Here is a 57,243-nt window from a genome sequence, read left to right as displayed (position 1 = left end):
CAGTTATACAAACCATAAGGTTAAAGTTTCAGAGTTTAAACAGCGGAAGATAAAACACGACGGCTACAACACGTCGCAAAATGGTACCAAGCTAGCCCAAGCAAGGTATCACTCGCCAGGGTCATTGCCTGCCGAAGACATATCCCACTCTACGGACCAGCCAGGAGGCAAAGAGCAGGGATATGTCAAACTAGCGATCTGCCCTTCGAAACTCAAACCTGAAAAAGGGTTCAACAGCAAGGCTGAGTATTTTAATACTCAGCAAGACTTAACCGTCAACGGGTATACTTAACCCACTTTAGCTAGACTATGCAGGGTTTGTGAGGTTCTGGTTTTCCTTTTTGCTGAAAAGCAATAAAGAGTATGTCCTTACTTTCAAGTTTTAGCTTTCAAGATTCTAGTTGATTAACCATTCTATGTAAGCAACTACTATCCAATCATGGTAGAAAACTAAGCAAATATCAAGATTGATAAATAATATTGTTGCTCTTATTACTCTGTGTGGCAAAGGGATCAAGCAGTCTCATTTCATCGTGAGAGGCGGACGATTCTGAATCGAAATTCAACCTTACAAGGATAAACCTAGCACACACGTCTGGAACACCGTCGGGTCGTTCCCAAACAACCGTTGACCTTTCTTTCCGGCTTGTGGATAGTGCCACTCTCCCCGACTATAGGGCTCCCCCTCGTCCCACAGGGCACATTCTCTCGTCCCATAGGGCACTCTATACCTCGTCCCTCATAGTCGTAGTGTTGCGCAAAATAAAACCTATCCCTAAGAGACAGTGGGAGGTATATCCACTCCCCGGTCCAATCGGCTACTAGGCTTGCCGCATACCATATTTACGGCATGTGGCTAGTACTTTCAAAAACTTAACCACCGCTACCACACACCGCGACCTTAGCAAGTTCATCAATACAGACGGGGTCTCACCAAAGGTCATGATATCGAACACGACCCCGTCCGTCGTCCTTATATTGATAACAGAAAGTAAACAAGTAATTCCTATAAAGCTCGCGAGTGACAGGCAATCACTCGACTTTTACCGGTCCTATAAGCTTAGCAAGTAGTCGAACTCAGGTCTAGTGTTCAGTACATAGGTTCCTAGGATCATGCATCTAGGGTTTTCAATTCAAATCCTAAGAACTGTAGATGCACAAGTAAATAACAACAGTAAATGATAATAATTTGAAATATAGGTTATGTCCGGGGCTTGCCTTCTCGGTAGTTGCTAACTATTTCAGCTCTAGGCTCTTCTGAACTTTGGTCCGGGGCTTCAGTTAGTACGGCAGTGTTCACTTGAGCTTCGAAATCACCTTCTTCGGAATCCGGGATCAGCTCGTACGTCCCGTCCGACAAAGTAGTCGTATCTATATGTAATGCAAGAACAGAATTATAAACACACTCGCGATGTAGTGAAGCTAAGCAAACAAAACAAAAACACACATGGGCAATCGTTTATAGAGTAGTAAAATAACAAATCTAACTACACAAGGCATCATGATCAATAGCACAAACAAGTTATACTAACTCCATAAAATAGTGGGAGTTGTTTCCTATAACAAGCAAGTCATGGTTTGCTAATAACTCCACCACTCAGTGCACAATAAGTAATAAATTCAGCAAATATTACAATAAATAGAACATGAACAAAGTAAGCTATCCTGTAAAATTCATGCCAAGAGATGTAGCCATTTATTCACAACAAAACCTTTATTCAAACAGCACCTAGATCAATCTTGAATTATACAGGTCAAACTAGAGCAAAGTAGAAGCTCAAAATTTAACAGCAGGTTGACACAGAAATGATTTAGCTACTATTAATTTTCCATGATTTTATCTACACAGAATTAATTCTGAGAAAAAATAAACAAAACAGATAACAGATTAGCAAGATTTATTTTTAGCTCCTGATCTAGCCATGAACTGATGCTCAAACTTCCTGGACAAGCTAAGCTACTCAAGAAGAACATTCAGAAATATTTTTATGATTTATCATGAACAGAAACTATTTACCATAATTAAAGTCTACTAAACAAAGATTAAATCAAATAAATAGCTACACCAGAGAACTGATCATGAAATTTTTATAGAAATACTAGTGTCACATGTGTAAACTACCATAAAAATTTCAGAGCAAGACAAGCTTTCAATCATCAGATAAGAAAAAGATAAAACATTTAGTATTTATTTACCTAGTGACACAAAACCATTTATACAGCAAAAACTTTCAACAAAAGCCTAACATATTATGATTCTATTGCATAGAGCTAAACACAAGGATTCCAAAACATCAAAGTTTATATTTTTTCTGAATTTCCTATGAATTTCTATGGAATTTCAAAGTTCTCAGCAAAAATTACAAAGAAGTCCTTAGTGGCACTATTCATATGAGTCACAGCCTATTCACATAACCCCCTGAGTTTTTGATTCTTCTCACCCGAGGTCCTCGGCCGGGTCAGAGCAGAGGGGCGGTGGTTGACCGGCCAAAACCGGTGAGAGGAGTCGCCGGCGGCGAGGGTGGGGTTAGGGGAAATGGAGAGCAGGCCAAGGCGAACCCAATGGTGGTCTTCTTGGGGCTCGGGGTGGTCGGATTGGATGTTCCCCGCGGAGCAGTTGCTCCGGCGGCGGAGGAGGACGGCGGAGGCGGCGCTCCGGTGAGGACTGGGCGAGGAGGAGGGGTGGGTGAGCTTCGCAGGGCCAAGGCGGAGCTGCTGGTGGGGTTAATTGCGGGCGGGGAAGGGCGGAGGATGGCTGTCCGCGGCGAGCTCCGAGCTCGGGCGGTAATGGCGGAGGCGGTGGTGTTCTGGGCGTCCGGAGCGAGGAAGCGACAAATGATCGAAGGGAAAAGAAGGAGGGAGTCGTCCTGGTTTTAAAGCGCGCGAAAGGAGAGGGCGGCGGCCTCCAACCCGTGCTGTCCACGGCGGTGTCGCGGTGGCGGCCGGCGGGGGGGTTCTGGGCGACGTGGCGTGCATGCACCAGGCCAGCGGAGCAGCTTGGGTGGCGGCGGGGACCTTCCAGGCGACGTGTGGAGGCCAGCGCAACACAAGTGGGGGCCCGGGGGTGACCCAGAGCGGCGGGAGGCGCGGCGACAGCAGAAACAGAGGGGCAAGCTGGAGGTGGAAGACAGGGACCTAAACGCAATTTCCAAAATTTTATGGTCCTGAATGTAAAACAAGGATAACTTTTAAACTAAAGCTCAAATGGAAAAGTGGCCAACATGAAAGTTGTTCAATTTTTCAAGATCTACAACTTTGATGTTGTGCAAAAATTTATTTGATCAAAAGATAGAGGGCTAATTTTAAAAACATAGAAGGGATTTTGAATTTAAAGGAAACTTGCCTTTTTCAATGAAATTTCACTTCAAACTTGGGCTGATTTGAAAAATTTCCTGCCAAGCAATAAATGCACTGAATTTTTGCAAAAACACCCTCCACAAAAGCTATAATTGCACATCCTATTCAAATTTAACTGCAGAAAGGACCTTGCATAAAATCATAATTACACACATAACTTTTTATAATTACAAAAAGGTTCATTTTCAAGCAAAACAAGCACATGATATATAAAAGGTATGCAACACTAATGTGCAGACACCTAGGGTGTCACAGTTTAGAAGGAAAATATTAAGAAAGTACAAGGGGGCAATATCAAATTGCCAACATACCTGAATGCTCACGATGAACGTGACAAAAGTGCCCACGGAGAGCGTGCCCCTCTCCTTGCCTTGGTGATCGCAGTGACCAAAAATGCCGTGCATCACAGGAACGTTGCATCGTTGGCTGTTGCATCACGCCCGTTCATGACGACAGGGAGAAACAGCTAGAGACGAGGAGCCTTTTCCTTTTTTTTTTTTGAGGGGAACGAGGAGCCTTTTCCTTTCCTCCTTTCTGCAACCTGGGCTGATTTGCAGCGTCAGGTGAACCAAAGGGCCTGCCTACCGTTGGAAACAATTCGAAGCCCATACCTCCCGAAAACGGCCCACCACATTCTGGCCCAGTCCAATAGCGCCTTACACCCCACCACAAAAAACCCTAGAAAGCCCCATCAACGGTCCACGTTCCCCCATCCGACATCCGACGGCAGCCGCACCACGCGCCCGCCTTATAAGATCACTCCATTCCCTGCTCCTAGGGTTTCCTCCTCCACTCCCTCCCCCGCCTCCACTACTCCCCTCCCAGGCGCTGCCCAGGTAAGTCGGCGGCGATGACGACCCGCTTCAAGAAGAACCGCAAGAAGCGCGGTCACGTGTCCGCCGGGCACGGCCGTATCGGGAAGCACAGGAAGCACCCCGGTGGCCGCGGTAACGCCGGTGGCATGCACCACCACCGCATCCTCTTTGACAAGTACCATCCGGGGTACTTCGGCAAGGTGGGCATGCGCTACTTCCACAAGCTCCGCAACAGGTTCACTTGCCCGGCTGTCAACGTCGAGCGCCTCTGGTCGATGGTGCCCGCCGAGAAGGCGGCGGAGGCCGGCGCCGACAAGGCCCCGCAGATCGACGTCACCCAGTTCGGCTACTTCAAGGTGCTCGGGAAGGGGAAGCTGCCGTCCAAGCCCATCGTCGTCAAGGCCAAGCTCATCTCCAAGGTTGCCGAGAAGAAGATCAAGGCCGCCGGCGGCGCCGTCGTGCTCACTGCCTAGGTTTCAGTCCTTGTCTGCCTCGGTTTTGAGATCTATATCTGAACTAGTAGTGCTTTCCTGTCTCATCTATTTGTGTTAAGAAGACTTGCTAGCTTTTAAATTGCTCTGGCTCCTGCCTGGGAGAGTGCTTATGAGGATTTTTGCACTTAGTGATGTCAGTTCATATCAAATATCTCAGATATATCAACGCTATCTTTTACTACCAGTTATCACGATTTCATATGTGTTATCAATTCGTGATGCATTACCTGTTATCTTGCTTCAGTGTAATTGTGATTGCATTACAGTATTTTCTGTTAGGAACCGGTTTGAAGTGCACGTTTTGTGGTTGATAAGGCTCATGTTGCAGCATGTTGTATTGGTATAAAGCTAATCAACTTAATATAACCTTGATTCTGTGGATTGTTTTTCTAGAGATTGCAAACTAAGGTGCATGTGTAGACGGTCATGAACCTGGCATACGTAGCCTTGAACAGTTTTATTGGTTATCAGCTGTTGCATGGTTCTTTTAAAGTTCTTGCAAATACAAAGCCACACATTCTGGATGTATTCTTCCCTCACTATATGATCAAAATTCTTGGCTGGTGAGAAGTGTGCATCGTGAATTTTGCATTTAGTGATGCCAGTTAATATGTACTTTTTTTAGGTTTGTTGATGCTGTTATTGCGAATTGTGATTTTGTCCTCCTATTTAAATGAATAGTGAGTTGTGCATTGTCTTGCTTGTCTGATGAATTCTAGTGTAATACACAATCTTGCTTGCATTAGTAGATTGATACGATCTTATAAACCGTGGAATGTGCTTTTATTGTAGCATATGAATTGTGTAATCCTCGTATAGGAAAACCTACCTAAGTATAGGACTCTTTTTCGAGCAAGTAGTTAAGGCCTAATGTCTGATGCAATGCGTAATCTGTAGATTGTATTTCTAGTTTTTGGATTTGGAAGGGTCTTACTAGTATGTTCAGTTGGACCCTGCTTCTCATAATTCTACAGTACTGCGTTCTTCGTTTTTGTGATGCTGCATTTTATCTAAGTTGTGACTCTCCTACGACGCCATCAAACGAACTGTGTTGATGAACATGCTTATCTTGGATCGATCACCCGTACTTTGCTAATCCATATTGAAAAACATGCTTTATTTTTCTCTCTCGTGATTGCCATGGGTTTGGTTCAAATGTGTCTGCCAATTGTGGGCTCATCTGTACGAATATTGAGGTGCGTTTGCATTTGGCTACGACCTGATCATATTTTCAGTTGCATGTTTGAACAACGACTGCTGTGTTTCAGCAAAAGTTTGCCACATGGATATTTGTTGCCGATTGTGATTTACAACTTTGGAAATTGAATCTTGTTCGCTTGCTCACCGACTCATGAACTGCTGTGAACGTTGTTGTTTTGAATGGAACAGTTCTGAATTGTCAGTGACCTTTGTATCTTACTGTACGTTAGATGAGGAATGCCAGGGGTTTGTTGCGTTTGCTGTGGCAGCTGATTTTCTGGATGCGTACTAAGCTGCTTCTAGAGTGTATCATTGCGTGTTGGGAAATAATTTTGGCATCTCATGGAAACAGGTAGCCGCACTTGCTGCTCTTATCGAGCCATCAACCATCATCGCCAATTCGCCATGGGCCACAGCACCGCTGCGGCGCCGGCGCACAGTAGAAGCCACCAACGGCCGGAAGCCGCCGACGGTAGGCCTGCCGCCGGATTCATCAGTCGGTTGCTGGGTCGTTCGCCCCCGGCTGCCCCCATAGATATCGAGTCACTGACGTGGGCGACTGCATCCGCGTACGTCGCCGCCGGCAGCAGACGGCCGCGCTCGGCTTCTGAGCCAGTCACCCATCGGTCTCTCCCTCCCAAAGAAAGACGACGCCATGGGTGAAACATGGCGGAATGAACCGACACGACCAACACACAAATGCCAGCACAGGGCGGCCGTCTCTGCAACTGCAACGTTACTATTCTTGCCGAACCGGCAAGCAACCCTTTCCTCCACACGCACAAGGAACCGAAGCCGTGTCCTCCCGTTGGCGCCGAGACGGCCGCCGCGCGGTGCGTTGCACGCGGGCCCCGCGCTCCTTCGACCCCACCTGCCAGGGAGACACTGGCACGTTTGTTTGGGCGCGCGTCAAGCCTGTGGACGAAGCCGTGCATCCTTTCTCGTTTCTCCCCGTCGTTCTCATCCGTCCTTCAGCGATTTCCTCGTGCTGTTCTTATCGGGTTCATTTTGCAGGGAGCACCCTATCAGACTCTTACACAGAGCACACCCTTGGAGTGTATGCATTTTTATTTTAGATTAAGGAAAATTTCGGAACTTGAATATTCAAAATGAATGTCTAGAGCCTAGGAGCAGTGGCGGAGCCAGAACAAAGAATTAGAGGGGGGTAACCTTTAGTAATTGAGGTGCTAAAATAATAAATAGTGTCAAATTTACTATTCATCTAATGGAAATTTTGCATGGCAAGGGGGGCAATAGCCCACTTTTGCCTACACCTGGCTCCGCCAGTGCCTAGGAGTGTATGCATTTAACCGTCTTAGTGAAGAATCATGCTATTTTCTTATGCCTCATTTTCTACTGTTCTAGCCACGAACTAGGATTTGAGGTTGGAGGCTTTTGGACTTAACTATCCCAAGTCATAGAGAGAATCAGAAAAGGTCGTTGGTAGCGCATCAGCTTGCACTTGACACTATTTTCTGGGAGTACTTGCTAGCCGCACAGATGACGTTAACAACTAACAAATCACTAGGAAATTTAAAGGTAAGGTTGGCAATGATTTTGTATATCTAAAGGTTGAGTGTTGAACACCCAAGACACATCTAATAGACTGACTATTTCCATATAGTAAAGAGTACAATCTAAGTATCTAACTCGATCCAAATCATATAACGATATTAGGAAAAACGAGTACATTTTACAATCGAACAAATTAGTTAGTACTCAAAGTGTGAATAACTCTCTTGCGTACATAATTGAATACACGGGAAAACAAAACTACATAAAAATCAAATTTCACTTGTTTGCTACTTGCCCAAATTAATATCCGTATTTCAAGTCCAGATAGCATTACCTAACAACGCGAGGCCTAAACTGCAAATGAGCAGGCAACTTCCCCAAACAAAGCCTAAACTGCAGATAGCATTACTATTCATAACCGCGCGAAACCGAGGAGCCCAACCTCCCAAACCATTTCCTCCCACGATTCTCTTCCTCTGTCTGTCCGCTGCGCTCTCCCTCCCCACCTTCGCCTCATCGCCTGCAACTGCAAGCCAGCCAGTCTCCGTCGGCTTCCCCTCGCTCCCAATCGCTCGTGAGCCATGCCGCCGTCGATCACCCTACCGGTCAAATGGCGCCCCCACCCCTGCCTCACTCCGCAGTCACCAGCGGCGGCGCTGGAGCTCCTCGCCGCCCGCGGCGCCCCGGCCGCCGCCGAGTTGCGGGCGGCGTATTCGCGGTGCCGGACCCCGACGTCCCTGTCCCTCTCGCTCTGCGCCGACCCCGCGGAGCCGCGAGGGCTGGCCCTGCCCCTCTCGCGCTCCGCTGACTCCGCGGCGCCCCGAGCGCCGTGCCGCGGCTCCCCGTCCGAAAGGCGGGCACGCGCCGCCGTGGCGTGTAGGGGAGATGAAGGCGACGACGGCGGACCTCCCGCGCTTATGCTCGCCGGCGTGCTGTCGCGGTACGCCATCTTCCGCGAGGATCTCGTGCGGAGGGCCTTCGCCGCCGCCGAGGTGGCCCACCGCGGACAGGTGCTCGACCGTGTCCCTGTCGCGCTCGCTCGCATTCGCATTCATTTGGCGTGGCCTGCGAGCTGCTGAAGTGGCTGAACTGTGTTTGCTTGGCTGGGCGATTGATTCCTCCAGGTGCGCGCGAGCGGCGATCCTTACCTGGAGCACTGCGTGGAGACGGCGGCGCTGCTCGCGGAGCTCGGCGCCGGCCCTGCCGTCGTCGCTGCCGGGCTGCTGCACGACATGGTGGACGACGCGGGCCTCGACTACGGCTTCATCTCCGAGCAGTTCGGTGCTGATGTCGCCAACCTTGTTAAGGGGGTAATTAATTCGATCCCTTGGATATGATCAGACGGCACACGCGCTAATAATTTCTTGTGTTTTTGCGGGTAATATCTTGTTTTTAGGAGAAATAATTCATCTTTCATAACTATATCCTGCAGTAGAACCGTTGAATTTAGTATTGCTGCAAGTACTATAGTAAAGACCACTTCCTGCAGGCAGCACATATTATTCCACAAATTGACCATATCAACAGCATAACAAAATCAGAGCGTGTCATCGATGCCCTACACTTGAGCATAACATAAGCGGTGCTGGAGTGCAAACTCAGATCACAAAGGACTGCAGTTCTACAAAGAGGCTTTCTCATGGACCCCTCTTGTTTTATTCTGATATTTCTTGGCTTTGTCGTTTCCGTGACCAGGAATTGGGTGGTGCTAGATATCTGAATATCTGATTGTGACTGACAGAACTTATTGATGGTTACTTTGTTCATGGAGCTTCTAGAATAGATTGTTGTCGTGCCTATCTTTGTTAGGTATTACGTTACCATCACCTCTATATTATAGCAGGCACTTGCTGAATCTAGGAATGACTTATCTTTCGGAGTTTCAGTAATGTAAAATCAGCCTGTGGTTGGTCATCTAATCCCATTTTTTTTGTGTTCCATTCTTTCCCTTTCGTTTTCTTTGTCAATAATGATGTATTGTTTATGATGATATATCAATTAAAAATTGATGCTACTTCAATTTACTTGGAATTTGGAAGATTCTGTTTTTTTAAAAAAAACGAAATTTGGAAGATTCTGTTGTTTGTTCTGCTAATGATTAATGAATGCTCTGTGTTATTTGTGTCCAAAGTCAATACTTTCACCTAATATATGTTGAGGAAACTTTTGTTGCTTGTGACATCTTCGTTTATTTTCTTGGTAACGATGATGATATTGTGTCTCAATCGACTAAACTATAGTTTTCTCGCCACCTTTATAGGTTTCAAATCTAAGTCATTTCAGCAAACTGGCTCGTAGAAATGATACAGCCAGTAGAATGGATGAAGCTGACAGATTACGCACAGTGTTCCTTGCCACGGAAGATGCAAGAGCTGTGCTCATCAAACTTGCTGACAGGCTACACAACATGAGGACGTTGGATTCTTTGCCCAAGATCAAACAGCAGTGCTTTGCAAAGGAAACTCTGGAAATATTTGCTCCCTTGGCGAATCAGTTGGGAATCTTGAATTGGAAGGAACAGCTTGAAAATCTGTGCTTCAAGTATCTTTACACAGATAAATTTGATGAACTGTCAACAAACCTTCTTGAATTCTACAACAGAGATATGATCGCAGCTGCAACAAGGCGACTGGAACAAGCGCTTGCGGTGAGAGGATTATCCTATTATGCGGTATATGGGAGGCACAAGAGCATTTACAGCATCCACAGCAAGATGGCAAGGTAATCTAGTGTCTCATGCTATTACTAGAGAGAGTAAAGGTGTACAAGTACAAATCATTATTCCTTCCATCTGAGTCCTGAACTAACTCCAGTATAACATCTCAAAGGAACATTGTTAGCTGAAATATAGTATTATCATTAAATGTGCTAATCATTTTGCACTTGAATACAGGAAGAAACTGGCCATGGATGAAGTTTATGATATACATGGAGTGCGTGTTATAGTTGAGAACAGATGTGATTGTTTCGCTGCATTAGAGCTTGTCCATCACCTGTGGCCTCGAATTCCCGGGAAGTTCAAAGACTATATCAGCAGCCCCAAAACAAATGGGTATGCCTATGCAATACTATGCTACAATGCAATAATGCAATCCACATTGGTAACTAAAATATTCTGCCAAACTGTAGGTATCAGTCCCTGCACACAGTTGTGCTCACTAAAGAAATGCTCCCACTAGAAATCCAGATTCGCACTCGGGACATGCATCTGCAGGCAGAGTTTGGAATTGCTGCACATTGGAGATACAAGGAAGGTGTTTGGAGTTGCTCTTCATCTGTTCCTGAAATGGTTGAATGGGTTAGAAGGGTGGTTACATATCAGCGTGAAACTTTGCACATTGACCATCCTTCATCACTTGGACCTGACACTTCACCGAGCAACATACACACGATTAGGTCACACTCTGATGTCTGTCCGTTCTCCTATTCCAAACAATGTGATCACAGTGGACCAGTTCTAGTAGTACTTCTGGAGAATGAAAAGGTACCTCCCATCCTTTTACTACTGTACTGTCCCATTAACCACAAATTTCAAATTTGGTCCCTCGTTCTGTTGTGTTAGTGACTTCATCCTTGAGCAGGAAAACTCAAATTTTTTTGTGTCTTCAGATGTCAGTGCACGAACTCCCCCAAAATTCAACGATATTGGACCTACTTAAGAGGTCTTCTAACTGCGGCATGCCATTGAGGCTGAGGCTGAACTGCCAGGCCGTCCACGACTGGAACCAAGAGCTAAAAATGGGCGATGTTCTTGAACTGATTCCTTCTGTTCCATGCAAACCTGGAAGTTATACGAGGGAGTTCCAACAAATGTTTGATCACCGTCTCGCCGTTTCTCAGTCCTGACAGCCGTAGATTAATACCTTGTAAATACATGACGTGGCACCTAGGGTAAATCATCTGAAGTTTAGCTTCTCCTGCGCTGACAGCATAGAGACGTGAAAGAGTCGAGAAACAAAAAGCTCTTTTCAGAAAAGAAAAGGGAAAGATTAGGAAGTTTGTTGCTCTCTAACTGATATGTGTAACATGTGCACTTTTGTTTCAGTGTAAAGTAGAAGAAAGGTAATCTGCAAATACGTCAAACATATTGGAATTTAACTGAGGACATGCTCTGGATAACGTTTTATCAATTCTATGAGATCAGAATAAGATTTACTCTAAAAAAATACCTCCAAGAAAGACTTGTGTCAAAACCTCTAATGTTTCCAAGTTTTAACTCCGAGCTAAACTGTGAAACGAAAGGGACCTTTTTTTACAGGTAAAGGAAGGGAAAAAAAAGAGAGAGAAATGAAAAAATATACGGCAGCTGAGAGATTCGAACTCTCGCGGGAAACCCCATGTACTTAGCAGGCACGCGCCTTAACCACTCGGCCAAAGCATCGTTGTTGAAGGTAAGAGGAGCCAAAGCTTTAACACCCTAAACGTGCCCTAATGGACGCCGCCATATAGGCGTCGACTCCGCCGGCGGCGGCCGGGGAAGAGCCGCGGGACGCGCGCTTGGGGCGGACGATCCTGCGCTCCGTGGGTCTGAGGGAGTGCGAGTACGACCCCCGTGTGGTGGACCGATTCGTGGAGCTCGCCCGCCGCTACGCGGGCGATGTGCTCGGCGAGGCTAGGACCACCTCCTCCTCCTTTCTTGCCATACAACATCTCTGCTTGCCATTGTCTATCTGCATACATACACAACAAAAATATATCATCTAATATTCTTACTCCTACCTAAGTTATAGTGTCAAAAATCATCTAATACACCTAAATTAAATCTAGCTAAAACCTAATTAATAGTGCAAAAAATCATGTAATACAAATAAATCTTCCCTAAATTCTAAATATACCTAAGTCATACACCTAAATCCTAAAACAAAACATCTAAATACACCTAAATCCTAGGAAAAAAAATATTTACCTGACCGCGGCTTACCGCCGCTAATTGGCGGTTTACCGCCTCTCCAGGCCGGTAAACCGGCTTCCCCGGGCGGCTAACCGAAAAGGACTGGTAGATCTGTGTAACATCCCAAAAATCCGCTAAATTAAATCGTACGGTAATTATTTTCAAAACCTGGTGATCCATCGTTGAGCTCAAAGTCCGCCCTAATTTCCGGAATCTTTCCCTGTTTCAATCGACCGATCTCCAGCATCTCGACCCCTTTTCCCTGTGGCCTCGTCAGCGCACACGGGCGACCGCGGAACGCGACCGACAGGCTCCGCGATCGGCGCCGTGATCTCGGCGCGAATCTCTCTCTCTTTCCCTCTCTTTCTCTTTTTCCATTTTCTTTTTCCTTTTCTCTTTTCTTTTCTTCCTTTTTCCTCTCTCCTTCCTCTCCTCTCTCCCTCCCCGCGCGCTCGCCCCCCTTCTGCTCTGCCCCGCTCCCGAGCGCCGCCCGCTCGGCCCTCCCTTCTGTAACACCCGGTTTATAAAAGAACATAAACCGAGCAATCATATACGTGCCAGGATCAAGTCACACGTATATACAACAGAATGAATAGTATATCACAGCACATATCACGAATAAGACGTAATAAATCGAAATACGAATGTTATTTATTACATTAATGACAAAAGGTCTGATACAGCGGAAGCGAAGTACAAAATACGATAAAAGCTCTCCGAAGCTGAGCAGGGCGCCACAGGGACGTCGACTGGGAGACGAACACCTAGAAGTTCTCGTAGCGCTGAGCGAACTCCCTCGTGTCGGCAGGAACTGAGTAGCAGTAGCGTAGCCAAGAGAAAAAAGTAGAGAAGAGGCAAGAGTGAGTACACAACTTGTACTCAACAAGTATAACACAAATTATGAGGCTCTAAGGTTGGCTGACTCAACTGCATTAGCTTTTAATCTTGGCAAAATTTTATTAAAGCTATTTACTACAAGTTGATGAATTACCATTAACCCAGTTATATAGTAATTAGTCAAATTTAATCATGACACTACTGAGAACCAGACCAAAACCAAGCCACAAAGGTAACCCTGAGAGGCACCTCCCTCGTCGGAAGGAGACAACCCCACTAATCAAAAGGAGGATCTGGGCCGCTCATAACCGTGAGCACGGCTAGTATACCAGTTTTACACTCTGCAGAGGTTGCACATCTTTACCCACAAGTCGTGAGCTACGCTAGAGGTTCATCACACTTCCTTAGGTGAGATGACTAGCGACTCACTACGAGGCCTTTACAAAGAATCTCGTCGGTAGGGAGTAACCGCGAGGGTGGATCGGCGACTATGGAGCAGGTCTAGTGGGCGTCAAGACACGAAGCACAGACGAGGCTCGGCTCGGCTCGATAACAGAGCGAGCCAAAATCTTGGCTCGGCTCGGCTCGTATGCCAGCTCGAGCCGGCTCGTTTAGCTCGTGAGCTAGCTCGGGGACGGGAGCGGCACGCGGGCTTGGGTGCAGGAGCACCGCGCTGGGCCGCCGGCCACGATGCGGAGCTTGGGGGCGGGGCGCGTGGTGCTCGGCCGGAGGCAGCCGCCTGCCCTCCTGGCTAGCCGGCCGGCAGGGGAGCGCTGGAGGCGAGGAAGGTCGAGGCGGGGCCGCCAGCCGTGGTGCCGAGCCTGGGGGCGCTGGCCGCGGTGCAGCGCTGGCCCGCTGGGGAGCGCCGGAGGCGACGAGGGTTGGGGCGGGGCCGCTGGCCGCGGTGCCGAGCCGGGGGGGCAGTGGCCGCGGTGCGGCGGTCCGTGTGCGCGGCGCTGGGCTGCCTGCCCGCCCGGCTGGCCGCCGGCCAGGGAGCGCAGGAGGCGAGGAGGGTCGGAGCGGTACCACGGGCCACAGCTGGTCGGGTGCGAGCGGCGCCGTGCGCCTGTGCAGAGCTGAAGGGGAGGGTGGGGACTGGGGAGGCGGGCGATGGGTGGCTGTGCAGCGGCCGGGGGCGGGGCCAGGGGCATCACGGGACAGAGACAGGGGGTTGAGAGACTGAGAGAGAGATTGAGAGAGAGCTAGACCGAGAGAGAGCCATAGAGAGCCAGAGCTCGTTTGGGCTCCCGAGCAGCTCGCGAGCCAGCTCGAGCTGGCTCGTTAATGAGCCGAGCTAAATACTTAGCTCAGCTCGCTAATATTTTCTAACGAGTCGAGTCGAGCCGAGCCACTAACGAGACGAGTCAAGCGAGCTACCGAGACACGAGTTTTTCGTCCAGCCCTAAGCACGGCTAGTATACTAGTTTTACACTCTGCAGAGGTTGCACATCTTTACCCACAAGTCGTGAGCTACGCTAGAGGTTCATCACACTTCCTTAGGTGAGATGACTAGCGACTCACTACGAGGCCTTTACAAAGAATCTCGTCGGTAGGGAGTAACCGCGAGGGTGGATCGGCGACTATGGAGCAGGTCTAGTGGGCGTCAAGACACGAAGCACAGACGAGGCCACTCAGCACGAGGGCCATAGAAGCTTACCGCCCCTGCCCCGCAGGTATGTTACTCCAAACCAAAAATATCTAATTATTACGCCAAGTCTATCCCATTCTAGCCTTGTGGTAGCGCTGTTGTCCCAGGTTGTCGCTCTATGAACCGGTCCTTATGGAGAGTGGCCAACCAAGCACTAAGCACCGTGCTGGCCCCCTAAACCATGTTTCTACAAAAATCATATTTTAACGAGACGTGAGCCACCCAAGCACGAAGCACAGAGGGCCACTCTCAGAATTAAGTTCAAGTAAACCATTAATCAAATTAATTTAAAAAGGACCAGACTGTGTTATAGCGCGGCACCTAGCACAACTAACCAAAATCCAACCCAAGGATATAAATAAAGGATATAAAGTGGCTAGGACAGTCCTTATAGGCATACAATATTAAATGCAGTATGAAATTGTATTTAAAGGTGGTAGGTGGTTCATGTTACACTTGCCTTCCTCGTACTGCTCTGGCTGCTGCTCAAACTGCTCGGAAGACGGCTGCTCCTGGTACTGGTACTGGGGCTCCTCAGATGGATCAGCGTCTACTCACGAACACATGGCCAAAACAATGCACAAAATAAGCATACAAGCAAACACTAACAAAAATCTAAGAAACAGTACATCAATACATAAAAACAGCACACTAAACTACTCTAATACTGTTCTACGCGTTACAACGATCGCGTGGATATAAAGAACGCTAAAAACGGAGCTAAAACGCATAAACTAGGCCTAAAACAAGGTTCAGGGGCTTTTCTGCGAGAAAAACTAAGTTCCAGGGGGTTTTCTGCAAAAACCGAGGGCTAAAACGTAATTAACCGTTAACTCCAGGGTCTAACTCGTAAAAGAACAAGTGCTGGACGGCGGGTACTAATTTGGGAAAGCTCAGGGGCTTTAGTGAATAAAACAAGACCAAACCGTAAATATTTTTGAACATGAGTGGACTGCGGGTTGATTCTGTGATAGTTGGGGGGCTCTTAAGCAAGAAGGTCAGGCGAAGGGGTACGTTTAGATCTGGACCGCCGGATCTGGATCTGAAGGCTAGGATCTAAACAATTCTCGTTATAATCCTGGACGTTGCTATCGAATCGGGCGGCTCAGGACCAACGCGGCCTACGGCGGCGGCGGGGGTCGCCGGGAACAGGGCTCCCGCGGTGGCGGGCTCGCCGGAGACGCCCAAACCGGCGCTCCGGGGGTCGATCCGACCCGGGCTTGGGTCTGGGGTGGACTTGGCGGTATGCGTAATCCACCCAGGGCCTTAGCGGGGCACGGTGGTGCTCGGAGCTGCGCACGCGTGGACGGCGGCGGCTCTGCGGGTGGTGGTCGCCGGCGTGCGCGAGTCCAGGCGGTTAAGGTGCGCTACGACTACGGCAACTGGCGCAAAGGGATCAGGGGGGCTCTGGGGTGCTTACTGAAGCCTTGGGTCGGCCGGAGTTGTACCGCAGGAGGGATCACGGCGAGGTCGGCGGCGCTGCTGAGACGAAACGCACGGTCCGGGCGGTGCTGGGCTCGTCCGGGGTCTTGGGCTGCACGGGTCGCCGAGTGATGTCCCTACGAAGCAAAACCCGGGGTCAGCTCGGGCCGATCCGCACCGGCGGCGAGCAATCGAGGCGGCGGGCCGAACGCACCTGGAAAACGTCCGGGCGAGATTCCGGTGAGGTGGGGCCCGATGTCGGAGAGGGTGGCCTCGAGGGGGGTTCCTGGTGCACAGGCGAAACTTCCGCGGCGGCTCGGGCTGGCTGTGGAGCGGCGGAGCACCGTTGGCACGGTGGCGCAGGGGCTCTGCTCCGGGCGGGGCAACGGAGGGCGGCTGCTAGGGTCTGCGGCGGCCTTTGGCGTGGGGTGAGGGTGCAGGGGGTCGCAGGGCGGTTTAAAAGGAGGGGCGCCGGGGATCTCGGCGTCCGCGTCCGAAAAGGAAGGCCGGCGAGATCACCGGACCATGGATCCCGGGGTTCGTTGCGCGGGCGCAGCGCGAGGGAGACGAGTCTGGCAGGCGGGGCCCACGGGTCAGCGGCGGGGCGCACTGCGAGCGGGCTGTGCGGGCGATGCGGGCGACGCGAGGGCGCGCTGACGTGCGGGCCCAGGCGGTCAGACGGAGCGAGTGCGGGCCGGTTGCGGAGGAAAACGGAAACGCTGGCTGCGGCGCGAAGCAGGCCGGGGTGGAGCGGAGCGCTGGACTGGGCCGGGCGCGTGCTGCTGTGGGCCGCAGGGGAGAGAACGAGCCCGCGCTGGGCTGGTGGGGGCCATTGGGTTTTGGGCTGGGCTAGCTCCAGGGTTTGGGCTCCTTTTCTATTTCTATTTTCTCTCTCTTTTCTATTTCTAAATCAAACAAACTTGACCCAAATGAATCCAAATTTGAATTGGAATTCACTCAAGCACTCAAACAAATTAAACAAAATGTGCACCAGCTTGAATGTAACAACAAAGTTTTAACCTTAGACAAAATTTTAATTACTTAAGGAATAAAATTTTAGATGAAATGCCAGTCTAACATAATAAATCTTAGAAAATTAAATAAAGCCAATTAAATTTATTAATAAATGCTAAAATTTAAATTAGGGTGTTACACCTTCCCTTCTCCTCCGCGCGCGCCCCTGGCCCACCGCACCGAGCGCCCCGCGTCCCCCTCGCTCACCCGCGCAGCAGCAGCAGCTCGCCGCCGCCGTGTGCCCGCGCCGCACCCCACGCACGCGTGCGTGCCCACGCTAGCCGCGCCGCGCCGCCAGCCGCGCAGCCGTGCCACGCCGTCGCCTGCGCACACACCCCACGCCCGGCCTACCCATGGACCGCGCCCCGGCCGCACCAGCTCGGCACTGCCTCTGCTGCACGCGCCCACGCTGCAGGGCAGCCCCGCGCCCCGGCCGCCTGCCCAGCCCGCGCGCACCGCCGCCGTGCTCCACCACAGCCCGCGCACCCGCCACGCCTGCACCTCCTGCCCCACTGCACAAGCGCCGCCTGCACCGACGCCCTGTGCACGACGACCTTGGCACACCGCCTCGCCGCCTGCCCTTCACGAACCCGCACAGCCTCCACGCGCCCCCTCCTCGGCCTTGCAGCATCGCCGCCGCAGCCGCCTCTGCTCGCCGCCGCTTGCTCCCGTCGCCCCGCCTCTCTGCTCCGCCCCAGCTCGAGATAGGTAGAGCAATCGAACCTCCCCCACCTCCTCCCTCTTTTCCCCCCTCCTCCCGGCCACCGCCTTCGCCCTGGGCGCCCGAATTGGGCCGCCGCCGCCGCGCCACCACCCCTCCCCTGTTCTGCGTCGGGGGGAAGGAAGAGGAAAGGCAGTTTTGCCTTGAGCCCCCTCCCCTTTCCTTTATTCAGTAAAGAACCCCCACCCTTTTAACCAAAAAACCCTTCCTGTTTTCCTATTTTGCAATCAAATCCCCTCCATATAAACACATTTATAAATAAACCCCTGACCTTTTTAAAATAACCCAATTAATTTCTAAATTTCAAACCAAGCCCCTGCCCTCTTAAATTTAATTACAAATAGGCCCCTGGACCTTTATTTAACCCCTAGACCTTTGATTAACCTATCATTTCATGCACCAATCGAACTCTGATCAACCCGAAACTCTACCACACCTTTCTTAACCCGGTACCGGCCATGCCATTAAGAGTACACCCAAATATATTACTCCGTACTCCATATCTTATGTGTTTCCGATTCGAGCTCAACGATAGATCTTTGTATTGATTGGGTGCTTGTTTGTGTGCGCTGTAGACCACGGAGTGAATGAAGGAGAGCCCGTCAGCGAGCAGTGCTGTGAGCAGGTGAACGAGGACCAGTTCCGCGACCCCGAGCCCGAAGGACTGGACCTCCCCGAAGGCTACGAAGATGGCAAGTTCAATCCCATCCTTTGATGCATGTTTCTGTCCTAGTTTTTATAAACACAACCCAATGGCCTTCTTTAAAAAATTTCATATGTTTTGCTTGTATGAAAACACGGTTGGATAGCCACCCCTTGATTTGTATTGACCATTCCTTGACCACCTAGATTAATGTCTGATTTTGCTTGGACGTTAATCGATACTAGAACGCTTAGGACTTTACTCATAAAACTACTTGTTTTATAAAGAAAATGTGTGCGTTTGTGGGAAGGGATAAATGTGGTGTTTTTGTAAAGAAAGTTTAGACGGGATGGATGACATTTCTATGGATTTGCCACTTTGGTGTGCTCGTGCCATTATGACAGGGTAAAGGAGGGAGATATCCATCTTGTCGTGTCTAAGGACCGAGTTGGTGTGTCATCTCACCTAACTCCACTATCGTGCAAACCACTCGACCGTTGAATGGGCAACGGCTTAGCATAAATCCCACTAGTTAATTTGATAGCCATCAGGAGAGCTGAGAGCAACGGGTGACTAAGGAAAAGGGATAAGCCCAGAGTGACTTATGCCCGGTTATACCTAAGTGAACGGTCGATGACCCCTTGGTGCATCCCGTGATGGCTAGTCAGGTTTAGCTAAGGTGGGTAATGACTATGTTAGGATCTACACCGACACGACGGTGTCCGAGTTGTGGTATCCTACTTGTGGGTAAAGTTGCACACCTCTGCAGAGTTAAAAGCTATTCGAATAGCCGTGCCCATGGTATTGGGCGAGTTACGGTGTGGTCACATAACTAGTGTTTTATTGGGATGGGCTGGTATGAGTTGTTTTGAAATTGTGTCTGGCAGTTGTGCTGTGTGCTACGACGGACGGGGAGTCCGGTAGCAGTTTGAAACTTAAACTCCGTGTTACTCAAAACAAAAACTGGTTTCTGAAATGTTTTCTGCTAAATAAACCCCTGCATAAAATTTAGTTTTCTGCAAACTAAACCGTAACCTTACCCTTGATTTTACCTGTGCATATTATTCTGATGTAACCCCCTCCGTGGGTGTGGTTGGACTTGCTGAGTACGTTTGTACTCACCCCACTCTTACTTTTTACAGAAGAAGACCCAGACTTCGTGCCAGACGACGCTGAGTAGGGTTATTGTTCTACACCCAACCTTGCATGTGGAACCGGCCCTGTCGAGATGCCTCCGCTGTCGCAATACTCTGAGCCCGTGCTAGACCCCATGTGGTTTGCGGTCTGGTGTTATGTCGTAGCTTGGTTAATTATTATTATTATCTGTATCGAGTGTCCTCCAAGGTTTGTACGGTTTTGAACCATCTGATGTAATAAATGTGGCATCAGCCTCCTGGGACTGGTGTTTTGTATCACATTTAAGTTCTCTCTTATGAGGGGACGCTTCAATCTGCTACCGGTCCGGCTTACCGGTGAGGGAGACCGGTTAGCCAGGAGCTGAGGGCGGCTAGCCGGCAACGGGCGGCGGTCGGCGACTTCTGGCGGCGGACTGGACTCACTGAGGGGGGAGCGGATGAGGGACACGCGAGTGAGCCTTCTGGTTCTCGGACGCCAAGTTAAATGAACGCTGCAACGCGATGGGCCCTTAATGGGCCGCGGTTTTTTTTTCTTTTTTTATTTAACTTATAAATTCCGCAAACCATACTAAATGAACGAATTTTGGAGAAAATTTGACACCATTAGATTCGTTGCACCTTAAAGTATTTTTAGAAATTTTTTGGGAATTTTTCATTTTTTTGAATTTAAATTTAAATTTTGAATTTGGACCGGTTTCATACCGGACCGAACCGGTACCGGGCCGGACCGGTTACCGACGGTTCGGTTAACCCTGGTCCCATGCGATCCCAAGCTCAAAAGTCAAGTATGGACGTTGTGATTGTATATAGAGCATGACTGCTTCTAGAAGGCTCGATGAATTCCAAAAAAGATTCCACACTGCTTTGTTTCACCTAATGATCTTTGCACATTTCTTTTAGGAATCGCTTTGGAAAAGAACCATCTTGCAGTCGAATTCACGCATGAATGATAGATTGGTAGTTTTGTCGCAACCTGATGACGAATTTCTCCACTTTTGACAGGTTATCTTTGACCTGGCGCGCAGCAGGAACACGATCCCTCTGCCCAAGGCGGCTGCTCCTCCTGGATGGATCCCTCTCCCGTCTCTTGAGGACACAATGCTGAGCCCAAATTACCTAGTTGTTCGTCCGGTTATGCCGTCCCTTGATCAGGTTGAGGAAACCGAGGATGACGATGAAGGTTCAGATCCAGCAATAAGCAGACCCAGATCAATGCCACGGCAGTTGCAGCCGTGAGACAGAGAAGATGAAGACTGAACATCAACGGTTGATCATGGGCTCCTTGTCTTTCTTTAGTTAGTGCATGCATACCTGAGTGTAAAATCATGGATTTTTATGTCTGGTCGCCATTGTTCGCTTATCATTTTACCTAGTATGTTGCTGCACCATCTCAAATTCTCAAGTTGTATTTAGACCCTACCCTTAGTAGCCAGCATGAGCAGAACGAATCCTTGGTAATGTGGTAATAGTAAATTTGTGGATCATGAGACAAATCCTTTCCATTCTCCGGCAGCATGGCTTAAGGCAATCTGTCAGTGGTCAAGGTGTTTTGAGGTGATCCTTCATTCCCGTCTTTTCACTAGATTCAGATGCCCTTTTCCTAACCAAGGACCAAAATGGTTACTCCTACACAAAGTAACAGAGGTACACCGAAGAGATCATTCGTGACATGCGCAGAATGAACTTTTTACAAATTGCAATATATATCTCCAGCTAATCTTGCGAGTAATCTGGACTCCTGAGAAAGAAAAGGACAGGCAAAAACAGATGCAACATCACAGCCGGAGAGTCCTCGGAAAACAATACACCCTGCGAATGTTGGCTCTCTGCCCATATATCTGTCCCCGTCCGGACTCTCGGCTCTCGCACGTACGACACCAACCGACCACTTGAGTTCCACGACGTCACCCGATCCCAACCGCAAGGGCGCGCCGCCGCAATGCCGACGCTCGGCATCGCGCCGCTGCTCGGCGCCTACTTCCGCCGCCGCTTCGCCGCGGCGGGCCTCGTAGAGGCGTCCGTGCCCCTCGACGGCGGCGCCACCACGGTCCACTGCTGGCGCTTCCCGCCGGGCACCGACGGAGCCACCGACGCGCGCCCCGTCCTGGTACTCCTCCACGGCTTCGGCCCCCCGGCGACGTGGCAGTGGCGGCGCCAGGTGATCCCGCTCTCCCGCCGGTTCCGCCTCGTCGTCCCGGACCTCCTCTTCTTCGGCGGCTCGTCCACGTCGGCGGCCGCGCGCGTCTCCGAGGCCCACCAGGCCGAGGCGGTGGCGAAGCTCGTGGCGGCCGTGGTGCCGCCCGGGGCGGCGCGCGTGTCGGTGGCCGGCACGAGCTACGGCGGGTTCGTGGCGTACCACGTGGCGAGGCTGCTGGGCCCCGGCGCGGTGGAGCGGGTGGTGATCGCCAGCTCCGACCTGCTCAAGGCCGACGCCGACGACCGCGCGCTGCTCCGCCGCGGCGGCGCGGAGCGCGTCGAGGACGTGATGCTGCCGCGCTCCCCCGAGCGGATGCGCCGGCTGCTGCAGCTCGCGTACCACCGCCCGCGCCGGTTCACGCCCGGGTTCGTGCTTCGCGACCTCGTCCAGGTACGTCGGATCTTTCCTGCTCTTCTTGCTCCTCGATCAAAGCACTAGTAGATGCGCCGTGCTTCGGACCAAAGACTCCCAATCATTCCCGTGCCAGTCGTGTTGCTTGAGATCGAGTTCTTGGGCCATCTGTCCTGTTGCCACTCGGTTGCATCGCATTCGCCTGGCGTCCACGTCACGGTCACCGTGCCACGTCCCCTGCCAATGACGTGGCCCTGGGTTGGAATCCTGCGACTCGCAGTGTCGCAGTCGCAGGTTTCCCAACCGTCGCGCGGGTCGCTGGATCGCCATCAACTCCATCCAAACTCTGGTGGCCCCTGATTCCCTTGCATCACCCAACCATTTCTCCGGCACTGCCGCTCTTCCAATCAACCCCGAACACCCGGTCCAGCCGTGCAGACCTTCTAGAACGAGCGGCGTACAGGTCACCGACCGGTGCACGCGCGTCGTCGCATGGCTGCCTACCTGCATTCCAACGAACGACAGGCATGGCGGCCATCTTTTTACCCCCAACCTTAGTGCTTCTAGACACTGTGCAGAATGCCTTTATTTGGTTGATGCAGACGGCCATTTTTGATGGTCATCATTGATGCAGACCCCCAACCTTAGTATCAGTCATTGATTCAGTTGGAAGTTGGAACCTCAGACTCTTCTTCGTCCTGGCTTTTGCTGCCTGTCAGCCGGTACATCCACTGCTCATATGAACTGCCATAATCACAGGTACCAAGTCTTGTTTCTAGCTCAGAAATACTGATCTCAGGAGTTAAAGAGGAAGTGAGCGGTTTTACTGGAATAATAGGTTGAAGGACCAAAGAGGAAATGATCTTGCCATTGTCCAATTGCAGGCCCTTAACATTTGAATAAAACCCAGCGGCTGCTTGAACATTTTGACAACCTCAATTTGCCAGTATACCTGTTCTGGAGACTGAAATACAGCAGCGTACTAATCCGTTATTGATACTAGTAACTTTTTAACCTCAGCATGCATACAACCTCTAGATTTGAGTAACAGTAATACCCTGTTGCAGTATCTGTACAGTGACAAAGTAGAAGAGAAGAAGGAACTGATAAAGGGCATAACGCTGGGCAACAAAGACAAGTTCCAGCTTACACCACTCGCTCAGGTAGTTCCTTTTCTCAAACAGATAATCGCAGCAACGCATTACCATGCCATGTTTTTCCTTCTTACCCAACCTCTGTCCCATCTTCAGGAAGTTCTTGTGTTATGGGGAGAGCATGACCAGATATTCCCTATAGAGAAGGCATTTGAAGTGGCAAGGTTAGTACATGCTGATCTCACATGAGCTTTTATTACAGTTTGGTTTCAGGCATTGCACTTACCTTGCAATCAAACTTACGGAAGATTCAATGCAAATGCAGGAAACTTGGACCAAATGCGAGGTTGGAGGTCCTCAAGGACACTGGCCACATGCCTCAGGAGGAGGATCCAAAGCGGTTCAATGAGGCAATCCTGAACTTCTTGCTTCCAGCTCCAAAGTCCTCTTTGTAATCCAATATGAACAAGTTATTCAGGCCAAAGGATCACCGGAGAGTTGATAGTTTAAGCTGCATTCTGCCTAAATTAATCTAATTATTTGTTGGTTTGACATTACCACCCTAAGATTGATGAAATGGGAAAATATGTGATTCCCCATTGAATGCATTATGCGTAATTTCTTGTGCTATTTTAAAACTGTCCGTGTTGTGGTTATTGGTGGGTAGAGGATTCGTGATCAAATCTCTGCATATTTGTTGCAGAGAAGAAATGGTGAGCAACGACCTAACGGCAACTCGGCAAGTACCAGTACAGTTTCAGGTCAGCAAATTGGAAAGCATTAAGCATATTCAGAAGTGGACTTCAGCCACTTTGTTCACTTTTTCAGGCTTGTCAATATATGAGCTGATTTGACGAGCGCTGCGTTAAATTTGATCTGGATAACAAGTGAGTGTGTCGGTACCCTGTAGCAGGGATACCCACTCTTACTGCAGCAAGGTAGGACCTGCGTAGTTATCCGTAACTGCGTGGAAGGGACAGAATAGCCAGGCCCCACGGGCCAGGCTCTTCCCTCACTAGGCCAACGGCCCCGGACCCGCTCCCCGCCTGGGGACGGGTCCGGAGACGCCACGTGCCTCTAAGCAAGGGAAGACCCGAGCTGACGGCCGGGACCTCGGACCCCCATAGGGGTCCGGGACCTCCTGCACCCGCCCGGACCTCCCTTTTCCCGCATAGGGGTCCGGGGCTGCCACGTGGCCCGAAGGCACGGGCTCGAGCGCGAGCCTTCCGCTGGAAGACTCGCGCACCCACTGCATTTAATGCAAGTGGACAAGGCGTGCTCTGCCGCCGCGGTATGCGAGACAGCTTTTGTCAGGCCTCGCTGTGCACCGCGTGTTACCAAGGTGCACAGTGCAGCCGCCTGTGCCGCGCCCGCGCAGAGCCCGTCTGTCGCATTAAATGGATACGACGGCACGACACTTTTCCATCATGCCGCCTACGCCGCAAGCTACACAGCCCGCTTAAGCTACGTGGCAGGCGACACCACTAGCTACGTCAGGTTCCGTCCCGACAAGACAGCACCAGGACATGATGGACGAAGGGCTCCGGGAGCAGGCAAGGGAACCCAGAGAGAGATCTCCCTTGCCTGCGACGCCATAAAGTATGAACAGTACGTTATTTTATACTACACCGTTGGACCCACCTGTCGGGGACCCAACAACTGTGTACGCGCCCCCTTGAGATATAAAAGGGAGGGGCTCGCTGTGCACAAGACATCTCCAGACAGACACAAGCTCTCGCAACTCTCACACTCTCGTGGGGAGGCAATACACACACAGTGGACGTAGGGTATTACGCTCCGGCGGCCCGAACCACTCTAAATCTTGCTGTGTTCATCGTGTTCTTGAGTGAGATCGATCTAGACTAGCTAACCCCCGAGTATACACCCTCTGGGCTAGGGCGGGTGCCTTCCGCCACCCGGTTGTGGTTTGCAGCACCACGACATTTGGCGCGCCAGGTAGGGTACCCACAGCCGGGTGGCGGAACGCACCCGCCTATTCCCAGAGTGGGAGTGCTCGGGGAGGTACTAGGCGATTGGGCTGATCTAGCCTTGAGATAAGTACACAAGAACACACGATCTAGAGTGGTTCGGGCCGCCGGAGCGTAATACCCTACGTCCACTGGGAGAAGTTTTGATCTCTGTTGTGTATGAGTCTATCCTCTGCCGGGCCTTGGCTCTTACCCAGCTTGAGTTTCCTTCTAGCGGGCGCCCCCTTTTATAGACCAAGGGGGCGGATACATAGGACGTTGGGGCCCGACAAGTGGGCCCAACGTGACTGCGCAGCATACTGCGCAGAGTATTTAGATGGGTACAGTTGTTACGAATCTTTCCTCCGATACGCTCCCACGCCCTGCTAGCGCTACAGTGGTCTTCTCTTGTCCTGTCACCAAGGTGTCCGTTGGGGGAGCGTAGCTTGCGGCGTAGCCTGTGGAGGCTATTATGTAGGCGTTATAATGGGTGAAGCCGAGCCGTCGTATCCATCTGTTATGGCAGACCTGGCAGGCGCGGCGTGGGCGGCGCCAGTAGCTCCACTATCTTGGTAATACGCGATAAATAGTGTCCCCTGGTCAAAGTATCGCCTCGGCTTCTGCTACATCAATGCGGACGTTCCCTTGTCGCAATGAATGCAGTGGTGGGTGAGGCTTAGTATGGAGACCAAGCGGCCTTATACATGTGTCCGTGCTTGTAGACACGTGTCGGCACCGGACCACCCCCAGGCATGGCGTCGACTTCTTCCCTTATCGAGGGGTCCGGTTACCATGCTGGGGGTCCGGGACCCCATGAGGGGTCCGGGACTTCCGCGGGGTCCGGACCCCCTCGGGAGGTCCGGAGCCCCGGCGGTTCGGGCTGCCCGCCTCTTCCGGGACACGCGTCGTTCCCGGATCTTTCCCAGTCGTGAGGCAGGTCCGGAACCGTTGCCGAGAGATCAGGACTCCGGACCACAGAGGTCCGGCTGTTTGGTCGTAGTCATGGATAACTACAAGGCCCTTGCCTAGATACAGCAAGAAGGGGTACCCCATTCCTAGGGTACCGACAGAGTGAATTGAAGGGGACTGATTGAGTAAGAAAAATCCAGGTGCATGAAAGGAAGGAAGAAACATCCTGGGCATCATATAGCAATTGAGGGAGTTAAAAGAGATGAAATTCTAGCATACGAGGCCTCACTTGGAGGAGCGAATCGATTCGATTCCCAGGATCCTGGAAAAAAAATGCATTTCCAAAGAGGTCCGACTTTTGTACAAACTGTTGCTGGCAGGCTGGCCGAAAAGAAGCTCTAGTACCGATCGCCCGCTCGTCTCACGCTCACGCCTCGCGCGAGTCGCACCACCCCCACCCGCACCAGAGCGCTCGGCCCGCATCTCCTTCATGGCTTCATCCCCGTGTCGCTCACGCGCCACGCCAGATAAGCTCCGGGCTAGCCTGCGCCGGCCGCCACAGGGAGCAGAACGACACGGGCTGCCCTTTCCACCGGAGCCCCACCGCGGCGCCGGAGGACGGCGACGGCGGCACCAGCTCCCACCCGCCGTCGTACTTCCTCAGCAGCGCCTTGGCCGTCTCCACCGCCTCGCCCCCCGACGTCCGTCCACGGCCGCTCCACGCCTCGACGTGGCCGCCAGTGCCGTCCCGGCCTCCGCTTCCATCACCCGCCTCTCGTCGGCGTCCCGGCCCTTGAACGCAGCGGCCGTCGAGTCCAGGAACATCCAGAGATGCTCCAGCCTGGCCGCGAACTCGCTCGCCACGCTGCCGTCGCTTCGGCCGCCGTAGTCCAGCTCGGCGAGGACTAGTAGCTCTGGGTTGAGGCTCCTGATGTTTCGGAGTACTGCTACCTGCTCGTCGGCGGTGGCGTGGCCGAGCCGGAACTGGAGGCAGACGACGAGGGTCTCGCCGGGGGTGAGAGTGCCGTGCAGGCTGTCCGTGCATGGTGTTTGCACGATGGCGAGGTCCAGGTTGATGGTCTTGGCGTACCGGAGCAGCTGCGGTGAGCAGTCGTAGCCGGGAGGTGAAGCGGAGAACGACACCGGTGGGGCGGCCGCGGGGCCGCCGACCGTGAGGTGGACGGCGGGGGGCGTGGAGCCCCGTGGCACGCGGGTGAGCGCCTCGAGCAGCGTCGGCCACTGCACGCCGTGCGAGACACCGATGTCCGCGACGTGAATCTGACGAGGCTCGGTCGCCGCACCCATCGCCGGCGGCCTGCGCAATCGCGGCGTTGGCGAGCGCGTTCGGGACCGCGAACCACGGGCTGACCTCGTTGAACCTGATGAGCAACGCGCGGAAGAGGCGCGGGTCGACGCCGGAGAACATCGGCGTCGGGCACTCGCAGGGTGGCATCTTCACGGTCGCCGCGGCCGCTGGACCCACGGCGTGCGGGAGGCGTTGCGTGAGGGCGCGCAGCCCGTGCGCGGCCAGGCGGTGGTTTGGTTCGCCGGAGAAGGAGGCGAGCTCGCCGAGCACGTACAGCAGGTGCTGCGCGCGCGGCAGGTTGCCCGCCTCGATGGCGACCGCGCACGGGTTCAGCAGCTGCTCCGCCCACCTCGCATCCCAGCCCAAGCTCGCAGCACCTGGCTTTGCACTGCCCTTCTTGCTCGGCTTCCGGCTGCTGCTCGTTCCTCCGCTGTCAAGCTCGGGGCCACCTCCAACCGGATAGTGTTGGCTGCTGTGCTGCGGTGACTTGCGTTTCCTTGGCTGCCCAAACTCCCCCGGCGACGCCACCGGCGACGATGCAACGCTAGTGGAAACAGGGCCCAGGCCTGACTGGGGCAAGATGGTGGTGGTCGGAGGTAGCCGTGTCTCCGCCACCATGCTGTCGATGCCCTGCTGCTGCTCCTCCTCCGCTGATGCCTGCAACCAGCCATAAGCACCGAGGCCGACGTCAAGGTCGGCGGCGAGGAAGGCGATGGACTCGTCGAGCCAATCCGAGGCGCCGCTGCTTGTGGCGGCGGTGGATTCTTGGTCTCCTCGCTCATTGCTCATGGCGATCGCATAGGGTTGGTGGAGATCTCTCACCTCTCAAGCTTGCAAGGGCTTGGCGATCTTGGCAATCTTATAAAATGTTGATGATTGGAGGGCGACAAGGAAGGCTTCTAGTTATATGTCCATCTCACCAGTTCCTTGGAGTTGCAGCACATGATTAGATAGGTTGCTCCCCAAATGACACTAATCTAGCATAAAAGTGACATTGCTGTCTTCAACAAATTAACAACATTTTTCTATAAATAATTTCTTACGGCAGGTAGCTTGGGCTAAAATCTGAACCTGTAAGGACTCGACAGTTGTTCGGGTCCGAAAACTGATCTGCATTTTTTTAGCTGATCATCCATTGTATCCATGTAGATTGTAAATGTAATACAACCAAAGGCATGCACATCAAGGGAATAATAATGCAGTTTGAGCCTGGATCGGTAGCTACAAAAACTTTGCAGTTTACAAAAACGAATTATTGCCCATCAAGAAAAGGATCATTCGATCAACTAGTCGATCAACTAGTCATATACTATATAAAAAACAGAAACTTGTGGTCTTCGTCATAGTTGTTTGAGATTAATTGTTAGAATTATACTAGTAGGCAGCACAGTTACAACGGCAAGACACAAGTTGCTTTCTTCCACAGTTCCCACAGTTTATTCAGGCTTGTGCTGAGCAGAGCGGAGATAGCGACTGTAAAATGCTTATCCATGAGCTGCAAACTGTATGAATGGAAATGTCTCTTGTATTCCCGCGTCTACTTGAAATATCTCACTGCAATCCAGCAGCTTCCTATCCTGCACACCTGTTACTACTGTGTTCCAGTGACACACCTGTTACTGAAAGACACGGTTTTTTTAGCTGTAGTAATCGATGGATTGGCCGAACGACATCAACCTGTCCTTGTCTAGAGCAATCCATGCCAACTAGGAGTAATAGTAAAGTGTTACGTACCCATCATGGCTTCATAAATTAAAAGAGGAATTTCATGGACCTGAATCTTCCGGAACCTCTCTTATTCAATTAGCTTGAACTTACCAAGGTCTTTGCCTATCGAGTATCGAACTCCACCCTAGTGCACAGCCAATTGGTACTGAAACTGATGCCTATCAACCAGTTGCTTAGGGTATTCAAGGAAAGAAGCAAACTGCCTATCAACTGATGCCCATCAACCAGTTGCTTAGGGTATCCAAGGAAAGAAGCAAACTGCCTATCAACTGATGCCTATCAACCCGTTGCTGAGGGTCAGAGGGTATCGCTCCTCGGCGTGTAGTCCACCATCTCCTTCCTCAACTCAACCGCAACAACAGAGGGCTTCCAGAACAGATCACCTGTCGTGCCGTCAACGCAGACTGCAGCCAGACCAGGGAGCAGGAGCTGTGCCAGTTTGTGCATTGCCTCTGAATCGCAGTACGGACATTGAATGAGCGGTCCTTCGCCTCTCTCTGTTCCAGGATCCGCTACTGGAAGGTCCATTGCGCTTTGTGATCAGAACCTGCAAACAGAAGAAGCTGTCAAGTAACCGAATCAGCAACAAAAAGAAATCTATACATGTTGCTAGTGAAGGAGAAGGTGAAAAAAAAAATTCTGGTTCAATCTCTACAATCCTTCAGGTGAACGTGTGAGAGAAGACCTTCTTCACATTAAATAACATAGATAATAACTCCACGGTTGATCCAATGGGCGGACATAAAGAATCAGACCGATTCTAGGTGGATTTGAGGGCTTGTCCAAAAGAAATCCATGACGCTGTAACAAGCGCCGCAGAAAAGGAAATATAAACGAATTCGATAAATTCTTCTTTTTGAAAAATTATGTGATAATTATGAAAACCAAATCTTTCTGGGGCAGATTTGATGTGTCCAAATCTGTCATATTTCGGAAAAATGACAAACTGACACATCAGCTAATAAAAAGTGCCAAATTTTAGTCGCACAGATCTGTCAAATTATACTAACGAGCTAACCATTACTTAATCGGGTCCAATAATAACCAAACCTGATAATAACACTTGGACCAACACCAAATCCAACTTCTGATTCCAGTAAAGTTCACAATCAACAAAATGAGGACAACAATAAAGTAATGTCGTGGGCTTTTGGGGTACCCACAGCCGGGTGGTGGAACGCACCCGTCTTTTCCCCGAGGGGGAGTACTCGGGGAAGTGCTAAGCTATTAGGCCGATCTAGCTTCGGGGCAAGAACGCAAGAACACACGAATTTAGAGTGGTTCGGGCCGCCGGAGTGTAATACCCTACATCCACTGCGGGGTGTATTGCACTATGAATGAGTCTATCCTCTGCCCCCAAGTCTCCCTTTGGACTTGGGCTTTTCTCTAGCGGGCGTCTCCCTTTTATAGAGCAAGGAGGGCGCGTACACAGGTGTTGGACCCCGACAGGTGGGTCCAACAAGGATGTATATTATACTAAATAAACACTAATGGAGCTACAGTGATGGAGAATCTCTTGCCGGATACACTTCATCGTCTTGTAGACTCTCTGACCGAGGGGGGTCTTCTCCTGTCCCATCGGCGAGGCGCCCGTTGAGGTAGTGTAGGTTGCGGCATAGACTATTGGGTCTACTGCGTATGCGTTATGATACTCCATCGCCGAGTTGTCGTGTCTAACTGGCGTGGCAGACTAACGCGCGTGGCGTGAGTGGTGCCAGCGGCTGTACTGTGCACCTTGGTAACGTGCGACCAACAGTACAGCCTGGCTAAAGTCTCTTCGGGCTCTGCCGTGGTAGAGCGCACTTAACGTCTCCTGCATTGAATGCGGTAGGTGGGCAAGTCTTCCCGAGGAAGCTTGGCAGCCGTGCGCGCGTATCTGCGCCTGCGGACACGTGGCGGCTCCGGACCTCCCCAGGCGGGGTGTCCGTTCCCTCCCTGCTGAGGGGTCCGAATAGTATATGGGGGTCCGGGACCCCGTGGGAGGTCCGGGGCCCCCGGCTGTTTTGTCTGAGTACTCCCTTCTTCGGGACACGTGGTGATACCGGACCCGACCCCGAGCGGGATGCGGGTCCGAGGCCGTTGGTTTGGTGAGATGGAGTCGGACCCCAGGGTCCGGTTGTTCAGCTCCTTTGGGCGTAGTTACGGATAACTACGAGTCTTGACACAGCAAGAGGGGGTACCCTAGTCCAGAGGTACCGACAAGTAAGTATTGAGCAGGTTAAAACTAAGAGAGAAACTGAACAAAACTTTTTTTTAAAACAAACCGACAGGAGAGCTGCTTGTTATATTAATTAGAAGGAGAAAAGCCAAAGGAAGCTAGAGATACAACACGGTACAATATGCCGCCTTCTCACGGCGCAAGCAAATAGAGAAAAAACATGACAAAACTTTACGCTCAACACTTAAACTCTGCTCACTAAACTAGCCAGTTGCTTTGCTCCAGCAAGACTCCAAATCAAAATTTCATCTTTGATCTTTGCTATGACCATGAAAGAAGGTGCCTCAGAGCGATCGAAAATTTGTGCATTCCGCTCTTTCCAAATCGCCCAGCAGATGAGGATGATTAGAGATCTAATCCCCTTTCGTGAAAATCCGGTTGTCCTTGCTAGTGCCGTCCACCAGGTGTGGACTGACTCTGCCGGCTCCCAGTTGGCATGAAGTAGTGGTGGTGCCGCTAGCCAGCTAGCAAGCTCAGAAACTGAACAAAACTTGGACTAGTAGCAATAGAAACCATGAATCATACAATAGGTGATCTACATTGCTAATCTAAATTATACTTGGAGAATATGGATGGCAGGAATCAAATCACACCATTCAGCTGCAATAAAGTGAAGATAAGCAAGAAGAAATCAGCTTGGAATAAACAATAGACATGAAAGAATCGAGTGGAGGACACAAAGAAAATGTACATATCAATAGATGCATGATTTCAATTGGAAAACAGAAGACGAGGCGAAAGCATCTTATTGTACTGAAATACCAAACCCTAGTACAAAATTGCAGTTTAGTTATGATAAAATATTTTTACAGATCAAAATTCATTGAACTACAATATAATTGGGACGCAACTAAAAGAACGGCCTACCAATCTGATCAGGTTCAGTCCTTTTCCATCATCTAATTTCACCATGACACGTAGCAGACCCGATCACAATTGCACTAAGAGATTTGTATGAAATTTCACAAATATAACAAATTATACAATAAATTAACAAAGCAAGAATAGAGAAGTAGTTACTGCATGCAACAACCCAACAAAAATCATTTCAACATTTTTCTTTGCAAAGCAACTGCTCCGAGGGTAGCATCCGGCTGCGCTCCGAGGTCGCGAGCGGTGGAGCCAGGAAGGCCGAGGGTAGCAGCCATGTTGCTCAGCGTGAGGGGAACCGTCCGTAGTTCGACCCCGGCCGGTGGCAAGCCGGGGAAGGTGAAGCTGAAGATCCGGAACATGGTGCCGAAGCCGAACCCTGATGCGGTGGATTCCTCCAGGTCTTTGCCGGCGAAGCCTCCTCGTCCTCGGCCGGTAGATTCACGGCACCAGCAAAAGGTTGTATTTATTTGGTACAGTGTGCTTGCATTTGCACCGAATTCCTACATAATTTGTTTCGAGAAAAGAATAAGCCGCCTTTCTGAAATCAAATGGAAATCTAACCGGATTTGCTAAACTAAAAAAAGACACACAATTGGCAACTGATTCAAAAGGATGATCTGCTTGTAGACTGAAGGCGCAAAATATTGTGACAAGTCATTTTCTTCAAGAGACAAGAAATCCAGAAAGGAGAGGTTAGTTGAAGAAGAAATGGCTCAGGAGCAATCAGCCAAAGTTCAGAGAGAACCGTCTTCAGATCCTGTCCGGAAGAGTAGGAGGCTTGCTAAGAAATTTGTATTGGACAATGAAATAGATGAGGACTATGATACAATTAATATTGGAACTCCTGCCTGGTTCAGAGAGAACCGTCTTCAACCAGGCAGGATGCAAGTGGAAAAGCCTCTCAATCTTTGAAACGTTTCAATTTCCAGGAGCCGTCAGCTATGTGTAATCTTTGTAGGCTGAAGCTATAAGCAAAATATTGGGCCTGGACTCTGAGAAGAAGGAAGAGAGGAAGCAAAAGGATCCGGAAGAGAAGGTTCGTTGCATGATTTGACCTTGCTCTCTGTGCATTCAGGAGCTTTCTATTGCTAGCAGTAACAGCTTGCTCAAGTCCTGAACAAACCAGCTTGCTAAAAATAAAAAAAAAAATTCAACGGTTCACCGGGACGGACGTAAACCGCTCTGGCCCTCTCCCATAGTCCCATTCCAAGGGCCGGCCGCGTCCTCTCCTCGCAGTGCCTCCCCACCGCCCTCTCCTCCGCGCCGGCCGGCCTTGCCCCGATCCAGATCCAGGTGCGCATCCCTCCTTCCTTCCTCCCCCCGTCGGATGGCGTCCTCATCTCCCCCCGACGACGGACGCCATTGGCCTTGAGTGGAGATCCGGACGCGGTTGCGTGTCTCATTCCTGTCGTTTTTGCCTCCCTGGCTCCCTGGCTGGTTAGGATAGGATGCCCTCGCTTGTTGTTCGTGATGTTTTGCGCTGCGGGATCTTTCCCCTTCGTTGCTTGAGCGCTGGAACTCAACTGTTTGTTCATCTTTGTCCGTAATAAGCAACCGATCAATCCGGTGTGCTGCGGATTTGGGCTATTTTGTTGCGTGTATGTTTTATTTCGATGAAGTTTTTTATGGATTTGCCGGCTGCGCTTTTCCGGGGCTGGTAACTCTTCCGTGTTAATGATTCCATCGATGTTTTCTTGGAACTAGAATCACAATCCATCAATTCGGGTCACCAATTAGTGCGGCAATGTGAATCTGTGTTAATTCTTGCTCTCACGATGCTTGCCGATTTATGCTCGGATGAGTTTCTGTCCTGGATGTTGAAGCGTTAGAAAAAAAAAAAGAGAAGCATTAGAACAAAAAAAACTGATTTGATAATTTATATTTCACCTTTGAACACCTAGAAAGTGTGTGCAATTCCATTGCCACAGGGACCACCGCAAGGTTGCAAAAGGGCAGACCTACACTCAAAAAAGGTGGCCTTTGCAACGACACACAAAAAAAAACGTGTCTTTGCACAAACACACTAAACTTCCCTGGCAATTGGGTGCTGGACACTAATAACATATCATCATCAAAGAGGTTTGAATACATTTATAAAAGATAAGTATACCCCTGCCCTTTCAAATGAACATTCAGATGGACAAAAGAACATGATAACAGCATGTTCTTCACCATTCAGCAAGCAGTAAACTATACAAATAGCATGTTCAGCCATATTTGGCCACAATATAGACCCTAATGACATGGTTTAGCAACAGGGAATGATTCAGCAGGTTTAGCAAAAGGAAATCACATATTCAAGCCACATTTGGTTATCTTGATGCTACCAAAACCATACATGCTACTGATCCGGCACTCTCTACTCTTTCTTAGACCTGACAACCTTCAACTACTTTGCCTTTCCCTTCTCCATGAAGACTACCGGAGATAGTGCTTCACATGCAACAGGCTCTATGGAGCCTTCAAAATCCAGCAACCTTTTTTGGCTGAAATGAATATAGAAGCATGTAAATAATTATTTTAAAGAAAGCTAACAACCTGAAAAATGTAATGGAGGACTTATACCTCCTTGTCATAGGGCTAGGTGTTTGTACAGTGAGTGATAGCTCTACTTGGTGTAGATGGATTTTGCTGCAGCAACCTCCTTGACATACTAAATGGAGAAAAAAAATTCAAATTCAGTAAGAAGTAATACAATATGGCAAAATTTTGGAAGTTGCATTTGTACCTTCTTGTCATAGGGCTTGGTGTAGAAACAGAAGTGATGGTTCTTGTTGGCGTAGCACTGTAAATCATTCAGACCAACATACTCTACGTCATCACCCACCCAAGCCACTTCAGTAATTTGCTGAATTTGTGGTTCTACAAGGGATGACTTAATTTCAAGGGAAGGTTGTGCAATAGTTTGGTTTGCTGGGGCATCAGTGCTTCCCTGCAAAAAACAAGGCATGTTCTCCAGCTGGCCAATATCATGTATGTGATCCTTGTCGTCTTTTCTTATAACACGCACTGCACTGACAACCTCCTTATATCCCAATATGTGTCAATTGCTTGAAGCAATTTCTGGTCAGAATCAGTCTCTTCATAGCTACGACTCATATTATCCCAATAAGTGACACACAATTTTTTGTTTTGAGCCTAGCCTAATTTCTGTAGTAATTTCAAGAAGCAAATCATTCCAGTTTGTGCTATCCCTGTCTAAAATCTTTGGATTGTTACATGCCTTGCAATATTCGCGACCATCATCATCTGTTAATTTGGCAAAAGCGCGTACTCGAACAGCAAGCCTGTAGGATGAATTGGGATCCATCCTACACATGCAGGGGCACAAAGATGAATGGGATGAACAAGGGTACAATTTACTTTGCAAAATCGAGCCTACAAAGAAATTTCTTTATGTCCGCCCCTTGGAACAGATTCTTGTTTACAGTGTCATGGATTTCTTTGCGACAAGCCCTCAAATCCACCTAGAATCGGTCTGATTCTTTATGTCCGCCCCTTGGATCAACTGTGGAGTTATTATCTATGTTATTTAATGTGAGAAGGTTTCTCTCACATGTTCACCTGAAGGATTGTAGAGATTGAACCAGAAATTCTTTTTTTTTTCACCTTCTCCTTCAGTAGCAACATGTATAGATTTCTTTTTGGTGCTGACTCGGTTGCGTGACACCTTCTTCTGTTTGCAGGTTCTGATCACAAAGTGCAATGGACCTTCCAGTAGCAGATCCTGGAACAGAGAGAGGCGAAGGCCCGCTCATTCAATGTCCGTACTGCGATTCAGAGGCAATGCACAAACTGGCACAGCTCCTGCTCCCTGGCCTGGCTGCAGTCTGCGTTGATGGCACGACAGGTGATCTGTTCAGGAAGCCCTCCGTTGTCGCGGTTGAGTTAAGGAAGGAGATGGTGGACTACATCACGCAGAGGAGCGATACTTTCATTGCCGATGCCCTGATCGAGTCCGAAGCGAATCAGGACCCTGAGAATGAGATGCCGGATGACCCTTTCGAAATCGTTTCAATTTTTATGGATGATTTCAGCAGCACCAAGAGGAATATCATCGGTCATGTCTCTGGGTGGCTGCTGAGCGACAACCGTGAGGATAAGATTGATGACTTTGTCCAGGAGATGGAGATGACCCGCTTCTGGCCTCTAGATAGGAGGGAAGCCATCGCCGAGGTCCTCCTCAAGAATGTCGACCTCAAGACCAAGTTCCACTGCCCTGAGAAGTATGAAAATGAGGAGCGGCTGGCTGATCACAAGGAACGATGTAGCTTCAGACCTGTTACTTGCTCAAATGACGGATGCCGAGCCAAAGTTTCTGTCCGCTGCATGGATGCTCATGATGCTGCTTGCCCATTCAAGATCCTTCAGTGCGAGCAGAACTGTGACAAGCGCCTCCTGAGGCGTGATATGGATAGGCACTGTGTCACCGTCTGCCCAATGAGGCCCATGAAGTGCCCCTTCGGCTGCGATTCCTCATTCGCTGAGCGTGATCTCGAGAAGCACTGCTTGGAGTTCCTTCAGGCACATTTGCTTAAGGTCCTTAAGGTGATTCACAAGAAAGGGCGTTCCGAAGAAGAACTTAAGGAACTTGCTCAGAAGCTAGAAAAGGTCTGGCTTTTGATATTTCTAAATTACATTATATGATTTTGGAATGAACTAAGTGTACTACGTGCTTCTGGCATATTATTTGGAAATTGATGGCACGTGAATTTTGTTCAATTGCTTTACATCTAATTATATAGTAAACCTTTTATTTTTGTCAAAAAAATGTCTCATTTTATTTGCTGACAAATTTTTTGATGAAATGGGATGCAAAGGTTGATCTGATGTGATTGCTTGCCACTTTTTTTTTTTACTGATAATGACATTTTATGCAGTATGATGAACATGGTAAGCTGGCTAAAGCTCTGGATGCAAGACCTCTTACTAATGCTGTGAAGGACCTTGAAGCAAAGATGAAAGGTGAACCCTCGAGTTAAAGGGTCTTTTATACAGCCAAACCTAACAAGATGGATAATGGCATGGATTAGTTTGAAGAGTTTGTTCCTACGTATAGTACAGCATACAGAGAAGAATATAAGTTCTGTTTTATTTTTTGCTTCTTTCTCTCCTTTCACAATCAAATCAATTTGTCAGTATTATATTGTACTATTGCTATGCGCCTGCAAGGCTGCAATTTTGTACAAGTATATTGTTTGTTTTGGTATATAAATGAAAGGTGGCGGTAAATTGAGTTTCTTAAGGCTGGAAGTTATACTTTCTTTCTCTAAAATTCTGCCTAGCAGCACCGGAAGCGTCACCTTGTGGCGATAGATGCGGACCCATGTAACAAATGAAACCAAATAGGATTGTGTATTTGTGTTGTCACGTTGTTGACAAGGAAAGATCAACATGAATTTTAAATCGATACTAGTTGTGAGACCAACTCATCAGCCATATTGATGCGTAATCAACCAAAAGTAGTTAATTTGAAATTAATTTTATCAGTGCAATGGCTAGTTTTGCATGTGAAAGTTGCGTCGATGTACATATGTTGCAGCAATGAGAAATAGTCGTCCGTTTTAATGTGAGAACTAGGTTCTTGCATGTGCGTTGCTACGGGTAGCAAAAATTATATTAATCCATGTATGAAAATAATTCAACTTTGTAAAACTTCTACAAGACTGAACTCCAGTGGTAATAGTTTTTTCAAAGTAATATGCAGCATGGGTAGCACGACGTTGATCTTAGCAACATGCTATTTTAAGGCTAATTTAGACTCGAAAGACCTGTTCTGCCAGTGCTATGAGTGAACAAAAATAAACCCAAAACAATATTCTGCATGTCAAAAAATATTACATTCGATGAAATTAAAATATCCATAATAGATTAAAAATTCATCTAGACAAAATCGTAGTATCCATAATCTCATCTCATGACATAATTTAAATAATTTATCTCATATCTCTAATTCACATGTTTTTTTCCTATGATGTGGCTGACACTTAACACAATCAAGAAGTATTTTTCGATATGCGTTTCCATCGAACGCTAGCACGTCGATCACAAAATTCCTCCTCGGTGCTTGCCCATCCTGTAGTTAAGATTGTGTATACATAAGCATCAAGTTGTGCTGGACTGAATCATGAACGTGGAAAAACATAATATACACACCATACATATTGGCGTAGTCCTCGCATGCTTCCAAGTTCCAGGCAGTCCTATATTGAAGAACTATGTAGCCAGTTAAACACCTGTGGTTGAATGCTCTGTGAATACATGTGACAGATTCGTATATAATATACTGCAATTTTAGATTTAGTTAAGTTACCCGTCTTCATCCTCGACAATACCATGTGCACTTTTAGCTTTCCACGTGAAAATGTTATGGCTCCATTCTTTGTCATATACTCTCATATATAGCACCCATATACTTTATACTCATATCTAGGATTGCGCGCATGTATTCTTGTATGGCATATCTTTGCACCGTTCTGGAGTTGAGGTCGGGTCAATCCAAGTAAATTTTGTATCCTTATGGTGAAGCTCAAATAGCATAAATTTTGTACTTGGGAATTGATTGAAAACTTGGGAAATGGAGTGCATTCCGTTGCAAATACAAGGATAAATTAAATTAAGAAGCCACAGTAATACTTGACGACAGCGGGTTTAATTTGTTACAAACAGGCAAAATAGTAAAATACTACTACACTTCACGTAGTGATCAGTGCATATATTACTCGAAGTCCACTCTGAAGAGTGACACGAGAACGACTCCTGCCTTCTTGCTGGCTTGCTGCATTATATTGGTGTTCAATTCGTCACAGGATGGTGCACGCGCCGACTGAAGCCAGCGTGCTCACCGTGTCCACCAGCGTGCACACGGACTCCGCGGTGTGCGCCGCCTCGCCCACCACGTGTAGGCCAGTCTGGACAGCGCGGGCGGCGTCCCCGCCCCTGTTAGGCTGGACCTGGCCGCGCTGGGGCTGCAGCTGGGCCCGCGGCCGCTGGGCGCCGTCGTCCGCCGCCGGCACGCACCGCGGGTGCACGTCGTAGTTGCACGGTGCGCAGAGATACATGTAGCATCCGGCGTGGGAGGTCTCCTTGCAGACGTCGCACCAGCGGCTGGCCTTGAGGCGGGTGAGCGTGAGGTCGTGCTCGCGGCTGTGCTTGGCGAAGGAGATGGAGCCGGGGAGGCTGAGGCAGGCCGCGTGGATGCTGAAGTCGCACTCGCCGCAGCGGAAGCCGACGCCGCCGGTGATGGCGCGCTCGCACGCTGCGCAGGCGTAGGTCGCGCCGCCGCCGTCGTAGAAGTACATGGACAGCAAGTGCTCGGGGTGGAAGTGCGTGCCGGCCGTGAGCAGCACGCACCGGGGGTGCAGGTACACCTCCAGCGGCGCGCACAGGTACATGTAGCGCCCCGCGCGGGAGGTCTCCTCGCAGAGGCGGCACGCCCGGGCGGCGTCGAGGCGGGTGAGGGCGAGGGTGAAGGCGAGGAGCCCCTGGCCGTGGTCGCTTTGCGTGCGGCCCAGGCAGATGGAGCCCGGGAGCCCCGTGAAGCACGCCTTGTGGATGTTGAAGTCGCACTCGTCGCAGCTGTAGCCGGCGCCGGTGACGACGCGCTCGCACGCGGCGCAGGGGTACGTCGACGCGTCGCTGTAGTGGTAGGACTTGAGCATGTGCTGTGGGTGGTAGTACGTGCTCCGGATCGTGGCAGTAGCCGAAGCGGCGGCCATCTTCTCCTCCGATCCCTTTGGCTGCCACTGCTCTGATTTGGTTGCTTTCTGGATCACTTGTTGGTTTCGTCTGCACAGTCGATCGACACGTATTTATAGGTGAAAATTTTACATGTATTTACTTAATTATTTACTTTCACCAAAGAGGCGAGGCTGGAAATTGTCTCTCTCTGGATACCTGGTTCTGGAACGATTCTACAGTGCCTTTTCTTGTATCAACATTTGACCCCAAGCCAGAGAGATGTCACCTGGCATCACGGAAGCTAGCTAACCCCTCTCCTACGTTCTCCCCGGCAGCTCCGACGACTTCGAAAGGTAAAAGTCAAGCCACGCACGCAGTCGTCAGGTCGCTGTTCAGACATCAGATTTCAGAACGGGACAATATGTTGTAGCGATAGCGAGCCAGACCGATGGACCGCGCTTCAGGGACTCGTTCTTCTCCTCGGACGACCACGAGCGACAAGTCGTTGCCGACACGCATGCATGACGGCGGCGGCGCGTACGTACGTCCTCCTGCCGGTACAGTCAGTTTGTGCGCGAGCTGCTGCCGTTCTTCTCGGTGTGTCCCTGCCTCCCTGCAGCTTGCACTAGGGCAATGGAGATGGCCTCTGGTTTGTTCAGTATATGACCAGTACATTGTACGCAATACGTCAGAGCAAAGGCCACCGTTTTAGAGTTTGCTCGAGTACGACCCTTCACTGGAAATGGGCTTTTTCGTGCCAGAATCAAGCACAGAAGAGCATAATTGCTGCTGTCGTAGTACAGAAAACGCGGACTTCAGCGTACTGAGCCATTTCTAATTTTGTACTCCATCCGTTCTAAATTATAAGTCATTTCAAGAATTTTGAAGAGTCAAACTTGTTAGACCTTTTGGATCACACAGTGCACAATCGAGAGAGTTTTCATTGCTCTTTTATTTACATGGTACAAGGGGTCCAAGATCTAGGACAATAACAGAAACTAAGAAGGGTGAGGACCTTCTCCTGTGGAGCTCGAGGGGCCTGCTATCTCGCTTTCCTCGGTGAAGATCCGCGCAGGGGCGGCGACGATCGGTGTAGTGATGGCCGTTGGACGCCGGAGTCGTCGAGAGTGACGCAGGGGCGGCGGAGACGCGGTGCAGTGACGTCACGGTGAGCCGGTGGCGCTTTCCGTCGCTCTCAGCCCTCTCTATCGATCGGTCTAGGGTCTGAGGTGAGGAACACTGGCGGCAGCGGTGAACCTCGTGTCTTGTGCCACTGGTCTCCACCTCCTTTTATGGGGCTGCGCAACGGGGGGCCACCAGCCATTTCTTGGGCTGGGCGCCCCCGATCAGGGCGCGAGTAGGGCCCAGACATGGCTGTTGAGCCAAGTCTGGTGGAGATCAACCTAACAAAACTATCTCAAAGTTTGATCAAAATTATAGATAGAAATACAAAAATTTATGAAATCAAATAAATATACTATAAAAATATAGCTAACAAAGAGTATAATGATACTTAATTGGTATCATAAATGTTATTACCTTGCTATATATATTTAGTCAAACTTCAAAAACTTTGACTCTCCAAGATTTTTGGAATGACTTATAATTTGAAACAGAGGGAGTATCATTCAGAGAAGTCCATCTGCGTATTCGCCCGTAACCTTGTAGCATATTGGAAAGCATTTATCGACATGGGAAGACAACACGATGTCCAGTCATGAAGCAACGGTGGACCAAATTCTGAAGTCTGACATGAACGGTGGATCAAATCCTATTCTTGGAGGGTGACAAAAACCTGGCAAATAAACTACACCCCATTGCATATCCCGTCACTGTTTGCAGCGAGGCAGGGTGCAACACAAAAGTTGGCAACGGTGTATCTTACTATTCTGATAGGTCTGAGTTTCTGACAAAGCATGTACCATTTTGAAAAGAAAAGAACAGCGCAAATATTGCTCTACAATAGCCTAGGTAGGTACTACTCCCAACAAATTTGCTGGATGAGTTGCAAATGAAAAGAAAAGAAAGCAAAAATCTGGCCATCCGCACTTAATCGTAGTAATCTTCATCTGTTTACACAAACAATTGTTTCGTCAGAAGCTTCAGAAACGGACAGGAGTTCGATTCAGAAAATTAGTAGTCATATGATTCAATGGAAACTTACGTGCTTCTTCCTCTTGGTTCCAATCATCGTCGTCGTCATCAAACTCAATATTCTACAAGGGTGGCATTCAAGGTATCAAAGTGATATAAAAGATAATTATACATGTTTCTCAAGCCACAAACCAAGATCCCCTGCTCTAGCTTACAGAAACCCCAGCTATGAAATTCAGTGGTACGCACCTGATTATAGTCATCATCTGAATTTTCTTCCTCCTCTTGCACTTCTTCCTCTTCCTCTTCCTCCTCGTCATCGCCTTCCTTTTCCACCTTGCTTCCATCCTACAACCACCATGAATATGATGGACTAAGAAATAGTAGAAAAACAAATTGACATGCTTCTCTTGTTGGCAGAAGTTTAATAGTATGATGAAAACAAACAGTCAAATTTCCAAGCCAGTGATGATACAAACAAAATTCAGACATGCTTGCCAAATGAACATTATATACAAAGGTTAAACAAGAATATGACAAAGAGATGATTATGATGCCTTGCCTTGTGTTTCTCTTCAAGCTTCTCAAACACTTGAAAAGCATGCTCATCTGTCAAACACAGAGGTAGAATCCACGTTAAAAAAAATTGAACTATAACTGAGTAACATCTAGCAGTAGCAAGTTTCTCTTCAGTTATTTGTGCTGCTACCCTACAGGAAATAGTCTTGAAAAGGAGATTTCTCAAGTACTATACTATTTCATGAAGAAGCAAAAAGGATATTATCCATTAATTCTGTGGAAGTTGTCAAACCTGAATCTTTATCCCAGCGGAGTTTCTTGTTGCTTACTTGCCCCCTTCTAGAACCTAAAAGGAACAGAATATCATGGTTACTATGCTGGAAACGTAGAGCTGACAATAAATTTCACTGTACAGAAGTATGTTCAAGACAGTACCTTGTACCAGTTCAGCAGGGAAATTCGAAGGGGTTAATTTGAGATATGATGCAAGAGCTTCACGTTTGTTATGTGTCTTGCGTTTCCTATCAGAAAATCTTTCAATCTCTTTGTCTTCATTCTCTGACAACATATTAAATCATAAGTAACTAAACTTAAAAAAGGTAGAAAAGGGCCAACGCAAAAAAAAGGATGAAAAAAAATGCCTAAAGATGATGGTGAAAAATAATTAACAGAACAAGGTAAAAGACGCTAGTAATGAAAAATCAAAGTATTCTTTTAAGATGTTGAATTGTCAGCTGCAGCTGGTACAAGAAGCTAACAAATCCAGCAACGCACATGAATTTTTTTCCCACAAACCAATTGTATGCCAAAACAGTATACAAGAAAAGTATCGAGCTCCTAAATGCAAAAAAAAAACAGGATTAAGGGATCCGCTATCATATATAGTTTGGGTACAAACGGAATGAAGCCGGAGAATCCAGCTTTCAAATCAGCCAAAGTAGAAAAATTGAGATAAAAAAAACCTAAAATAGGAGGACACTCACTAATATAGGTACTCATTTCTAATGAACTAGCAAAAGTACAAAACTAGCTTCCATCCCACACTGTACCCAAGTATTCAGTCATTTTCTTAAACAAAACATAAAGTGCTCCGCCAAATACTGAATCGACTAATCTACTAACATATTTCGAGAATGGTTGCCTACAGTACATGGTTATACTTATACCAAGTTTGACAGCTTCAGCACAATTAGTTTGAGGCTTCAACCCAATTCTTCAACCATCTACTTGAAAGAAACATAAATTACTGCCTCCAAATACTCTACAGGGCTGATTGTGTACCCAACAGGTTTAGAGAAAATCTTGACTTTGAGCAAGCAAGCAGCAAAGCTATATATCAGAAGATAAGGAGAACTAACATCCCGCATAAGTAAGATGAACAAAAAGGTAAGCCGTGATAAGTTCAGTCATAATACTTTTCTTGGGAGCATCCTCCTCTAGGTGGTAGCAGGAAGTCCGCCAGAACTCCTCGAGCTTCAACGTGGACATTAACAGCGCCTTCTCCTCGTTGCTCATCTTGACGCACATCATCTCCGGCAGGGTGGTGTCCTGCTCATACGCCGTAATCAGCCAGCCAAACGAGTCACCGAAAGAATTGGAAGCAGCACATGAATTGTACACCAGGATACGCGAGGAGCAGGCGGAGGGTGAGCGGAGACTGACCGGGAAGTCCTCGTGCGGCACGTGCTTGGCCGGGTGGTCGTACCCGAACCCTCCCCCTCTCCCTCTCCCGCGGCCCCCTCTTCCACGGCCTCGGAACGACATCGGCGCAAAGGGAGAGCAGTGGGCGGACCCAGGATTTGAACCTTGGGTAGTCCTAGTAAAAAATTTCAAATGCAATACGGTGTAAACCAAAAAAAATCTATCAATTCGGTATTTCAGAATGTCTCCAAACAACTTGGAAATAACCAAAAGTGTATTACTATATTAAATATGTCTCCAAATAACAAGTTAAATTGGACATAGCATCTCTTGATTTAACCCTCTTCCACTTTTCTGACAAATGACAACACATAACAGTAGGAAGAATAACATATCAACCTCTGATTTTAGTCTAATTTATTGCAATTTGTGAATCCAAGTGCTCTACTGACTAAATCCCTAAATTGCTCTACTACTAATTCACTACTACTAGCATATCCTAATCCCAATTTCTACATAGATATGGATTTTGAAATCGAAACTCAACTTCTTGGAGGGACCCTAACCTGTAGAGTAGTGAGCACAAGGGTGAAGGATTGAAGTGCCGGACGGGCAGTCAGGCGAGTCGGCGTCTCAGGCGGCCGAGCCGCCGAGGTCCTGGCGCCTAGTCGCCACGTGCCCGCGCTGGACAGCAGGCGCCGCCGGAGCCGGCTGGGGCGCCGCGAGTCGCTAGGGTTAGCTGCTGGGGCAGATGCGTGGGGCTGGATAAGCGGCGGTGCGCTGGTGGGCCGCAGTTGGCCGCGCTGCTATGGCGCCACCAGCCGGGGACGACCGCGGGAGCTGCGCCACCGAGCCAGGGGACGGGGAGAGGCGAGACCGAGCGAGTCACGAGTTACGACTCGCGAGAGGAGATGAGGGCGGCGGCGATTTGTGTGGAGACAGGGGAGACGAGATCGGAAGTGTGCAGACTGGCTTGGCTTGGGCCGCTTCCGATCCAGTAATTGTGAACCGCAAAAATTCTGTTGGGCTAAATCAGCGGGTAGGCCCAGGCCTACCTGGACTACCATTGCAACCATTGCAAGTACCGTGTTTGGCTGTTTGCAGGTCGATCGTCCATCCGAAACTTTATAAGACAAAACGGGAAGACGCGCTAGCTACCTGCCTGCGCTGTGTATTTGATGAATATTGAACGTACGCCAAACAACAGTTGAAAAAAAATAACACCAAGAATCATGCAGTATGGACTCGGTCCGCTCAAACAGTTCATCATAGACCGTGTTTGGATCCTAGTGTTAGTGTTAGTTTTTAACTCCACCAAATAACCCTTCAAAGAAATAACACTTACTAGTTTGGATTCTAGTGTTATTTAGCATTTATTAAGAAAAACCAATGTTCTTTTTTTAGTGGGGCTCACTAGAAGTAACATAATAATCACCTCTTGGAGGGGTTAGAGTTTTGGAGTGTGTTAGTGCCAAATAACACACATGTTTGGCTCTCAAGTGTTAATTGGGGTTATTTGGGGTGTGTTACTAAATAACAGAGGGATCCAAACAGGGCCATAGTGTTGACGGTTACGTTCAGTTGACATTCGTTTTCCCAACTTCAAAACCATGTTCTGGTATTAATAGTTTAATTAATACCCAATAGGGCAAGTGGCGTTTGTTCAAACTACCGTTGCTGTTTGTTCAGTGCATTGGTGGCCGGGGCCCATATATATCCAGTTGATTCGGGAAAGAAAACAGTAGAACATTATTTCTCGACGAATCTTTTGAGGCGAACATTATTTCTCGACGAATCTCAAGAGCGAAAATTAAAAGTAAATGGCACTGATGAACTGGCCGGCGCCATCTCTGACCACATCGATAGTCAACTATATTCTGTTGCTTCATCGACTCTATGGGCTAAGCCCACAAATAATGCTGTTGTCTTCTTCCTTGACACGGCAGTGTGAGGGGAGAAGAAGTCCGATCCAATCCATTCTAGTGCTTATTTGATCACTGAGGAACTCGATCGGGGACGATCCTGCAAGCTTCGAGGCCACCGCTTGCAACGGTTGTGTTTCTTTGGGCTTGCATTGGATACAGATCATATCGTCATGCTACATCCACCAAACAACATAGACGACACAGTGTAAGCAGCTCGATCTTGTGCACATAAATAAACTTTTTTTTTAGGGTCAGAAGGGGGGGATCCCCACCTGATTCATATTCATTATCAGGGGCTGTTTGGCAGCCAAAGCCATTACAAAAGCTGGAATTTTAGCAATTTTTGAGGGGAATGCCAGATTTACAAGGGGGTTTACATAATGGGAAACCGTGAGCACCAGGAATCAGCAATGACACGATCGACAGCTGGCCAACGTTGGCTCCACAGCCGTGCGTCTTCCTTGCAGGCCTGCCACAGCCGAGCGTGCGAGGCAGGCAAACTGTTGAACACCACATCGTTCCTATGCTTCCAGATATGCCAGCAGAGGAGGTGGAGCAGGGTGTGGTAGTGTTTCGCCGGTATCCCGCCCGGCCGCTGGATTGACCAGACATTTCTTTAATTTTTTGAACGAACCACACAAGATAATGTGAGTTTCATTGATATAGCAAGAAAATACAAAATAACAAGACTCATCCACAAGACATTTCAGGCAGCCTGCGCATGGCTACAACCATTGTTCTTATTAGCAGCATTAGTGCGCTTATTATGATGCGCGATTACACTTGGGAAGAAGGAACTGCATGCACTTAAAAAGGAAATATTTTAATTTATGCAAACCCAACAACTACATGCATGGGGTCCTGCTGGGGCCCCCGGCCCACCGGAGTAACCGGGCATGCCGGTGGCTACAACGACGACGGCATGGTAGGAGGTAGGTTAAGTGAAGGCTGCTTCCAGGACATTGAGCACCGGCGACGCCAAGTCGCCGTTTGCCGCGTCGACCGCGACACGGAAAGCTTGCCTTGAGAAGGAACTTGGCGATGACGCGCCCAGTGCTGCAGCTCGGTTTCGGGGCAACACTACTGTAACAGTAACCGCTGCTGGCAGTTTGGCTAGCAAAACTGCCCAGCAGCTGGGCGCCGGCGCCGGCGCTGCTCAGGCCACCACCAGCAAGCAGGCTGTCGCCACCGCTTGGCACCCCGGAGACACACGTGATGTGCAACCTGACGAGGCAATCTCCCCCGCAGACGTACTGCCACACCGGCAAGCCGCCATGGCAGGCCGAGCAGTGCCCGGACGAAGGGACCATGCAGAGGTCGTGCTCGGGGTGGAGGGGGCTCCGGTCTCCGGATCGTCTGCGGGAGCATCGCGCAGAGAGGGTGCACGTCGAACATGCACCGGGTGCAGCGGTATACGAAGCTCCCCGGGGCGCACTCCTCCTCGCAGAGGTCGCACACCCACCCGGCGCCGGCGGCGCCGGAGGGGATGTGGCGGCTCAGCGTGAGGCTGTGCCACGGGTGCGCGAAGAAGGCGACGGCCTCCTTGAAGTAGTCAGCGCAAGCCTCGTGGACGTCGATGTCGCAGGCGTTGCAGCGGTAGCCGGCGAGGCCGGCGAGCTGGGATCGCCGGATCCGCAGATGTCGCAGATATGGGTGGAGTCGCCACCGTATTGAGTCCTCACAAGCGGGTGACGTGGATGGGCGAAGTAGTGTCTTCGATGACTAGGTGCCATGAATCTACTAATCAGCTATATCTGGGCTCAAGCTGATGGCATGCTCTGTACAGGTCCGGCTGACGACCTGTACAGTTGACTCATATTTCTCCCAGCTTTTTTTGAACGATTCTTCTCCCGGCCAGCTTTTAATACCCATGTTACTAAGGCTTCCTCCATGCATGCATCTACTAATCAGCACTATATGCCATGGCTAGTGCTAATTTATTATAAAAAGAAATAATACTAATTGGTACTGATTTAGTATAAGAGAAAAACACCGATTCTGACTAGTTGGCTAACAAGCCGGCCAAACATATTTTCGGCAACTAGATGACATGCATGCATCTACTAATCAGCTCTGGGCTCAAGTTGGTGGCATGCCGTATGCCTGGCCAGAGAAGCTAGCTACAGTACTCCGGCATTAGATCCTGTTTAGTTTGCAAAAAGTTTTACGCAGTACATATCACATCGAATCTTCCGGTATATATATGGAGCATTAAATGCATTTGAAAAAAATAATTAATCACACGGTCTAACTAATTAGCACAAGCTGAATTTTTAAGGCTAATTAATTCATAATTGAACATTATTTGTCAAATAACAATGAAATGTGCTACGGTACCAGAACTCAAATTTTTTCACCAACTAAATACATCCTTAGTTGCCTAAATTCCTATTAGTTGGGGGACTCCCATGCATCCTGCCATGTCAACATACTGTCTGTCGCCGTGATCCGCGAACGATGAAGGATAGAGTGGATGCTTGCCCGCGCCGAAGCAGCGCGGCTGAACTTCGCATCGACTCTATTCCATGGACTGAGCCCGCGCGCTGCTGTTCATCATGCTTAGCACGACCATTAAATCACAGCTAGTGCTTGGCGCGGTGATGACACGAGAACATTCTTGGGGGGGGGGGGGGGGGGGCGTGTTCGGAGGGCGTCGTGCCACGCGTGGTGTTCCATCCGCCGCCACGGGTCAACCTTGAACTCTCATCGTCGTCTCGTGCGCGCTGCCTCCCGGAACGAATGACCGGCTGCAGAACCCTTGCCGGCAGTTAGGAACAATAATCGAGCGTACGTACCGGCCCGAAACCAACCGTATGTCCGGCTGCTGATCACCTCTGGTCTCTCTTGCCATGAAATTGAAAAGTGGAAAAAGGGGAACTCCGGCCTCAGCCAGTAATATAACCGTGACAGTTTTTCTGTGACTGAGTTCCATATAGTAGGTGTCGATTGTTTTCAGTTACCAACTCATAGTTAAATCCATTGCAATTGCACACGACAATCACCATAGTAGCTCAAGCCTTAACAGTATACGGCCGGAGTATATGCCAACGGCTAGATGTACATATATAACACGGCATGAGAAAACCACAAGAAAAACAACCATTCGTTCCTGCATTTTAGTACCGGTCAACTTTTAGTCTGGTATTAAAGTTAGCATTAATCTATTTTAGTATCGGGTCCAATTTTGAAAACCCACGAAACCACTTTAGAACCGGGTCAAAGTTCCAACCGGTACTAAATGTCACCTTTTAGTACCGGTTGGTGTTTTGGTCCGGTACTAAAATGGCGCGGTCATTTAGTACCGGTCAATAACTTCACCCGATACTAAATGGTGACATTTAGTATTGGTCGGTGTCTTGACCCGGTTCCCCACAGGCTGCTATAAAAAGAAAGCATATCTACATCTATTACATGTGTTGTGTAGATGAGATGGTAAGAAAGAGTCCTACGAGACTTGAGGTTATGAGTTCGAATCTTAGGAACCTTTCCTAATAGATGCTTAGTTTATCAGAGAACAACTTAAAGTTACCTAACTTTTCCTCAAATTTTTTCTTTATTTTTTGAGCATAAAATCATTTAGTACCGGTAGGTCGGTATTACGGATCGATACTGAATGACCACCAACCATAGCAGTGAACAAAGAAAAGCGAAACAAAAGATATCACACGCGATGCCCTTCTTGAGACGAAGAAAACGTAGAAGGAGAAAGCACGGCTGAACTACAGATATAGAGATGGAATCCGCATCATCAGGACATGCTTCGTTGATCAGAGAACAACTTCAAGCTACCTAATAATATGTAGTGTACCTTTGTTTGTCTTAGATACCATCAAACATCGTGTCTATGGCGTCGAGTACCGGCGACATGATCCCACCAGTCAGAATATTCACTACTAGAAAAAAAAACCAAGGACACCGGTTGAGAAGGGCCTTACCGGTATCCCAAAACCGAGACCAATAGTCTTTCGTTTTAACATCGGGTAAAATAATCGGTACCTAAGGCACCCATTTTTGTCAAAAATATGACATTTCTTACTATCTCAGCTACACATCATTTATGATAGGAAGAGAGATATTTTTCTTTTGAAATAACTCTTGGATGAGCCTAAGGTACCGGTTGGTAACATCAACCGGTACCTAAGGCTCATCCATAGGTACCGGTTGGTGGTACCACTCGGTACTAATGTAAAAATTACCACCAGTACCTATGGAAAGCCTACCAACCGGTACCTAATGCTTATCTATAGGTTCCATCGATCCCAAAATTAGTATAGGTACCGGTTCATCTTTATTTCGATATTTTTGAAGTGGACCTATGGCCTGTTTTCTAAGTAGCGATTCAAGCCAAAAGACACCGATCTTGAGACGCATCTTGAGCGCCCGGCGTTTGCTCCCTCTCCGTCCCTCAGCCCCACCACCCTGCTGCGCGGCCGCGGCGGCGACGAGGGAGGTGCACCTCAGGTGCACGACCCTGAGCTCGCACGCTTCAGCGGGTGCTGCGAGTGGAACAAGCTGCTCGTGATGGTCGGCGTGTCACTAGCATCTGACGTCTCTCTCTCTGTTCCCCTTGCTTCTGAATGGAATTAGCAGTATATATATACACTTCTTCCCATGGAACTGACGTCGAACAGAATTAACTTTACCAGTAAGGGAAAAAATCGGAGATGGCCGATAAACGTGTTTATCGGATTTCTCGGAAACTTATCGGATTTGCTGTTTTTTTCCAACAAAATTTATAAAAAAATTCTTCAAATTATACATAAAATAATCTAGACGATCTCCAAACAATCTAATATAAAAAACAAGACATCACAATGCTTAGAAATGAGAAGATATGTAGGTTAGAGGGTAAAGGGTGAGTGCGAATTTAAAATTACCGAGAATTTTTATCAAACCGGTCACCGCCGATAAACGTGACTATCGGATTTCTCGGAATTTTTTTGCAGAGAAATTATTCCCTGTCGTCGAACCGTAGCCTTGTATTGCTGAGGATCGATCAATCGCACTACCGGAGTCGTCTTGTTTGCCGTGTGCTAGGGGCACACGACAAACAGGCATCGGCAAAGAGGTCTTTTGCCGTGTGCTATTTATTTCAGAAAATTGATTTTAAAAATAGAAAACAGAAAAAATTTAATCCGAGAAGGACCCCACGGCACACGGCAAACAGTCATCGGCAAAGAGGTCCTTTGCCGTGTACTATTTATTTCAGAAAATTGATTTTAAAAATAAAAAATAGAAAATATTTAATCCGAGAAGGACCCCACCGGCCAGCCACACAACCGCTCCACCTCCACCAAAGTCACAAGTAGCGGCATTTTTAACGCACTATGCACCCAACGGGATTCGAACTCACGACCTCCCCCTCACTTGTAACCTTCTCTACCACTACACTACACACTCACTTGTGTTTATACTATATTTTCTTTCCCCACATATTATACTAAACCGAGTGTAAATTTCTTGTTTGAGACTCTAAACGAATTCAAATAAAAAAATTCTCAACTACAAAGTTTCATAACTTTTCGAGATCTACAACTTTCATTTAGGGTGTTTCACCATTCGAGGTCGTTTACAAAATTTGAATTTAACTTTGCCGTGTGCCAGATCTAGGGCACACGACAAAGTCTGTTTGAAATAATTATTTTTACTTTTAATTTTTTACCATTCAATTTGCTCCACTATTTCATGTTCGCATAACTTTGTCATAATTTTTACCTTATCAAAGTGACTCAATAATTCATGTTTGATGATTCTATATGAAAATTTTATTATTTCATGTGTTTCAAGCTCAAATTTAAATTATATTAATTCTGTAATTGCTCTTGTTACATTAAAATTATCAATCGGTTCCAAAAAATTATCAAAAATTTATATGAAACAATTTATATTGTCCATTGGCTATAGAAAAAATTTCAAAGTTAAACCCGAATTCAATAGTCACTCTCACTCCAAACCTAACCACATCCTTCTCAACTCTCTGATTCTTCTTTGCTGATGTTTCTATTTGTAAGCATGGTAAGTGAAAAAATTGTGAAACCCACTCAAATTTTTACCACAGCCTCCACGTATGATGTCATGAGATATTGATAAATCTCATAAAGTTTGGACTTCATTTGCTTATTTTAGAATTTTAAAATCATTTTAACACACGTTCATGGTCGTGTTTCCTGGACAAGATGTTCAATTTTTTTTTATTTGGTGGGTAAGGCCACAAACTAGGTTAAATAACATGAATATCATTTTTTACTTACTTTATTCTATTATTTGAATCGCTTGTGGTTCAAATTTGATTTAATTCAAAAAATTGCTTGAAATGCAATTAATTAGTTAAATATAGCCAACAAACTCAAAAAAGTACCATATGTTGTACCATGGAGTACCATATGTTGTATGTAAAGAGTCAAAAAAGTTTCGAGGTGAGAAGAGATTTTTTTTACTTTGTCATGTGCCTAAATAAAACACACGGCAAAGCATGTATTTGTCGTGTGTCAGAAAAAAGCACACGGCAAAGCATGACTTTGCTGTGTGCCAAAAAAATGCACATGGCAAAGCATGACTTTGCTGTGTGTTATATTTTTACCGTGTGTGCACACAGTCAATAGCTTTTTTGCCGTGTGCCCGATAGAAAGCACACGGCAAACTATCGGACGACACACAGCAAATACGTGTTTTCCCGTAGTGTCGACAGCACACTAGGGATGAAATGGCTGTGAAGCTTCGAATGTGTTGAACGGCTTGGTCGCAGTGGCAAAGACATAGCCACAAATGAGCCTGACCTAAGCCGCCATTTTTATCATGCATTATTGCTGCTTCTTTTTGCATAATAAACCAGTGGACTTGGCATGCAGTTGACTAGCTAGCGTTTGCATTGTGTACCGAGTCCACACACCATCCATCTGGATCTGACGTAAGGAGCTAACCAAGTGGAAGTGGTGTTCTGTACGCTGCATTGTTGCGTCCTCTCCGTCCGCGCCAAAATTCTGTCGGAATCAGGATGTACGTAGCCAAGTAGCCATGCGCAGGTAACAGTGGACCGTGACTTACGAGGGTGCGCGGAAGTCGCAGCCCATTTGTTTTGCGTCGACGATTAGTGATCAAGGTGGGCAGTAGTAATGATCGAGCTGCACATGATGAAAGAGCTAGCAAAGCTTGCTACAGGTTTGGAGTCGATGGCACATATGACCACTACTCCAGGCACCTAGTGTTGACTTGTTCTTGGTCAGTCGTCTTTTTTTAAAAAAGATTTTTAGGGCAGAGCTCCAGCCTTAACATTAATTGAAGAAAAGGCCGTTTTAGCGGTTTACAGCACCGGGGACCAGAGCTTCAACAAGTCCAAGTTTGGTCAGTCGTTTTTTTGCCATACCTTTTCTTTAAAGCTTTTATACATTAAGGTTTTATTACAGATAAATTTTTTTTATTACAGTGAAAGGGATCTGCCGGGACCTAGGCCCTGTTTGGAGAATTAGTTCTCAGGCTAATTTGAGGATTAAAGTTTAGCCTTTGAATTAACCCTCTAAAATTTAGCTCATGGACTAATTTGAGGATTAAAACATATATATCTCAATCATCGGTTCTACCTTCCATACATAGGAGTAAGGAGAAATGTGACTTTTGAAGGGGCTAATTTAGCTCCAAAGGATCCAAACGAGTGGAGCTAAAAGGGACACCTATTTTTTAGCCCTGAATCGAAACAGGTCTCTCCAGTACCGTTTGCGAAATTGCAAAATTGCAAAATCGCAATACCTAAAAGTTCCAAAATTTATACCTAAAAGTTCGAAAATTGCAACCATTGCAAGTACCGTGTTTGCAGGTCGATCGTCCATCCGAAACGTTATAAGACAAAACGGGAAGACGCGCTAGCTAGCTGCCTGCGCTGTGTATTTGATGAATATTGAACGTACACCAAACAACAGTTGAAAAAAAAAAACACCAAGCATGCAGTATGGACTCCGTCCGCTCAAACAGTTCATCATAGTGTTGACGGTTACGTTTAGTTGACATTCGTTTCCCCAACTTCAAAACCATGTTTTGGAATAGGGCAAGTGGCGTTTTGTTCAAACCACCGTTGCTGTTTGTTCAGTGCATTTGGTGGCCGGAGCCCATATATATCCAGTTGATCCGGGAAAGAAAACAGTAGAACATTATTTCTTTCAAGAGCGAAAATTAAAAGTAAATGGCAATGATGAACTGGCCGGCGCCATCTCTGACCAGATCGATAGCTAGTCAACTATACTCCGTTGCTTCATCTCAAGAGCGAAAATTAAAAGTAAATGGCAATGCTGTTGTTGTCACAGCCCACGGGCCGACTGGGCCGCGCGGGTTACTGTAGCGCACGGCTACCGTAGCGCACGGCTACCGTAGCGCCGCGGCCCAGTGCTCCCTTTAGTCCCAGACTGGAAACGGAATAGGAGTTGCACCAGCTTAAATAGCCGGTCCCTAGAAAGCTAGTAACTCCGGTTCGAACTTCTTGCATGAAGCGAGGACGAAAGCGCAAGAGAGTTATTTAGCAGGTGTGGTCTACTCAACGTGTAGAGTAAATCTTAGCCGTTATCCTGGGCCGGGTCGTTACAGTTGTCTTCTTCCTTGACACGGCAGTGTGAGGGGAGAGGAAGTTCCAATTCATTCTAGTGATATCCTGCAAGCTTCGAGGCCACCGCTTGCAACGGTTGTGTTTCTTTGAGCTTGGATACAGATCGTCACGCTACATCGACCAAAGAACATAGTGTATCTTGTGCCCATAGACTCAGTAAAACACAAGACATTACAGGCAGCCTGCACAGTGCCTCCAGCAGCGTAATTGCATTGACTACAACCATTGATCTTAGCACCATTAGTGCGCTTTCCAAGTGTAATCGTGCATAATAATAAGCGCACTAATGGTTTTGTACTATAGGATTTCTAAATTTAAGTGCCTCTTGAAAAACCGTAAACGGGCTGTATTGATATATCATGATCCTAATAATGTTATTTTAATGATGAGAAGTGAACTGGGTTCAGATGGTCCAGCAAGTGGAATTACTCGATCCGGGATTTAGTCCTCGATCGATCCAATATGGATGCTCGTTTTTTTAAAAAATTTGTTCCACGAGTAATTGTTCTTGTAAGATTTGTTCGCATTGGAATTTCATCACACACAGCAATGATAAAAAAGACTAGCAAAGCCGCCACCAATTCTGAAGACTCAACATTACGCCAACTTCTCATTACTCAGTACGGCAAGATTTTTCTTCAAAGAAAAAGTACGGCACAAGAAAAACAGAGAGAAAAGTGAAAGACAATACATTACATACGATGCTCCTCAAGCGCACGGTTGGCTACAGTAGAACAGTCACTCGATCTGCTAATCATAGACTTTGCACTTATTGAGCACATCACAGGCTGCACTGGTACCTGCGGGGCCAATTTTTTTTCTTTTTTTCCAAACTGGGACTTTGCCCTGATCAGTAGGTAACCGCAACCCCAGTTCAGGTACCCTTCTTACAAACAGCACAGAGAACTGGTAACGAAAAGTGCAAAAAAAAAGCGTAAACGGACAACCTGCAGCCATAACAGCAATGAAGAAGAAAGTCGTAGGGGTAAAGGCAACAGCTGATTGATCTTACTTGAGGCAAAGACGAAATGAAGAAGAAAGTCGTAGGGGTAAAGGCAACAGCTGATTGATCTTACTTGAGGCAAAGACGAAGGACGGCAAATAGCTCATACGACATGGCATGGCAATCAATCATTCAAGCTCAGCTGTCAGCTCCCAAACAGAAGCTGGGATGCCAAGTCACTGACTGCAGTGCTGATCGCGATACTGAGGAGAAACTTGGCTATGGCAGTCATCAGGCTGCCCGGGTTGTGCCCATTGCTTTGTCCACTACTACTGCAGGTAGCACCACCGTAGTAGCTGCCAGGCATGGCAGCGGGGTAGTAGCAGCCCTGGATGGGAGGGCCGTATCCCCCTTGGGTGACAGGGCTGCCGTAGTAGTTGCCCTGGACGCCGTATCCCTGAATAGGCTGGTTGTAGCCTGGGGCTACAGGGCCGTGGTACTGGTACCATCCCTGGCCGGCAGGGCCTCCAAAGCTGCGCTGGCCGACAGCGCCGCCATGGCTACCTTGGGCGCCAGCGTCGTAGCTGCCCTGGAAGGCCGCCGGCGCAAGGCCGTTGCTACCCTTGCCGGCGGCGGCGGGCGGGTCGATGGCACACGCGATGTGTAGCTCGAAGGAGGAGCAGATGTAGCGCCACTTGGGTAAAGGATGGTGGCAGGCCGAGCAGCCGCCAGGTGATTCTGAATAGACCATGCAGAGCTCATGCCCCGGATGGAACGGGTTACGGACCCTCTCCGGGAGCAACGCGCAGAGAGGGTGCGCGTCGAAGCCACTGGTGATGCAGCGGTACGCGAAGCTCCCTGGCGGACAGTCCCCTCTGCAGATGTTGCACAGGCGTCGTTCAGGGCTGCGGCTTAGCTTGAGGGCGTGCGGGTGCGCGAAGAAGGACATGGTCTCCCCAAAGTAACCGGCGCAAGCTCTGTGGATGTGGATGTTGCATTGGTAGCAGCCGAAGCCGGTGAGGCCGGCGAGTTTGAGGAGGCAGATGTTGCAGTGGACGGTGTGGTCGTCATGTCTGTACCAAGTCTCCTGAAGTGGGTGTTGTGGGTCGGCAAAGTGGCTTCGGTGACGAGACGCCATGGATGATGGTGTTTTATGCTTTGGAGAGAGCAAGGGAACTAGCTTGGAGAATCGATGGAGTTGCTTCCGTGACACTGTCTGAATTTGCCACCGGATCGGAGGACGGAGGTGCATTTATATATACTGCGAAACCTTCATCTCACAGCCAAATATTCTTCTTGTGCAAATGTAGAAATAGTCTTCTTCTTATGCAAATGCATACCCCCCCCCCCCCCCCGCCCCCAATAAAAAATGTAAAGTGAAATAGCACCTTAGCTTCTCGTTGTCGGCAGGCACGGACAAAGCCTCTTATTTGGCGAGGCTGAGCGCGCATCTTGTCCAAGCTTGAAACGGAAGAAGTGTACTTTTAATTTTTGGTCCGCTCTGTGTAATGAAAA

General features: G+C 48.6%; 9 protein-coding genes and 1 pseudogene across 11 annotated transcripts; 4 read left to right on the top strand and 6 right to left on the bottom strand.

Annotated features, from left to right (window-relative positions):
* The first annotated feature begins 4,138 nt into the window (after positions 1-4,138).
* On the top strand, positions 4,139-4,878 carry LOC120658636 (60S ribosomal protein L27a-3-like). The gene has a single exon (XM_039936908.1). The coding sequence runs from the start codon at positions 4,208-4,210 to the stop codon at positions 4,643-4,645; it is 438 nt and encodes a 145-aa protein (XP_039792842.1). The 5' UTR covers positions 4,139-4,207; the 3' UTR covers positions 4,646-4,878.
* A 2,942-nt stretch (positions 4,879-7,820) lies between these two features.
* LOC120658532 (probable GTP diphosphokinase RSH2, chloroplastic) lies at positions 7,821-11,511 on the top strand. The gene is made up of 6 exons (XM_039936789.1): positions 7,821-8,391; positions 8,506-8,691; positions 9,642-10,102; positions 10,275-10,433; positions 10,511-10,865; positions 10,991-11,511. The coding sequence occupies exons 1-6, from the start codon at positions 7,963-7,965 to the stop codon at positions 11,225-11,227; spliced, it is 1,827 nt and encodes a 608-aa protein (XP_039792723.1). The 5' UTR covers positions 7,821-7,962; the 3' UTR covers positions 11,228-11,511.
* A 2,221-nt stretch (positions 11,512-13,732) lies between these two features.
* On the bottom strand, positions 13,733-14,260 carry LOC120662922 (cyclin-K-like). Its single transcript, XM_039941969.1, has one exon. The coding sequence runs from the start codon at positions 14,258-14,260 to the stop codon at positions 13,733-13,735; it is 528 nt and encodes a 175-aa protein (XP_039797903.1).
* A 7,212-nt stretch (positions 14,261-21,472) lies between these two features.
* LOC120658586 (putative aminoacrylate hydrolase RutD) lies at positions 21,473-23,965 on the top strand. Its single transcript, XM_039936853.1, has 4 exons — positions 21,473-22,280; positions 23,309-23,404; positions 23,492-23,559; positions 23,661-23,965. The coding sequence occupies exons 1-4, from the start codon at positions 21,633-21,635 to the stop codon at positions 23,788-23,790; spliced, it is 942 nt and encodes a 313-aa protein (XP_039792787.1). The 5' UTR covers positions 21,473-21,632; the 3' UTR covers positions 23,791-23,965.
* Positions 23,966-26,871: 2,906 nt separating this feature from the next.
* Positions 26,872-28,306, bottom strand: LOC120662921 (protein NODULATION SIGNALING PATHWAY 1-like). Its single transcript, XM_039941968.1, has 2 exons — positions 27,527-28,306; positions 26,872-27,450 (listed from the first exon to the last, which is right to left on the bottom strand). The coding sequence occupies exons 1-2, from the start codon at positions 28,304-28,306 to the stop codon at positions 26,872-26,874; spliced, it is 1,359 nt and encodes a 452-aa protein (XP_039797902.1).
* A 4,298-nt stretch (positions 28,307-32,604) lies between these two features.
* Positions 32,605-37,581, top strand: LOC120658578 (TNF receptor-associated factor family protein DDB_G0290931-like). 2 transcript variants are annotated; one of them, XM_039936846.1, is made up of 3 exons: positions 32,605-33,372; positions 36,023-36,947; positions 37,217-37,568. In XM_039936846.1, exons 2-3 carry the CDS (start codon positions 36,042-36,044, stop codon positions 37,316-37,318), a joined length of 1,008 nt encoding a protein of 335 aa, XP_039792780.1. In that variant the 5' UTR covers positions 32,605-33,372; positions 36,023-36,041; the 3' UTR covers positions 37,319-37,568. The 2 variants fall into 2 exon arrangements, with proteins under 2 accessions (XP_039792780.1, XP_039792779.1); XM_039936845.1 differs by lacking the exon at positions 32,605-33,372 and adding an exon at positions 33,469-33,629 and having other exon boundaries at positions 37,217-37,581.
* Positions 37,582-38,898: 1,317 nt separating this feature from the next.
* On the bottom strand, positions 38,899-40,107 carry LOC120658589. Its single transcript, XM_039936856.1, has one exon. It carries the CDS (start codon positions 40,052-40,054, stop codon positions 39,140-39,142), a length of 915 nt encoding a protein of 304 aa, XP_039792790.1. The 5' UTR covers positions 40,055-40,107; the 3' UTR covers positions 38,899-39,139.
* A 1,705-nt stretch (positions 40,108-41,812) lies between these two features.
* LOC120658615 (glutamic acid-rich protein-like) lies at positions 41,813-45,186 on the bottom strand. 2 transcript variants are annotated; one of them, XM_039936886.1, is made up of 9 exons: positions 44,838-45,186; positions 44,292-44,394; positions 44,045-44,177; positions 43,065-43,187; positions 42,922-42,975; positions 42,673-42,719; positions 42,360-42,458; positions 42,181-42,232; positions 41,813-42,085 (listed from the first exon to the last, which is right to left on the bottom strand). In XM_039936886.1, exons 2-9 carry the CDS (start codon positions 44,391-44,393, stop codon positions 42,066-42,068), a joined length of 630 nt encoding a protein of 209 aa, XP_039792820.1. In that variant the 5' UTR covers position 44,394; positions 44,838-45,186; the 3' UTR covers positions 41,813-42,065. The 2 variants fall into 2 exon arrangements, with proteins under 2 accessions (XP_039792820.1, XP_039792819.1); XM_039936885.1 differs by having other exon boundaries at positions 44,292-44,445; positions 44,837-45,185.
* Positions 45,187-47,132: 1,946 nt separating this feature from the next.
* On the bottom strand, positions 47,133-47,928 carry LOC120662920 (annotated as a pseudogene).
* An 8,005-nt stretch (positions 47,929-55,933) lies between these two features.
* On the bottom strand, positions 55,934-56,866 carry LOC120662919. Its single transcript, XM_039941967.1, has one exon. The coding sequence runs from the start codon at positions 56,864-56,866 to the stop codon at positions 55,934-55,936; it is 933 nt and encodes a 310-aa protein (XP_039797901.1).
* Between the last annotated feature and the right edge of the window lie 377 nt (positions 56,867-57,243).

This window comes from Panicum virgatum, chromosome 2N (assembly GCF_016808335.1).
Source record: "Panicum virgatum strain AP13 chromosome 2N, P.virgatum_v5, whole genome shotgun sequence".
Taxonomy (NCBI): Eukaryota; Viridiplantae; Streptophyta; class Magnoliopsida; order Poales; family Poaceae; genus Panicum; species Panicum virgatum.
The sequence above is the reverse complement of the archived record's forward strand: the minus strand, read 5'-3'. Positions and strand labels throughout refer to the sequence as shown.

Excerpts from the sequence above, each read along its gene's own strand:
- LOC120658636 (XM_039936908.1), top strand. The coding sequence starts at position 4,208 with ATGACGACCCGCTTCAAGAAGAACCGCAAGAAGCGCGGTCACGTGTCC.
- LOC120658589 (XM_039936856.1), bottom strand. The coding sequence starts at position 40,054 with ATGGCCGCCGCTTCGGCTACTGCCACGATCCGGAGCACGTACTACCAC.
- LOC120658586 (XM_039936853.1), top strand. The coding sequence starts at position 21,633 with ATGCCGACGCTCGGCATCGCGCCGCTGCTCGGCGCCTACTTCCGCCGC. Across the intron at positions 23,405-23,491 it reads AGCTTACACCACTCGCTCAG|GAAGTTCTTGTGTTATGGGG; the intron begins GTAGTTCCTTTT and ends TCCCATCTTCAG. Across the intron at positions 23,560-23,660 it reads AAGGCATTTGAAGTGGCAAG|GAAACTTGGACCAAATGCGA; the intron begins GTTAGTACATGC and ends ATGCAAATGCAG.
- LOC120658615 (XM_039936886.1), bottom strand. The coding sequence starts at position 44,393 with ATGTCGTTCCGAGGCCGTGGAAGAGGGGGCCGCGGGAGAGGGAGAGGG. Across the intron at positions 44,178-44,291 it reads TGCCGCACGAGGACTTCCCG|GACACCACCCTGCCGGAGAT; the intron begins GTCAGTCTCCGC and ends GCGTATGAGCAG. Across the intron at positions 42,720-42,921 it reads CCGCTGGGATAAAGATTCAG|ATGAGCATGCTTTTCAAGTG; the intron begins GTTTGACAACTT and ends TGTGTTTGACAG.
- LOC120662922 (XM_039941969.1), bottom strand. The coding sequence starts at position 14,260 with ATGCCCCTGGCCCCGCCCCCGGCCGCTGCACAGCCACCCATCGCCCGC.
- LOC120662921 (XM_039941968.1), bottom strand. The coding sequence starts at position 28,306 with ATGAGCAATGAGCGAGGAGACCAAGAATCCACCGCCGCCACAAGCAGC. Across the intron at positions 27,451-27,526 it reads CCAACGCCGCGATTGCGCAG|TGGCCGACGCTGCTCGAGGC; the intron begins GCCGCCGGCGAT and ends CACGGCGTGCAG.
- LOC120662919 (XM_039941967.1), bottom strand. The coding sequence starts at position 56,866 with ATGGCGTCTCGTCACCGAAGCCACTTTGCCGACCCACAACACCCACTT.
- LOC120658532 (XM_039936789.1), top strand. The coding sequence starts at position 7,963 with ATGCCGCCGTCGATCACCCTACCGGTCAAATGGCGCCCCCACCCCTGC. Across the intron at positions 10,434-10,510 it reads AGCAGCCCCAAAACAAATGG|GTATCAGTCCCTGCACACAG; the intron begins GTATGCCTATGC and ends GCCAAACTGTAG. Across the intron at positions 10,866-10,990 it reads TACTTCTGGAGAATGAAAAG|ATGTCAGTGCACGAACTCCC; the intron begins GTACCTCCCATC and ends TTGTGTCTTCAG.
- LOC120658578 (XM_039936845.1), top strand. The coding sequence starts at position 36,042 with ATGGACCTTCCAGTAGCAGATCCTGGAACAGAGAGAGGCGAAGGCCCG. Across the intron at positions 36,948-37,216 it reads TTGCTCAGAAGCTAGAAAAG|TATGATGAACATGGTAAGCT; the intron begins GTCTGGCTTTTG and ends CATTTTATGCAG.